The following is a 70,582-nucleotide window of genomic DNA, read 5'->3' on the forward strand; positions in this document are numbered from 1 at the left end:
ATCTTCCTGACCCAGGCATCGAATCCAGATCTGCTGCACTGAAGGCAGATTCTTTATCACCTGAGCCACCACGGAAGCCCTCATGAGCCTAGAGATGAGGACAACTCACTAGTCAAGTGATGTGGAGTGATAGGCAGGAGGCTCTTGCTTTATAGTTTCATTGACTACAAGTTTCATCTCTACCAGGTAGAGAGGGCAGCAGGAGCTGGTCATGGATAAGTGACTGAACTTAATGTTTTCAGACAAATGGGGCTTCTTCACGGGACAGGAATTCAGGGAAGCAGCAACCCGTGTCTGTTTTGGAAATCTATCTCTGAAGTTCAAAAGACAACAAAGTCTCTGTTTGCTCTCCATTACAGGAGGTTCCCCAAACAGAGAAACGAAGTGAATGAAATATTTGAGAAGAAGAAACGGAGTCTTGGTTCTTGGTAAAGTCACAGAACAGAGAGATGGAGACAGGATGAGAATGAGGCAGAAGGGAAAGGGAAGAGAAAACAGACAACAGATCACACAGAGAAGAGCAGTGGGATCAGAAAGCAGAGTGGGAACAGGAACAGGCATTGAGGAGGAGGAAGGAGCACAGGGTCAGGGAGCGAAGGCAGGAAGGAGAGAACGCAGAGAACAAGGACCATGGAGAAGCAGCAGGGAACACGGAGGGAAAGCAAGCCACAGTCCTGGAGCCACAGGCTCAGCTTTGGGGCTGCTCGTGATGCAGTTTTATCCTCCCTGCATTCTACTAGGAAGCCTGGTTTTGCTCAAAAAGCAGCACCATCCAGGAATCCATGTGGCAAGAAAACTGGAGTGGGCAGCCATTTCCAGGAGGGTAGCCTCTAGGGGATCTTCCCCAACCCAGGGATTGAACCCGGGTCTCCTGCAAGCAGATTCTTTACCATCTGAGCCACCACTGGAGCCCAGGTACAAAGATTCAGATAATTTGCTATACCTGTAACTTTGGGGAAGCACACGGCACACTATTAGAGCCAGAACAGGTCCAGATGCTTCTGTAAAAGGATACACTGTAATTCATAAAGGCCAATTCTAGAAGCTCAGAGGACGCTCAGGCAGGTAAAGAATCCCCCAGAACTCCTAGTTTTTCAGCTCAGGGTCCTGGGGACAACACAGAGGGCATTAGACCCTACATGGGTGGTTCCGTGTGACCAGACCCATGTACGGGCCCCAACTAGAGAGTTGTGCAGGACAAGGAGGTCGGCATGGGTCCCGAAGCCCACGTGAGGAAATATTTGCTTGGGGCTCTGGCCTCATGGCTATTGTCACAATCAATGACGCAGCTAATTAGAAGATAGCAAATGTCCTCCCAAAGCTTTTGATCATCTAGGAGAAGAAAAGGCATGAAATGGGACAGAGTGGCTTCTGTGGGAAGAGAGGAGTCTTGCTATTTCAACAGAACCAGGAGACTGGGGTGAATGGGGAGATAGAGGGTTGTGGGGCTGCAAGTAGGAGGAAACACTGAAGGATATATCTTTCTAATGCAGAACTCATGAAGTGTATTTTATCAGTGACGTTGCTGGCATCGCCACCAACACTGTATCATTATATTACGCAGATGATGCACAGATCCTAGAGGCTTTTAACAAGTTTTCACAAGGCACAGCATCCAAGAGAATGGAGCCAGATCCTAGAATGAAATCAATGATGTTTACCTTCTGACTGAAGAGTCTGGCTGGACGTTTATCTCCGGGCTTTAGGTCAGGTGACCAACTTTGCATCGCGCACCCAGCCCTTACCTCAGGTTTCTGGCTTTATTTCAGGTGCCCCCAGCTTTACTTCACATTCCCATCTTTGGTTCACACGCTCAGGCTGAACAGCCACGTGCCGGGCTTTATGGAACACACCTGGAACTGTGACGGTCCCAAGGCTTTTTACCTCAGTTTCCTGGCACTTACCTCACGTAGACCTGCTGTAAGTCATCTTGCTGCACTTATGGCACTGACCTTTCCCAGGGTTTGCGTCACTCTTCAACGCTTTACGGCACAGTTGAGGCTTCATTTACATTCCCTGTCTTTACATTACTTGGCCCAGCTTTACCTTGGTCTATACCAATTTCCAGCTTTACATATGCAGACCTGGCTTTACCTCATCTGACCCTGCTTTAGGGACCTTCCCCTAATTGGCCTGAACTCAGGTTTTCGGACTTTTCGGCCAGCGATCTGGCTTTCTCTCTCCCATCCTGGCTAAAATATTCTGACCCTGCTTTTCGCCAGGAGCCTGGCTTTATCTCATGTGCCCTACTTTATATCAGGACTTGTTATAGGGAAGAAAGGAAGAATGAATCTGACTTTAAATTACATTTTTCTTTTCTTCTTTTTTTTTTTTTTGACATTCCACAACATTGTTATGAAGTTTATTTTTTTTTCCTTTAATTTCTTTTTTTTAATTTTATTTTATTTTTAAACTTTACATAATTGTATTAGTTTTGCTAAATATCAAAATGAATCCATCACAGGTATACATGTGCTCCCCATCCTGAACCCTCCTCCCTCCTCCCTCCCCATACCATCCCTCTGGGTCGTCCCAGTGCACTAGCCCCAAGCATCCAGTATCGTGCATTGAACCTGGACTGGCAACTCGTTTCATACATGATATTTTACATGTTTCAATGCCATTCTCCCAAATCTTCCCACCCTCTCCCTCTCCCACAGAGTCCATAAGACTGTTCCATACATCAGTGTCTCTTTTGCTGTCTTGAACACAGGGTTATTGTTATCATCTTTCTAAATTCCATATATATGCGTTAGTATACTGTATTGGTGTTTTTCCTTCTGGCTTACTTCACTCTGTATAATAGGCTCCAGTTTCATCCACCTCATTAGAACTGATTCAAATGAATTCTTTTTAATGGCTGAGTAATACTCCATTGTGTATATGTACCACTGCTTTCTTATCCATTCATCTGCTGATGGACATCTAGGTTGCTTCCATGTCCTGGCTATTATAAACAGTGCTGCGATGAACATTGGGGTACACGTGTCTCTTTCCCTTCTGGTTTCCTCAGTGTGTATGCCCAGCAGTGGGATTGCTGGATCATAAGGCAGTTCTATTTCCAGTTTTTTAAGGAATCTCCACACTGTTCTCCATAGTGGCTGTACTAGTTTGCATTCCCACCAACAGTGTAAGAGGGTTCCCTTTTCTCCACACCCTCTCCAACATTTATTATTTGTAGACTTTTGGATTGCAGCCATTCTGACTGGTGTGAAATGGTACCTCATAGTGGTCTTGATTTGCATTTCTCTGATAATGAGTGATGTTGAGCATCTTTTCATGTGTTTGTTAGCCATCTGTATGTCTTCTTTGGAGAAATGTCTATTTAGTTCTTTGGCCCATTTTTTGATTGGGTCGTTTATTTTTCTGGAGTTGAGCTGTAGGAGTTGCTTGTATATTTTTGAGATTAGTTGTTTGTCAGTTGCTTCATTTGCTATTATTTTCTCCCATTCTGAAGGCTGTCTTTTCACCTTGCTGATAGTTTCCTTTGATGTGCAGAAGCTTTTAAGTTTAATTAGGTCCCATTTGTTTATTTTTGCTTTTATTTCCGATATTCTGGGAGGTGGGTCATAGAGGATCCTGCTGTGATGTATGTCAGAGAGTGTTTTGCCTATGTTCTCCTCTAGGAGTTTTATAGTTTCTGGTCTTATGTTTAGATCATTAATCCATTTTGAGTTTATTTTTGTGTATGGTGTTAGAAAGTGGTCTAGTTTCATTCTTTTACAAGTGGTTGACCAGTTTTCCCAGCACCACTTGTTAAAGAGATTGTCTTTAATCCATTGTATATTCTTGCCTCCTTTGTCAAAGATAAGGTGTCCATATGTGCGTGGATTTATCTCTGGGCTTTCTATTTTGTTCCATTGATCTATATTTCTGTCTTTGTGCCAGTACCATACTGTCTTGATAACTGTGGCTTTGTAGTAGAGCCTGAAGTCAGGTAGGTTGATTCCTCCAGTTCCATTCTTCTTTCCCAAGATCGCTTTGGCTATTCGAGGTTTTTTGTATTTCCATACAAATTGTGAAATTATTTGTTCTAGCTCTGTGAAGAATACCGTTGGTAGCTTGATAGGGATTGCATTGAATCTATAAATTGCTTTGGGTAGTATACTCATTTTCACTATATTGATTCTTCCAATCCATGAACATGGTATATTTCTCCATCTATTAGTGTCCTCTTTTATTTCTTTCACTAGTGTTTTATAGTTTTCTATATATAGGTCTTTAGTTTCTTTAGGTAGATATATTCCTAAGTATTTTATTCTTTCCGTTGCAATGGTGAATGGAATTGTTTCCTTAATTTCTCTTTCTGTTTTCTCATTATTAGTGTATAGGAATGCAAGGGATTTCTGTGTGTTGATTTTATATCCTGCAATTTTACTATAGTCATTGATTAGTTCTAGTAATTTTCTGGTGGAGTCTTTAGGGTTTTCTATGTAGAGGATCATGTCATCTGCAAATAGTGAGAGTTTTACTTCTTCTTTTCCAATTTGGATTCCTTTTCTTTCTTTTTCTGCTCTGATTGCTGTGGCCAAAACTTCCAAAACTATGTTGATAGTAATGGTGAGAGTGGGCACCCTTGTCTTGTTCCTGACTTTAGAGGAAATGCTTTCAATTTTTCACCATTGAGGATAATGTTTGCTGTGGGTTTGTCATATATAGCTTTTATTATGTTGAGGTATGTTCCTTCTATTCCTGCTTTCTGGAGAGTTTTTATCATAAATGGGTATTGAATTTTGTCAAAGGCTTTCTCTGCATCTATTGAGATAATCATATGGTTTTTATTTTTCAATTTGTTAATGTGGTGTATTACATTGATTGATTTGCAGATATTGAAGAATCCTTGCATCCCTGGGATAAAGCCCACTTGGTCATGGTGTATGATCTTTTTAATGTGTTGTTGGATTCTGATTGCTAGAATTTTGTTAAGGATTTTTGCATCTATGTTCATCAGTGATATTGGCCTGTAGTTTTCTTTTTTTGTGGGATCTTTGTCAGGTTTTGGTATTAGGGTGATGGTGGCCTCATAGAATGAGTTTGGAAGTTGACCTTCCTCTGCAATTTTCTGGAAGAGTTTGAGCAGGATAGGTGTTAGCTCTTCTCTAAATTTTTGGTAGAATTCAGCTGTGAAGCCATCTGGACCTGGGCTTTTGTTTGCTGGAAGATTTTTGATTACAGTTTCAATCTCCGTGCTTGTGATGGGTCTGTTAAGATTTTCTATTTCTTCCTGGTTGAGTTTTGGAAAGTTGTACTTTTCTAAGAATTTGTCCATTTCTTCCACGTTGCCCATTTTATTGGCATATAATTGTTGATAATAGTCTCTTATGATCCTTTGTATTTCTGTGTTGTCTGTTGTGATCTCTCCATTTTCATTTCTAATTTTATTGATTTGATTTTTCTCCCTTTGTTTCTTGATGAGTCTGGCTAATGGTTTGTCAATTTTATTTATCCTTTCAAAGAACCAGCTTTTGGTTTTGTTAATTTTTGCTATGGTCTCTTTTGTTTCTTTTGCATTTATTTCTGCTCTAATTTTTAAGATTTCTTTCCTTCTACTAACCCTGGGGTTCTTCATTTCTTCCTTTTCTAGTTGCTTTAGGTGTAGAGTTAGGTTATTTATTTGACTTTTTTCTTGTTTCTTGAGGTGTGCCTGTATTGCTATGAACTTTCCCCTTAGGACTGCTTTTACCGTGTCCCACAGGTTTTGGGTTGTTGTGTTTTCATTTTCATTCGTTTCTATGCAAATTTTGATTTCTTTTTTGATTTCTTCTGTGATTTGTTGGTTATTCAGCAGCGTGTTGTTCAGCCTCCATATGTTGGAATTTTTAATCGTTTTTCTCCTGTAATTGAGATCTCATCTTACTGCATTATGGTCAGAAAAGATGCTTGGAATGATTTCTATTTTTTTGAATTTACCAAGGCTAGCTTTATGGCCCAGGATGTGATCTATCCTGGAGAAGGTTCCATGTGCGCTTGAGAAAAAGGTGAAATTCATTGTTTTGGGATGAAATGTCCTATAGATATCAATTAGGTCTAACTGGTCTATTGTATCATTTAAAGTTTGTGTTTCCTTGTTAATTTTCTGTTTAGTTGATCTATCCATAGGTGTGAGTGGGGTATTAAAGTCTCCCACTATTATTGTGTTATTGTTAATTTCTCCTTTCATACTTGTTAGCATTTGTCTTACATACTGCGGTGCTCCCGTGTTGGGTGCATATATATTTATAATTGTTATATCTTCTTCTTGGATTGATCCTTTGATCATTATGTAGTGACCTTCTTTGTCTCTTTTGACAGCCTTTGTTTTAAAGTCTACTTTATCTGATATGAGTATTGCTACTCCTGCTTTCTTTTGGTCCCTATTTGCATGGAAAATCTTTTTCCAGCCCTTCACTTTCAGTCTGTATGTGTCCCCTGTTTTGAGGTGGGTCTCTTGTAGACAACATATGTAGGGGTCTTGTTTTTGTATCCATTCAGCCAGTCTTTGTCTTTTGGTTGGGGCATTCAACCCATTTATGTTTAAGGTAATTACTGATAAGTATGACCCCGTTGCCATTTACTTTATTGTTTTGGGTTCAAACTTATACACCGTTTTTGTGTTTCCTGTCTAGAGAATATCCTTTAGTATTTGTTGGAGAGCTGGTTTGGTGGTGCTGAATTCTCTCAGCTTTTGCTTGTCTGAAAAGCTTTTGATTTCTCCTTCATACTTGAATGAAATCCTTGCTGGGTACAATAATCTGGGCTGTAGGTTATTTTCTTTCATCACTTTAAGTATGTCTTGCCATTCCCTCCTGGCTTGAAGAGTTTCTATTGAAAGATCAGCTGTTATCCTTATGGGAATTCCCCTGTGTGTTATTTGTTGTTTTTCCCTTGCTGCTTTTAATATTTGTTCTTTGTGTTTGATCTTTGTTAATTTGATTAATATGTGTCTTGGGGTGTTTCTCCTTGGGTTTATCCTGTTTGGGACTCTCTGGGTTTCTTGGACTTGGGTGATTATTTCCTTCCCCATTTTAGGGAAGTTTTCAACTATTATCTCCTCAAGTATTTTCTCATGGTCTTTCTTTTTGTCTTCTTCTTCTGGAACCCCTATGATTCGAATGTTGTAGCGTCTAATATTGTCCTGGAGGTCTCTGAGATTGTCCTCATTTCTTTTAATTCGTTTTTCTTTTATCCTCTCTGATTCATTTATTTCTACCATTCGATCTTCTAATTCACTAATCCTATCTTCTGCCTCTGTTATTCTACTATTTGTTGCCTCCAGAGTGTTTTTAATTTCATTTATTGCATTATTCATTATATATTGACTCTTTTTTATTTCTTCTAGGTCCCTGTTAAACCTTTCTTGCATCTTCTCAATCCTTGTCTCCAGGCTGTTTATCTGTGATTCCATTTTAATTTCAAGATTTTGGATCAATTTCACTATCATTATTTGGAATTCTTTATCAGGTAGATTCCCTATCTCTTCCTCTTTTGTTTGGTTTGGTGGGCATTTATCCTGTTCCTTTATCTGCTGGGTATTCCTCTGTCTCTTCATCTTGTTTAAATTGCTGAATTTGGGGTGTCCTTTCTATATTCTGGCAGTTTGTGGAGTTCTCTTTATTGTGGCTTTTCCTCGCTGTGTGTGGGTTTGTATAGGTGGCTTGTCAAGGTTTCCTGGTTAGGGAAGCTTGTTTTGGTGTTCTGGTGGGTGGAGCTGTATTTCTTCTCTCTGGAGTGCAATGAAATGTCCAGTAATGAGTTATGAGATGTCTATGGTTTTGGGGTGACTTTGGGCAGTTTGTATCTTGAAGCCCAGGGTTGTGCTCCTTTGTTGCTGGAGAATTTGCTTGGTATGTCTTGCCCTGGAACTTGTTGGCCCTTGTGTGGTGCTTGGTTTCAGTGTTGGTATGGAGGCGTTTGATGAGCTCCTGTCAATTAATGTTCCTTGGAGTCAGGAGTTCCCTGGAATCAGGGTTTGGACTTAAGCCTCCTGCTTCGAGTTATCAGTCTTATTTTTACAGTAGTTTCAAAACTTCTCCTTCTATACAGCACCATTGATAAAACATCTACATTAAAGATGAAAAGTTTCTCTACTATGAGGGTCACCCAGAGAGGTTCACAGCGTTACATGGAGAAGAGAAGAGGGAGGAGGGAGTTAGAGGTGACCTGAATGAGATGAGGTGGAATCAATAGTGGAGAGAGTGGGGTAGCCAGTAGTCACTTCCTTATGTGCACTCCACCACTGGACCACTCAGAGATGTTCACGGAGTTATACAGAGAAGAGAAGAAGGAGGAAGGAGACAGAGGTGGCCAGAGGGATAAAAGGGGAGAATGAAAAGGAGGGAGACAGATCCAGCCAGTAATCAGTTCCCTAAGTGTTCTCCACCATCTGGAACACACAGAAATTCACAGAGTTGGGTAGAGTAGAGAGGGGTTAGGGAGGAGACACAGGCGACCTGGTGGAGAAAAAGGAGAGTCCAAAGGGAGAGAGAGCAGTCAAGCCAGTAATCTCGCTCCCTAGTGAAAAATGGGTCCTGAAGATTGGGTTCTTAAAGGTACAAAATTGGTAACAAATACATAAAATCAAAAATTAAAAACCTAGAGTAGAGTTTGGAATTTCAAAAATACAATGTTAAAAAAAAGGAAGAAGAAACATAAAGAGAGAAAACAAACTAACAAAAACAATGTCCCAAAAATTATAAAGAAAATATAGGTACAAATTTGATATCAAATACAAAAAAGCATAAATTAAAAATCTAGAGTAGAGTTTGGAATTTCAGATATACAATGTTATATAAAAGAAGAAGAGAATGAAACAGAAAAAAAAAAAAGTCACAGAAATTATAAAAAAAAACTGTAGGTACAAAATTGATAACATATACCAAAAAGCTAAAATTAAAAAACTAGAGTAGAGTTTGGAATTTCAAAAATACAATGTTAAAGAAAAGAAAGAAGAAAAAAAAAAAAAAAAACAAGGTCAAAAAATTATAAAATATATATATATGAAGTTTGCTGAAGAAGAAAAAAATAGGGTCTTTTTTTTTTTTTTTGCAAAGTAATAGGTTATAAAAGTGAAAATTAAAGGAACAATAGAGGACTTAAAAAATTTTTTTTAATTAAAAAAAAAAGAAAGAAAGAAAGAATGGTCGTAAAAATAGTAAAAATATATCTAGGACTTTCTCTGGTTTTGTTGTATTGTGGGTTCAGTTCATTTTTGGCTAGTTCCTTGGTCCAACTTATATTTCTCAAGATCTATAGGCCCCTTCCTATGTAGTCCGTAGTAACCACGGGGTTTTAATCTATTGCCCGTAGCTTCCAAGGCGTTTCCCTCTGTTATAACTTCTTCTGTTTGCTGGTCTCTTCAGTGTCGGGCTTCCGCCCTGACACAAAGGCAGGGGAAACTTTTTTTTTTTTTTTTTAGGCTCACTTGTTCAGTCGCGCTGTGGGGAGGGAGGGAGGGATGCTGCAAAAAAATAACACTGGGGTGCGCTCGCAGTGCCTCAGCCACACTGGGTCTGCCCCCACTAACGGCGCGTGTAGCCTCCCTGCCCACACTGCTCGGGCTCTAGGTTGTTCCACCGAGAACAATCCGAGGCCGGCCCTGGGCTGCATGTACCTCCCAGGTCCAAGCCGCTCAGGTTCAGGCACTCGGGTAGTCCTCAGAGGCGCAGACTCAGTTGGGCCTGCATTTTGTGCTCTTCCCAGGTCCGAGCAGCTCAGGTGATGAGGTGTTTGGCGAACGCCAATGCTGCGACTTATCGCCTCCCCGCCACTCAGTTATCTGGGCGTAAAACCGGCGCACCTTCTCAGGCAGATGTTGACCGTCCAGACCCCCAAGAAGTTTTAGTTAGCAAAGAAGCCTGCTTACATTTTTATAGATAATGTCTCTCTGGGGCTGCGATTGTCCCCTTCTGGCTCTGGCTGCCTGTCACCGGAGGGGGAAGGTCTGCAGCCGGCTATCTCTGTTCCGTCCTTTGTTCCGTGCACGGGCCTGGCGGTGTCTTAGCTTGGGGTTGGCTTTTCGCGTGGTAGATATCCCACAGTCTGGTTTGCTAGCCCAAATTATTTCGCTCAGATAGTGCTCAGGGTATTCAGGCCAGATTCTTACTCTGAGCGATGCAGCCCGCGCCGCGCCTCCCTGCCCAGCCCCCGCTTGCTAATGGCGTGTGCAGGCGTCTGCGCTGCTTCTCCGCTGGGGGAGTTACTGTAGGGCTCGCAATCTGCGAGTTTTACTTGTTTATTTTTTCTCCCTGTTATGTTGCCCTCTGTGCTTCCAAAGCTCGGTGCAGATTCGGCAGTGAGAAGGTTTCCTGGTGTTTGGAAACTTCTCTCTTTTTAAGACTCCCTTCCCGGGACGGAACTCCGTCCCTCCCTCTTTTGTCTCCTTTTTTGTCTTTTATATCTTTTCCTACCTCCTTTCGAAGAGTTGGGTTGCTTTTCTGGGTGCCTGATGTCCTCTGCTGGCATTCAGAAGTTGTTTTGTGGAATTTACTCGATGTTTAAATGCTCTTTTGATGAATTTGTGGGGGAGAAAGTGTTCTCCCCGTCCTACTCCTCCGCCATCTTGGCTCCTCCCCCTTTTATTTTCTTTTTTAAAAAATATTTATTTACTTTTGGCTGCACTCATTTTTTGTTGCTGCACATAGGCTTTCTCTAGTTGCAGCGAGCAGGGGCTACTCTTCCTTGCGGAGCACAGGCATCTCATTGCCATGGCTTCTCTTGTTGCAGAGCATGGACTCTGTAGGCACACGGGTTTCAGTAGCTGTGGTGCAGGGATTAGTTGCCCTGAGGCATGTATCATCTTCCCCTGGCCAGGGATCGAACTGTCCCCTGCATTGGTAGATGGGGTCTTAACCACTGGCCCCCTGGGGAAACCTTGTTTCTTTTAACCTTTGCTTTCTACTGTTTTTACAAGGTAGTCACTAAAGGAATGTCGCCTATTGCCAAAAATATGCATAATGGCCTATCTCCAACCCTGTCCCCCCATGCCTGAATGTTAAACTAAAATACCTTTGTAAAGCTCCCAGGAAATATCCTGAACCAGCCCACCTGTGAATAGCTACAGGAAAGAAAAAATTAACGCATCCCTTCCCACAGTCTGGCCAAAACCAGATCTTTTGCAACAACTCATGGTCTTTTTATCCCCACCTCCCCTTTCTTTCGGAGAAGAAAGTACCCCACTCCAGTACTCTTGCCTGGAAAATCTCATGAACAGAGGAGCCTGGTAGGCTGCAGTCCATGGGGTTGCTAAGAGTCAGACACGACTGGGCGACTTCCCTTTCACTTTTCACTTTCATGCATTGGAGAAGGAAATGGCAACCCACTCCAGTGTTCTTGCCTGGAGAATCCCAGGGACGGGAGAGACTGGTGGGCTTCCGTCTATGGGGTTGCACAGAGTTGGACACGACTGAAGTGACTTAGCAGTAGCAGCAGCCCCTTTCTTTGTTCTTTAAAAGAAATTAGCTTCCAGGCCCTGGTAAGATGCTTTTCTAGGACACTGGCTCATCATCTTCTCGGAATCCCGGCATTATGAACAAAGTCCTTATTCCATGCCCCAACACCTGGCTCCTGATTTATTGGCCTATCGTGTGGCAAAGAGAATGAGCTTGGAGCTGGGCAGTTTCCCTTGTGCTGCTATTCCATGGGAAGTGTTACTGCAAATGGCCAACCAGCTGGGTTTCTATGGATGCACAATCCATTCTCTTAAGATGTGCTTATCTGGAGAGACCATAAACTTGCTTACTGAGCGGACCCTGCATGGCTGAACTTTTTATTTCTGTCTTTGCCACTCAACCTCCCAAGTGGGTGGACATTCATACTTTCTTGAATAGAAAGCTTGTGTGTATTAGTTTCTCAAGCTTATCTGACTCTTTGCAATCCTACAACCCTATGTATTGTAACCCGCCAGACTACTCTGTCCTTGGAATTCTCCTGGCAAAAATACTGGACTGGGTTATAATTCCCTTCTCCAGGGGTAGGATGCTTACCGGGAACAAATATTTAAATAGTTCAGTCGCTCAGTGGTGTCCAACTCTTTGAAACCTCATGCACTGCAGCACACCAGGCTTCCCTGTACATCACCAACTCCCGAAGCTTGCTGAAACTCAAGTCCATCATCTCATCCTCTGTCATCCCCCTCTCCCACCTTCAATCTTTCCCAGCATCAGGGTCTTTTCCAATGAGTCAGTTCTTCACAGCAGGTGGCCAAAGTATTGGAGTTTCAGCTTCAGCACCAGTCCTTCCAATGAACAGTCAGGACTGATCTCCTTTAGGATGGACTGGTTGGATCTCCTTGCAGTCAAGGGACTCTCAAGAGTCTTCTCCAACACCACAGTTCAAAAGCATCAATTCCTCAGCAATAAATGGAGGATAAATGGAGGGTGGATAAATGGAGGATGGCTTTTGACAAGGCTACAGAGGAAGGCTTCCCTGGTGGCTCAGACAGTGAAGCATCTGCCTGCAATGTAGGAGACCTGGGTTCAATCCCTGGGTCGGGACGATACCCTGAAGAAGGAAGTGGCAACTCAATCCAGTACTCTTTTTTTTTTTTTAATTGGAGGCTAATTACTTTACAATATTGTGGTAGTTTTTGTCATACATTGACATGAATCAGCCATGGGTGTACCTGTGTTCTCCATCCTGAACCCCCTCCCACATTCCTCCCCATCCCATCCCTCAGGGTCATCCCAGTGCACCAGCCCTGAGCACCCTGTCTCATGCATTGAACCTGGACTGACGATCTGTTTCACATATGGTAATATACATGATTCGATGCTATTCTGTCAAAGCATCTGACCCTCGCCTTCTCCCACAGAGTCCAAAAGACTGTTCTTTACATCTGTGTCTCTTTTGCTGTCTCGTATATAGGGTCATCATTACCATCTTTCTAAATTCCATATATATGCATTAATATACTGTATTGGTGTTTTTCTTTCTGACTTACTTCACTCTGTATAATAGGCTCCAGTTACATCCACCTCATTAGAACTGATTCAAACACCTGGAAAATTCCATGGACTGAGGAGCCTGGCAGGCTACAGTCCTGGGGTTGCAAAGAGTCAGACACATCTGAGTGACTTCACTTCCACTTTTCACAGAGGAAGCACACCAGCTCCATCTAGTGTGCTTCTGAAGATGGATCTTCAGAAGCAAATCTGGCAGTTTCTATTGCTGACCCTAGGGGCTTTCCAGGTGGCTCAGTCCACCTGCCATTGTTGGAGACTCGGGTTGGACCTCTGGGTTGGAAGTCCCTATGAAGGAGGAAATGGAAACCAACTCCAGGCCTTGCCTGCAAAATTCTATGAATAAAGGAGCCTGGTGGGCTACAGTACATGGGGTCCCAAAGAATCAGACATGACTGAGTACAACACAACAGAATTGCTGAGCCTAACTGAGATCCTAATAATGGAGGCATACCACACCTAGAGCATTATAGAAAGTGTATCTTAGCAGGTCCTAGGCAAAAGAGCTTAAACAAAATTCAGGAGATACAGCAAAAACTTAATGAGGCTCCATCAGAGTTATGGCTCAATTGGTAAAGAATCCACCTGCAATGCAGGAGACACAGGAGATGCAGATCCAATCCCTGGGTTGGGAAGATCCTCTGGAGGAGGGAAGGCAACCCACTCCAGTATTCTTGCCTGGGACATCTCATGACCAGAGGATTCTGGCGGGCTACAGTCCCTAGGGTAGCAAAAAGTCAGACACGACCGAGCATACACGCAAACACAGGCACACATGCACACACAGTCAAAGAATTAATCAAGCTCACAGGTGCTATAGGAACACAGACCCTGAGGCCCCTGAGAATGTCAGGACAGTAAATATGACCTTCATTGAACAAACTATCCCAGATATAAGAAGAAAATTACAAAATTCAGATGGTGCGTTTGGAATGAACACTTCTCAATTGGTAGATGTTGCTTTTAACATGTTCAACAACAGGGAACAATGACAGAAGAAAGAAGACGCAAAGTGGAACACCACTTTCCTGGCAGCAGTGTTGGATTCTGGAAAGTGTGTAACCCGAAGAGAGAAAAGTCACCACTGGGGAAGGAGTGATGCACTTACTGTAAGGAGGAAAGAAACTGGAAAACAGATTGCCCTGGGCTAAAACATAGTATTGGCAACATCCGCTGGATCATCGAAAAAGCAAAAGAGTTCCAGAAAAACATCTATTTCTGCTTTATTGACTATGCCAAAGCCTTTGACTGTGTGGATCACAATAAACTGTGGAAAATTCTGAAAGAGATGGAAATACCAGACCACCTGACCTGCCTCTTGAAAAACCTATATGCAGGTCAGGAAGCAACAGTTAAAACTGGACATGGAACAACAGACTGGTTCCAAATAGGAAAAGGAGTACATCCAGGCTGTATATTGTCACCGTGCTTATTTAACTTATATGCAGAGTACATCATGAGAAACGCTGGGCTGGAAGAAGCACAAGCTGGAATCAAGACTGCTGGGAGAAACATCAATAACCTCAGATATGCAGATGACACCACCCTTATGGCAGAAAGTGAAGAGGAACTAAAGACCCTCTTGATGAAGGTGAAAGTGGAGAGTGAAAAAGTTGGCCTAAAGCTCAACATTCAGAAAACTAAGATCATGGTATCTGGTCCCATCACTTCATGGGAAATAGATGGGGAAACAGTGGAAACAGTGTCAGACTTTATTTTTTTGGGCTCCAAAATCACTGCAGATGGTGACTGCAGCCATGAAATTAAAAGACGCTTACTCCTTGGAAGGAAAGTTATGACCAACTTAGATAGCATATTCAAAAGCAGAGACGTTACTTTGCCAACAAAGGTCCGTCTAGTCAAGGCTATGGTTTTTCCTGTGGTCATGTACGGATGTGAGAGTTGGACTGTAAAGAAAGCTGAGCGCCAAAGAATTGATGCTTTTGAACTGTGGTGTTGGAGAAGACTCTTGAGACTCTCTTGGACTGCAAGGAGATCCAACCAGTCCATTCTAAAGGAGATCAGTTCTGAGTGTTCATTGGAAGGACTGATGCTAAAGCTGAAACTCCAATACTTTGGCCACCTCATGCGAAGAGTTGACTCACTGGAAAAGACCCTGATGCTGGGAGGGATTGGGGGCAGGAGGAGAAGGGGACGACAGAGGATGTGATGGCTGGATGGCATCACCGACTTGATGGACATGAGTTTGAGTGAACTCCGGGAGTTGGTGATGGACAGGGAGGCCTGGTGTGCTGCGATTCATGGGATCCCAAAGAGTCAGACACGACTGAGCGACTGACCTGAACTGAACTGAAAACATAGGAACAAAAACAATTACAAGGAAGCCAGGAGCCTCTTGTACGGTCGAAAGAGAGGAACACTCAAGGTAAACCCAGAGATCTAGGGGGCTCCCTTTAACTAGAGTCATGCATGCATGAATGCATGCAATTCCAATTTCCCCACAGGAGCCCCGGGCTACTTCGACGGTGAGGAACAAGTTGATTGACTTCCTAATAGATACGGTACAACAGTCTGTGGTAAGCACCAAACTGACACAGAAAACATCTCAATTCACCCCAGTTACAGGAGTCCCTGAAGAAGCACAAAATCATTCCTTCTTACAATCTCCAGAATGTCAACTAGGGGACCCCCCCTGAACACAGTTTCTTAGGATATGCCAGAGTGTCCAATCCCTCTTTGGGGACAGAATCTCCTTTGTAAGTTAAAAGCTCAAGTAACATTTTTGCCAGAACAGCTTGACATCAGGGGCCCACCCACCAGAGCATGCTTTGAGCCTACAGATGGCGCTCATGGAAGCCCCAGAAAAGTAGATGGAGCTCTTTCTCCCCTGAGCTATTTGCTTTTACATGGCAGGGCCCAGAAACAGAGGTAACTCAACAGTGTGCTTGGACGGACCTCCATCAAGGATTTAAGAATTCCCCTACTGGAAGCAGCTCTTTGCAGGAAACTGCCCTCAGGAGGAAGCCACTGTCCTTGTCACCTTAGCAAAGCTATATTATAACTCACTTTCACAGGTACCCCCATGTTCTCAACTCCAACCCAAGCATACTTTTCAAATCTTGTAATCTCACAATCCTTGCCTAATTTGTTGGTTCTTTCCATAAATCAAAGCAGTAGACATGAAGAATAAGTAGTTAACAGGTGACCAGATCTCTTCTCTAGCTTCCCCTTCAGTAGTCTGAACACATTGTGTGAACAAGAGTAACATGGAGGGAAGATCATGAGGAGTCCACAAGCCTGCACACGGTGGAGAACGGCCACGACTCTCACTCCCTATCTCAGAGATGAACTGAGATTACTTCTGTTTCCCTTTCAAAACTTTCAGGGCTGAAGGGAATCTTCGGAAGTGGCTTCCCAGGGACGCTGAGTCCACCTTCTCCCCAGATTTCTGCCATTCTGATTAAAAGCATCTTTTCTCTCCACTGACATTTGTGGGCATTGATTTTGTAAGGAGTGAACAGCAGGACCCGATTCACTGGGTAACACTACTTTGGGGAAACCTTGGCTAGGAACCTTAGAAACTTAAGATTAGACAAAGGACTCTTACTCCAGTATGTGGACAATTTGCTCAGAGTGAGCTCTACATATGAGAAAAGTCTACAAAACACAATCAGAACTCTGAACTATTTGGCCAATTCTGGATATAAGGTCTCCCAGAAAGAGGCCCAGACATGTCAGCAACAAGTCATCTATCCAGGCTTTTTCCTTTCCTAAGGACAGTGGGATCTTTTGCCCAAGAGACAACAGGCAGTTCAGACTTAAGAACACCCAAGACCCACGGGCACCTGAGGGTCTTCCTGGGAATGGCAAGGTTCTGTCACATTTGGATCCCAAACTATGGGCTCAGAGGAAAACTCTTCAAGGAGGCTTTAAAGGGACATGATCTTGAGTCCCTTACTTAGACTAAAGAGTACCAGACAGCCTTTGAAACAATAAAAACAAAGTTAGCCTCAGCCTAACCTTTCAAATTGTATGTCCAGGAGAGACAAGGCCTGAGTAGGGGGTGGGGGTGGGGGGGTGTTAATTCAAGCTCTGGGGAATGACCCCCTGCCTACTTCTCAAAACAACTAGTATAGACTGTTAAGGGGTGGCTCCCTTTCCTTCCAGCTGTAACAGCTATTATGTGACAGGCTTCAGGAAGCTGAGAAGTTTACCCTGGAGCAATCCACCACTGTGTCTGTCCCTCCTCACATCTTTTCTTTACTGGAACAAAGAGGGAGCTATTAGCTGACTTCTGAGAGAATTCAGTATTCTCTTAGACAATCCCAACTTAAGACTTCAGGTCACTTCAGCCTGAAATCCAGCCACATTGTTCTTGACTGATGCTTCACACCCCTCAATACACAACTGCCTACACGTGGCAGATGGAACTTAAGGGACTTAAGGGACTCCACTAAGCCTCATGTGGGACTGATGACCGATGGAAGCAGCTTCATGGACCAGAAATCATTGCTCTGACAAGATCCCTACTAAGCACTGAAGACAAGGGAGTACATATACACACAGACTCTCACTATACATTTTCCCTGGTGCACACTCACGGGCACTCCGGAAAGAATAGGGGCTCCTCAGTCAAACCGTCAAGACAGAAAGCATGCTTCTGAAATCCTGTCACTATTAGAAGCGGTCCATAAGCCCTCCCAAGTGGCCATAAGGCCACCAAAAGGGTGAAACTCATACAACAGAGGGTGACTGGTTAGCTGCCCAAGCTGCAAAAAAGCCAGCAAAGAAGGTGATGATCAAGCCTTGCTGGGGTCAAGGAGGAATCAGGAGCCTACCAAGGGCACGCCCACAAGCGCCCCGGTTAGGCCTGGTCTCCTAACCTGCATAGCCTCGCCCACAGAGCCCCATCCTCAGAAATGAGGTCAGCTCCGCCTTTCGCGGGTTTGGGCAGGGACTAGTCAGCCTACACATTGCCTTCGCAAACTCACCCTCTGCGCCATGAGGTTCCCTTTTGCCAGAGGCCACCAAGCCCTTAGGCTTCCTGAATCCCCAGACACCCACAAAAACTTCCTGCCTCTGAGAGGCCCGCCTCTCGCCTTAGTAACCGAATCCCTTAAGTTGGCCAGACTGCGCACAGTACTCCGACTGCGGGCGGCCCCTGTCGGTCAAGCATTTTCTCTCTGTCCAGTGTCCACTCCACCTTCCTGCTCCTGCCTTTCCTGGAGGATAAATGAGGATGAAGTTTCTTCCATTCTGGCGAGTCCCATCTCATCTATCAAGACTTAGGCTGCGAGCTTCCTCCAGGGCAGAGAGGAATAGGCCCCAAGCTTCCATTGGGTCCGGATAATGTCAGTCAAGGGATGGGCGGGTCCAACAGCGACCTGACGCAAGGTTTCTGTGGAGACACTACTCAGACGGAATGGGGCGGGACGACCCGAGGGGACCGGCTTCGCTATATTGGGCCAGAGGCGAGGCAGTCCGCCCTCCGTACTCCGGATTGGCTGAGCGCGAGCCGCGCCCCCCTCACGCCGGCGGCTTTCGCACGAGAAGTGGGCCCATTTCGCCCCAGTTGTAGCCACACGTGCCCTCGCTGAGGGAGTGAGTGCAGATCGGGACGGCCAGATCCGTCGTAGACCCGGGAGCAGCGCGGGCCATTTCAACGGTGAGGGAACACAAGTGGGCGGTGGGAAGGAGGGGTCTGGCGCCCGTAGGGCGACTAAAGCTCCGCAACCGGAAGTACCTTCAGAGCGGCGTCGCACCCGGAAGTGTGGCAGGACGGCAGCCACACCAGGAAGTGTGGTGCTTCCGGGGCTACGGGAACTGATGGTACCTAGCCAATTGAGATGCAGAGTTAAAACAGGTGTTTGTATATCTTTATTTGCTGAGGCTTGGCAGAGCCTTCCTTTGCGGGAAGTGTTGGAGGTTGCAAGTATGTGGTCGTGTTTTTGAATGTTTCATCTGTTGAAACGCCAGGAGAGAACGAGCCCCAGGAGTGTGTGCAAGGAGGCCAGGCTGAGTTAAAGCTTTTAAGAAGTTTCTTTTGCTGCGGGTCACCCTCCATCCCCGCTCCCCACAGGGATGTGCAGATGGAGGCCGGAGGAGACACTGCTGCCCCAGTCCCTGAGGATGCGGAGGACTTGGAGGAGATGCGGTTCCCCAGTGAGGAGGCTGAAGATGGTGGAGGGGTTCACAAGGACTTACCCGATCCTGGAGATGCAAGCTTGGAGAAAGCAGGTATACATTCCCTTCACGAGGGTCTTGGAATTCCTAGGGGATGTTATTCTTGGGGAAGATTCTTGCGGACCCAGAGAGGAGTCTTTGGGACTCAGGGAAGTAGTTTAAACCATACTTTGGGTCAGTGGGAAGTCATTGTGGACTCAAGTTGTAGTTTAAATCATTGAGGAGTGAAAAGGAAATCAGCGAGTATCAATGGATGTTCACTGGGGAGTGGTGTGAATATAGGCCCTTGAAGAATCAGAAAGGGATCAGTTGAGGTTAGAGAGGGACCCTGGGGGTTTAGGCTGTTTAGATCAATGATGACCAAAAGAAAGTTAATATGGTCAGTGAAAGTGAAAGTCACTCAGTCCTGTCGGACTCTTTGCGACCCCATGGACTATACAGTCCATGGAATTCTCCAGGCCAGAATACTGGAGTGGGTATCCTTTCCCTTCTCCAGGGGATCTTCCCAACCTAGGGATCGAACCCAGATCTCCCACGTTGCAGGCGGATTCTTTACCAGCTGAGCCACAAGGGAAGCCCTAATATGGTCTAAGGGGGACTATTTAGAAGTTAGTGTCTTTGGGGGCTTTAAATCACTGAAGTGGGAAAGGGGATCTGTGGAGGCCATTGGACACTCAGTATTTACATCTTTGAGGAGTTGATGGCAGTTGTTGGAGGGAATCTTTAAGGAGCCAGATCTTAGTGGATTTAATGGTGATCATTATTGGAGAGACAGTGGACATCAGTGAGACAATTAGAGAGTCAGAGGACCAGTAGGAAGATCTTTGAAGTCCCCAGTGTATATGTAGTGGTATAAAGTGGAGGATTAGCAGAAATCTTTGGGGAATGAGTGCTCATTGACCACTTTGGAATTAGTGGATGTTGATGGGGTCGTTGGAAAGGATCATTGAACATTACTGAAAATCAGTAACAGGGGTTGTCTTTGAGCACTTGGGAAGTATTGGGAGGAGGTAATTGGGGACTGTCAATGAGAGAGTGAGGAAATATGAGGTCATTGGGATTTTATGGGGAAAGTATTGATACATAGTTGCCAGTGGATAATACTGGTTGTCAATGGGGATCAGTAGACATTGACTAAAATAAATGGGAGGGTAGTCAGTAGAGGGCAATGAAATTGTGGATTTCACTGTTGAATGTTAATAATGGTCATGGGGAAGGGCCATAGAGGTCATTAAAGTCCTGTGTGTTAGTGTATATTATGGTGGTTATTGTAGGCAGGGGGTGGATATCAGTGAGGATTAAGGAGAGTCATACCAATGAGAATAAAGGTCAGGGGAGTCAGTAGGGGTCATTGGAAGCCTTGGATGTTAATGGAGGTCAATGGTGGTCATTATTGGGAATGCAGTGGACATGGAGTAGATTAAATTGTGTGTTGGGGCAGTCGCTGAAGATCATTGAAGATCTAGGTATTAGTTATGTTAATGTGGGGGTCACTGAAATGTTACCGAGCAGCAGTGGGAACGAATAGGAAGTTGGGGGAATCCTAAAGATCTGGATGTTAGTGGATCATCATGGCAGTCTTTGGGAGAATTAGTGGTCTTCCCCAAGAATATAAATGGGTGACCAGGAGAGTCAATAGTGTCGTTAGGATCAGTGGACATCAGTGAGGATAAAAAGGGGTTAGGGTAAGGAGGGGTGCATAACTGCTGACACAGATGTTAGTAGATATAATGGTGGCTACTAAGTAATGAGCAGATATCAGAGTAAATGAGTGGTCAGATTAAATGGGAGTTCACTGAAGATGAAGATATCGATGATCATTCACAGGTGTTTGGGTGTTTTGCAAACTTGGGAATGGCAGTTATTGAAAAAGGGAAATAATTATTCAGCAGGGAAATAGAGGATTCGGTAATAAAAGTTAGATGGGCTTATTGGAGTTTTTGTGGGGGAGGACATTGAAACCTAAGTGTTAGTAGACGTCATTGAGGGGCAAAGGAGACACCTGGAGGTGTGTGTCAGTGGCAGGGATCACTGCAGGGCTGGTAGGGATTTGATGGTTCTGTGGACACATGGGGTTAGTGGGGGTCCACAGGCAGATGACTTACTGGGGGGCTCCCTTTCAGGATCTAAGACCAAGGACCAGTCACCTAGCCTGCTGCTCCAGTCAGAGGCTCCATCATGCACCTATGGGCTCTGGAGCCCCTCGGCCTCTGAGGGCAGTCCTCTGGGCGGCCCTGAGATTGGCTCCGGGGGCCCGGGCGGGGACCCGAGCGACGAGGATTGGCGCAGCAAGCGGAAGCACGTGTTTGTGCTGAGTGAGGCTGGCAAGCCCATCTACTCGAGGTACGGCAGTGTGGAAGCCTTGTCAACCACCATGGGTGTGATGACAGCCCTGGTGTCCTTCGTGCAGAGCGCAGGAGATGCCATTCGCGCCATCTATGCTGGTGAGCAAAGGGGCAGGAAGCAGAGTAGGCGACAGTGACTGGGATCTGGCAGGAGGTCTGGCTGGCTGGCTGGCTGCCTAGGGCACTATGGAGCTAGTTAGGAGTGAGTCAGTGTGTGTGGAAGCTGGCCAGGCATCTGTCCAGGGGGTCTATCTGTCCGTTTACCCTGCTGAGTTCTGATTGATCAACTCACTGGGATGTAACTGGCTGGTTACTTCCTTGTTGCCTGAGAGCCTGAGCGTGGGGGCTGTGTGAGTTGGGTGTTTTTCTAGCTCTGTTCGTTTTCCTTTCTCTCTCTTCCCCACTGCATGCTGTATGCCTGATTCTTGACCATCCCATCATATCTCTGCAAATGTCCCAACTCCCCCAGTTTGCCCTTACCCTAGTCTTGGTGTCCCCGGAGTGACAGTGGGCTTGGACCAATCGTGTGTGCCTTGTCGGGGGTGGGGGGCGGAATGTGGAAGAGCCCCATGTGACCCCCTCCTGTCACCACTGACCCATCTCCCTCCGACCGTCCCTTCCCTCCCCTCCCCCAGAGGACCACAAGCTGGTGTTCCTACAGCAGGGCCCGCTGCTGCTGGTGGCCGTGTCAAGGACTCCACAGTCAGCCGCCCAGCTACGTGGGGAGCTGCTGGCTGTGCACGCACAGATCGTGAGCACTCTGACGCGCGCCAGCGTGGCCCGAATCTTTGCGCGCAAGCAGAACTACGATCTCCGCCGCTTGCTGGCCGGCTCGGAGCGCACCCTGGACCGACTTCTGGACAGCGTGGAGCGGGACCCCGGGGCCCTGCTGCTGGGCGCCGTGCGCTGCGTGCCTCTGGCTCGCCCGCTGCGGGATGCGCTGGGCGCGCTGCTCCGACGCTGCACGGCACCCGGCCTGGCCCTCTCGGTGCTGGCGGTGGGCGGTCGCTTGGTGACAGCCGCTCAGGAGCGGACAGTGCTGGCTGAGTGCCGGCTGGACCCCGCCGACCTGCAGTTGCTGCTGGACTGGATGGGGGCACCGGCCTTCGCGGCGGGCGAGGCCTGGGCACCCGTGTGTCTGCCCCGCTTCAATCCTGATGGTTTCTTCTACGCCTACGTGGCCCGCCTGGACGCCATGCCCGTCTGCCTGCTGCTGCTGGGCACCGACCCCGAGGCCTTCCATGACATGGCCACCTGCCGACGCCTGGTCGAAGAGGGCATGCACTCGCTCGGAGCCATGCGTGCCCTCAGGGAGGCTGCCAGCTTCTCGAATGCTGCATCGGCCAGTGCCTCGGCCTACAGTGTGCAGGCTGTGGGTGCTCCTGGCCTCCGGCACTTCCTCTATAAGCCACTGGACATCCCTGACCACCACCGCCAGCTGCCCCAGTTTACCAGGTGGGCTCTGCCCCATGCGCATTTGGCTGGGTGGGGAGGCTTATCTAACTGGGAGGTTCAGCCGCTCAACAGACAAGACTCTGGAGAGAGAGCCGGCCGTGCTCTCAAGACATGCAGTAGAATGGGTCTCTGCCTGATGCAGGAGTCAGCCTCCAGCCTCAAGAAGTCCCCTGTCCTGATGGAGAGGAACTCCCCAGGACTCCAGGAATCCCCATGTTTCAAGGGGAGGTTAGGCCCTAAGAAGCCTCCAGTCTAATGGGGGAGGAGGCTCAGCTCCCTTACTTTAATTGAACTCCCTAGACAGAGGGGAGATGGGCCAACCAAGAGAGCTCTAGACTGACCCTGTCCCTCACCCCCCTCTGTCACTGCAGCCCTGAGCTGGAGGCCCCCTACAGCAGAGAGGAGGAGCGACAGCGCCTGTCCGACCTGTACCACCGCCTGCATGCCCGGCTGCACAGCCCCTCCCGGCCGCTGCGCCTCATCTACCACGTGGCTGAGAAGGAGACCCTTCTGGCCTGGGTGAGTTGCACAGGGCTCTGAAGGAGTCGATTCCCACGCTGCAAGCCTTCTTTCCCTCCGCTATATCCCCTCCAGCCACAGCAGCCTCCTTCAAGCGGTTTTGTATCCATCACTGTCGCTATCGCTGCACGTGTCTTTGTTTTTAAATATTTATTTGGCTGTGCTGGGTCTTGTTGTGGCATGCAGAATCTTTCTTTAGTTGGGGCCTGTGGGATCTAGTTCCCTGACCCGGGACCCAGTCTGGGTCTCCAGCATGGGGGGCACAGGGTCTTAGCGGCTGGACCACCAGGAATTTTCCCATGTGTCTTTGAAACCCATCAGTCTCAGTGTCTGAAACCTCGTAGACTCATCCTTCTGTTGACCATTCCCTCATTAACGTCTTCCCCTCTCAAGAGGTCCCATTAACTAGGATCACTTTGCCTGTCAGTTTCACATCAGCCCCGCCCTCTGGCCGGGGCACCAGTTGAACTTTGATTCTGTCTGTCCCCAGCACTTGAGCACTGCAGGCTTGGTTCCATGCTGTGCTTTCCACTTGGGGTATCCTTCCCTGTGGTCTCTTCAGGACTGCTGTCCACACTTGTGTTAAAGGTCAGCTGTTCAGGGGGTTTGGTCAACGTGACTCCACTGGAGATGGCGCTTCCCTTAGATTCTGACATTTAGTGCACATTTTTTAACTCATCTATTCCATGTCTGTTATGTATCAGGTATTATTCTAGGCTGAGAATTGTATTAAAAAAATTTTTTTTTGTTTTCATTTTCAAGCAACTTTAAACTCACAAAGAAGTTGCAAAAAATTATATGAAGTAGGTCTTTGACTTTGTTTCTCCAGATGTTAACAGTTCGGAACTCATCAACATCAGGGAATTAACATCAGTGGAATCATATCTTATCCACAGGCTTCGTTCAGACTTCACCAGTCGTCCCATTCATGTCCTTTCACTGGCCCAGGATCCAGTCCAGGAGCACATGTTCAGATTGATTGTGTCATCCTAGTCTGGTTTATTCTGGAACATTCCCTTGGTCTTTTTTGTCTTTCACAACCTGGGAATTTTTAGGAAGTACCAGCCAGTTAGTCTGTAAGAATGCCCCTCAACTTGGTTTTTTCTAATAACATTTTGTCAGGTCACACCTCTTGAGCAAGCCTCTGGCAGAAGTGTCAGATGTCCTTCTCTGTGTTGTATCAGGAGGACCATGACATCACTGTGTCCCATTGTTGACATGACTCCTGTTCACTTCATTAAGGTGGTATCTGCCAGGTTTCTCCACTTTATAGTCAATCTTTTTGCCATTTGTAATTAGTATCTTGTGGTGATTAGGTCAGTGTGCTCTTTTTTACCATATTTTCATCCACTAATTTTAGTATCCATTAATGATTTTTGCCTGTGACAGCTGTTTCTCTGGCATTTACCATATGGTGATTTTTCTCATTTCATCCTAACGTCTATGTTTATTGGTTGAGATTCTGCTGTATGAAAGAGCTTTCCCTGCTCCTGTTTATTTGTTGAATTTTAAATTTCATATCATGGATTTTTCTTGAATTCAATGAGCTAAAATCTTTTCCTGTCTTTTATTTTTGTGCTCAAACTGTCTCTTATTTAGTCAGCAGAAGCCATGGATTTAGCCAGACTGGCCCGTATATCTTTTTATTTTTTTCTTCAAATAAGTTTTTTGACTGCTCTGTGTAGGCATGTGGGATCTTAGTTCCCTGAACAGGGATCAAACCTGTGTATCCTGTGGTGGAGTATGAACCATGGGACCACCAGGAAGTCCTCCCCCTATGTCTTTTTGACACATCTGTATCACTGCTTAAGTACTTCTTACTTTCTGGCAAAAGATAGTCCAAGCTTATTTTGTAATTTCTCTGTGCCTGTCCTGAAATCTACCATCTGTCCAGTGAGTCCTTGAACCTTTTAGTAGAGGACGGTATTTCAACACCAGGATCTGGTAGTCCCAGGATTTTAGATCGGGCGGTCAGGAAATGACATCTAAGTGGAAGGGGAGGTCACAGGGCATGTGGGTGTCTCAAGGAACAGTACACCTGGCAGAGGGAAAGGACTGTGCGAGTGCCACGAGGTGAGGCTGAGCCTGGCTGTGTCTGAGGAACAGCAGGCAGAGGCTCGTGGCTGGCACAGAGGAGTGAGGGGGAGAATAAAGGCGGTGTGGAAAGGTGCTGGTGACCGATCGGGTTAAGCCTCTCAGGTGGGTATGAAGATTAAGTTGAATTAATCCTCACATCACACCCAGGCTACAGATGGTAAAAACTTAAGTGTGTGGAACTTAGAACAGGACTTTGTATACGACAATTACTCATTAAATGTTAAGCACTCTTGTCGTTATCTCCAGTCCACAGATGAGTGAACTGAGGTCCAGAGAGTGTATACGCACACACACGTAGCACCCAGTTGAAATCACTAGTTGTAGCTGATCCCCGGGCCCACTCATGACACAGAAGCATCAGCTTACCTGCTTTAGCCCAGTGACCAGGTTGGAGCTGCTGCCAGGTGCATTTTCCAAACAGGAGACAGGTATGGGGCTAGGGTAGGATGGACAGCACTGAGCTTGGCCAGCTCGGGACCAACTGACCATGTCTCCTCTCAAACCCGCAGGTGACCTCCAAATTTGAGCTGTATACCTGCCTCAGCCCCCTGGTGACCAAGGCGGGTGCCATCCTCGCAGTGACCAAACTCCTGCGTTGGGTGAAGAAAGAGGAGGATCGGCTCTTCATTCGTTACCCACCCAAGTACTCCACACCCCCAGCAGCCCCAGCGGCCTCTACGGACCAAGCTTCCCACAATGGCTTGTTTACTGGCCCTTGAGAGGCAGAGCTTCCAGACTGGGCAATGTTGAGAACCACCACCTTGGGCTTTTACCTCTGTCTTCACCCTGGAAATGGGGCAGGGTTGGGGGGTTGGTGGTGGTAGTATGTCTGTGTGTGCTCAGTCGCTCAGTCAAGTCCGATTCTTTTGCAACCCCACAGACTGTAGCCCGAAAGGCTCCTCTGTCCATGGAGTTTCCCAGGCAAGGATACCAGGGTGGATTGCCGTGTCCTGTGGCTGGTCCCTATCTCCCTGGGCAGTGCAGCAGGATTTGGGGGCCTGCCCACCAAAGACACATGGGTGGCAGTGTGATTGCACACAGGTGAGCAGGCTGCCTGACCAGCCCTCTCATGCCCCTCTGCCTCTGGGAAAATCCTTGAGACTCCCTCTTCCCCTCCCTCTGCCTTCACCTCCTCCACTGGGATGGTGTTCCAGCCTCTGTCAGGGACCGTCTCCTCCATTCCTGGACACCACAGGCTCAGTCCTGCGTCAGGGGCCTGCCTCCTCCCTGGGATCTCAGCCCAGAGTGTCTAGGGCTGGCCAAGGTCTCCCTTGGTGGCCCACGGCAGTTCTGGAATTGGAAATGTAGGACTAAGTCTGTGCCCTGAAACAGCCTGAGGATATTTTTAAAGAAAAGAGAACTGCACATAAAAGGCCTAAAACCGATATCCACAAGGATGTTTCCTTCGCCCTTCATGTGCTTCATCTTTACCCAGTAAAAAATGACCCCATCCGTGCTGGCTGCTGCTAATATTAATAAGAAGGTGACCTCCAGCATCTACCTGCCTGTGTAACCCGGGGCAAAGTACCCGACTTCACACAGTGACTGAGATCCAGAATTTTTACACAGATCCACTTAGCTTTCACGGCCCATTCTATTCATTCGTGAGCTGGAGATAACTAACCGCTCATGGGCTGTTAAATGAGGATTTGTGGAAGAGGACTGCACCACTTGCTCACCACCGCACAGCACCTGCACAGTCGTCCCAGACTCACAAACCGCACAACCCAAGCAAAGACGAGAGAGAGAGAGCGAGGCCTGCCTGTAATTTCTGTGTGTGTGCAACACTCAACACCCCAACAACCAAGACCCTAGTCCTGCCTCGGGTTTCGCTAAGCTGGAGCTTGGAGCCTCGTGCTGCACGTGTGCGTGCTAACTGTCGCTCAGAGATCTCTGGGTGGTCCACTTTGGTGAGCTGATCACCCGTTGCTCTTCACCCTGGTCAACTGCTGCGCAGAGACGCACTGGACGCGTGCACGCTGTACCGCCTTTCTGCCGTCGCGTGGTTTTGTTTTGTTTTTGTTTAAACCAATCACCAAAGCGCACGCGTATCAGCTGCGTGCTGGAAGATGGCGGGGAAGCTGGAGCCTCTGGAAGTGAAGTCGCCGAAAGTCGTCATGGAGGATGGTGAAGGTAGTGAGGGCAAGGGGCCTCTGGCATCCAGGGTTGAAGGGAGGGAACCTTCGTCCCCTTGCCCTAGTGCAGTGCATAGTCACTCCGTCGTGTCCGAGTCTACAACCCCATGGACTGTAGCCCTCCAGACTCCTTCGTTCAGGGGATTTCCTGGCAAGAATACTGGAGTGGGTTGTCTTCTCTAAGGCATCTTCCCAATCCAGGGAAGAAACTGGGATCTGCATTGCAGGCGAATGCTTTGCCGTCTGAGCCACCAGGGAAGCCCTTTGTCTGCTACAATAATGAAATACTGGTACCAGTTCTAAAAATAAAAAAAAATTAAAAACTGCTGTTCAACAAAGATGAGAGAAAAACATGTATAATTCTCAGCATCTAGATTAACTTGTCAATTTTATTGATTATACGTGAGTTAAATAGATCGAATACGTCAGTATTCATCTTTTCAAACAATAAAGGGGTGGATCTCACAAAACCCACTCAAGTGCTGCCACATCTAATAAAACTTAACAGTAATTCCAATATTGTCATTTCACACCCAACACATGCCTCACTTTGCATGGACTCTTAAATCTTAATCGTGGATGGCCACTCTCAAGAGAGCTGCTTTTCTCCCGGGCATTTTGTTAATACTGATGCCCCCTACCCCAGTGAGAGGAAAGACAAAATTGTTCTAGAGGGAGTTGGAAATTGGGGTCTAGGCAAAAGAAGAAAATTGTCTAAGACAATGACCCCCCGCTATGCCTCTAGCACTTTGTTTTTAACTATAAAAATTTTCAAAGTGTACCTAAGCACAGAAAATAAAATGAATGCCCATGTACTGGTCACTGTGTATATACAGTTGTCAACTCTTTGCCCGCCTTTCATCTATCTCTGACCTTCCTACACACTCTTTCGACCACCTTATTGGTAATAAACACATTGGATTACATCTTTCCAAACACATCTATGCAGATGACAACAGTGATTATGGTTATGTACTTGTATATCGTCTGCCCTACGTTGTGAGCTTGAGAACAGACCATTCATTACCATTTCCCCAGCACCTAAAGCAGTGCCTACTTGGCAAAAGTAGGTGCTCAGTAATTTTCTTTTTTTATTGTATGAATAATGAAATAACACAGAGTTCTCTTAGATTATGGCCTCATGTTGAGTGCAAGCTTTCAACAAGAAGATGCCAATAAATTGCCCTTATTAAGCTCTTAATATAGCTGCTACTGTGGGGAGAAAAACTCTAGTATTATTACATTTTTTAAAAGAAGTTATGATTAACTTCACCAGCAATGGAGAAAATTGAAAAGCATATCAAGTTGCCCTTTCTAAACCATCCAAATTGGCTTTAGAACAGGAAGAATATCTGCTATTGATTACTCTGGCAGAACAGGACTTCTTTTGCCTTGATAGTAGAAGTGGCCAGCAAAGGCTTTGCTGGAGGCAGTTTGTCAGAATATGCATAGCATCTAAAACGCTATTTCTTATCTTTCGTTGCCATGCTTGAAAATCAGACTACACAGATGTGTGGACCAGGCAGGGTCATTGGAAAGTTGTTGATGGGAGCAAAACACAGAAACAGTCATGGAAATGGCTAACTTTAAGAACATTCACGCATTATGGAATGCCTATGTGGTGAACATTGTTTTTTGTTTTTTTTTAAGAAGCAGGAGGAAATAATTAAATTCCAATTTAATTCATTACAGTTAGGAATTCCTTGACAGTCCAGTGAATTAGGACTCAGCACTTTAACTGTTGTGGCCACGGTTCAATCCTTAGTTGGGGAACTAAGATACTGCAAGCCTTGCAGCACGGCCGAAAAAAAAGGGCGAACACCGTGATTCGTTTACACAGAGTAAGCTTCATAGGGATCATGTTCTTACGAGGGAAAGCAAGTTGGAATTAAGAAAAAGAGGCAGTTCAGTTATACAATTATAGCTCTATGTGTGTTACATAGAAAAATGTCTGAAGGCTAAAGGCCTAACTGGTGACTCTGAACAAGGGTCTTGAATTTTGGAGGTTGTGCAGAAGTGAAAGCGTTTTTTTTAAATTTTAAAGGAAAATGCCAGTAGTAATGAATAACTTTAAAATATAAGAGGAAAAACTGTTGAATGGCATCTGGGGATTGTACATTAATATTGGTCTAGTTATTAACATCTCTATTTTGATGGTTATACTAGTAGAGTTCCCTTAGAAATATGTACTGGAATATTAGGAAATAGTGGGTTATGATGCCTGCAATTTGTGTGCAGAAATGCTCCCAAATGTGGAATCTGATGCAGGGGCAAATAGCACTGTGGCCTATTTCTACAGTTTTCATGTACGTCTGAAATTATTTCAAAATAAAATGTTTCAAAGGGGCTCATACTCCATAGGCTGTTTTGTTTTGTCACGTTGATTTTTTAAAATTTTTGTCAAGATGTTACTTGAACTATTTAAAAGATTTACCGATCACTCATGATCTTACTTGGAGAAGGCAATGGCACTGCACTCCAGTACTCTTGCCTGGAAAATCCCATGGATGGAGGAGCACGGTAGGCTGCAGTTCATGGGGTCGCTGAGAGTTGGACATGACTCAGTGACTTCATTTTCATGCATTGGAGAAGGAAATGGCAACCCACTCCAGTATTCTTGCCTAGAGAATCCCAGGGACGGGGGAGCCTGGTGGGCTGCCGTCTATGGGGTCGCACAGAGTCAGACACGACTGAAGCGACTTAGCAGCAGCAGCAGCATGATCTTACTGCGTGACTAGGACTCGAAATGCAGTGGAGAGGAAAAACTGAGCTTTCACAGAAATGGTTGAACAAGCCAGCTCTAAGAGACATATGGGGACAATCAGGGGAAACCGCATGTGTTGTGGGTATTTGGTGATATAAATGATCCAATGATTAGTGATGATTGTTAATCTTGGTGAGACTCTAGAACTGCAGTCATCTAAGAAAATGTCTTCTAGTAGTTGAGACTGTTTTTTTTTTTGAGATTCTTAATGAATTTCATCTAGGGATGAAGTGTCATGAAGTCTGGGACCTACTTGAAAATATTGCAGCACACACACACACACAATAGCTGAAGCAAATATCAGTGGATATTAATGATTGTTAGATCTGGTAAACCAGAGTTCATCACGGTATCCTATCTAATTTCATGTGCATTTGGAAATCCTCATAATATTAAAAACAAAACAAGTAATCACAAACACCTCTCTTTATTATTAAAGTAGATTTATTTTTTTTTATTCCAAATACTAAGGGTATTTGAAGAACTTAAAAGTATCCAGAGGAGACATACCAACCAATGATACCAGAGAAAGACTAAGATTTAGAGCTAAGAAGAGAAGGGAGTTGCATTTTACTTTACCTATTTCTGTAGTGCTTGAGTGTTTTTAGGATGTTACTTGGGTAAGTGAAAATTAAAGCAGTACATGTGATACATCTTACCAAGTTCTAAGTGTCTTCCCCAAACTTGGAGTGACTTGGTTAAGGGACTGTTGGTGAGAGGAGACTTTTACTTTTTACTTCTTGTTCTTCGACAGTTGTTTATTAAGTAATTTAAAAATTCAAATGCAAAATTAAATGAATACATACTAATTTAAGGAAAAAAGATGTAAAGAAAGTGAACATAATACCAAATATTTTAGCAAAATTTAATAAGCTCGAGTTAAGAGTCCCTGATTTACAGCATGAGTTTTAATGGCTGCAAAGAATTTTAGCCTATGAAGGTGCCGTAATCAACTAAGGTATCTTTAAGTTGCTTCCATATTTTAAGATTATGGACAATGAAACAGTCTTGCCCACCATCCTTAATTATTTCCTAAAATAGATGCCTTGAGGTGGAATTTCTGATCCAGAGGAGTTAAGTAAGTTTTTGGTATTTACTACCAGAAAGTTTGAAATGAAATACTGTTTTTGCCTATATGATTGGCAAAAGTGACAAAGGTTGAAAAAATATTTGAATGATAAGAGTGTGAGGAAGGAGTCTTCCATGGGCCTCTAGGGGGAGGGCAACTTCCAAATACCAAATTTAGTAACATACATGCCCCTTGATCCAGCCAGTAGTCTTCTAGGAATTCATTCAGTAACATTCCCATGCATGCATAAAGAAGAATGTACCAGGATCTTATATTAGATTGAATTGTGTCCCCTTAAAATTCTTGTCCACTCGAACCTCAGTATGTGACCTTATTTGGAAACAGAGTTTTCGAGACTGTTTCATGCAGAATAAGGTGTACCCTAATCTAATAACTGGTGTCATATAAGAAGAGGGAAATTTGGACATACAAAGATAGAATTTAAGGTGAAAGACCCAAAAGAAGGACCCACATAGAGGTATTGTTATGGCTTCTCAAGAAAACTAATGCAGATAGTCACTGTGGCATTATTTGTAACAGCAAAAGCAGCAACCTAAATGTCCATCAATAGAGGACAACTTTAAAAGATCATTAGTATATATATTAGCAAATGGAAGAATGCAGGGACTTCACTGGCAGTCTACTGGCTAAGTCTGCACGTTCCCAATGCAGGGGGCCCGGGTTCAGTCAATCCCTAGTCAGGGAACTAGACCCCAGTGCCACAGCTAAGAGTTGACAAGCTGCAACTAAAGATCCTGAGTGCCACAACTTAAAAAGCAGACGGCGCATGCCGTAACGAGAGACCGCAAATGCTGCAAGGAAGATTGAAGACCCTGCGTGCCACAAGACCCAATGCAGTCAGACAAATAAATATTTTTTAAATAAGGAAAAATATAAACTGTGAAATGCCATTTAGGACATGACACCATCTTTATCAGAAAATGCTTGTATGTGATTTGAATGATCACTGAGTACACACAGACAGCCTGTCACACAGGTGGCCTTGCAGAGGGTAAGTGAGGAACTTAGGTCTTGAGGGAGGGACTTTGCATTGTATACCAAGGTGGGTAAGCATTTCTTTGTTTACTCTTTGGCTGTCATATGTGTTTTGTGAGCTTCTTTTCATCTTCTCTGCCTAATTTTTCTTAGAGAGCAAGCAATGGGTCACTAGGAGTTGCCCTTTTCTCACTGATTTTACAAGAGTTTAAGATGTTGGTATTTTTTTCTGTTTTTGTTGTTGCTATAAGTAACACAGGCTCACTTTAAAAAGTACCTAGAAATATATGTGGCAAAATTACATTTGAATCAAGACCTAAATAAAGTCTGTCCATTAGAGTTGATTGCTCTACGTCTCATCTCTTAATCTAGAGTTTCCTCTTCCCCTCTTTTCCTTCTTTGCAGTTTATTTGTTGAAGAAACCAGGTTGTCCTATGTGTGGAATTTCCCAGCATCTGGATGATGCTGACTTCATCCCCATTGTGTCCTGTTTTCCTTTTCCTCATATTTCCTCTGAATTGGTATTTAGAAATGGAAACCTGATAGTATCCCATCCCTTTTTCTTTTTTTCTTGGTTGGGGTTGGGGGACGAGGAGCAGAGCCCTTCACAGGTGGTGTTTGTTCTTCCATCAGGAGGCTCACAATATCCAGGTGTCTTTTGTGGATGTTAGCAGCCATTGCTAAACCATGCCCTAAACCCGTCACTTCTTTCAGAATTTGCAAATAGTGGCCTACAATTATTGGAAAGAAATTCCTATGAAATCATTCTGGCCTGTCGCATTGCCTGCAACTTCATACTGATTGAGAACAGCAGCAATAAAAGTGCCTCATCTTCTCTCACCCCTGAATTTTGCTAAGGGTGGTGTCCTGCGACCTCCTGGGAAGAACTGACCAGTACAGGTTCTGATTCACCCACCATACTCCCTCGGCCTCAGGGACAAAAGACGGGGTCCTGTAGGGACCCTGCTCTGGCTGGGGGGCTGCCCCTCGGCCGATCCTTGGCTCAGCCCGGGGTGTTCTCAGAACCTGCTGAGACTTTCTTCCTCCCTTCCCAGACAACTGTGGACCTTTCCTCAGTCCCCTCTCACTCTCACTGCATGCTGTAATTCTGGTTTTCATTCCACAGGTCAGACCGAGTCATCAGAGAAGACCGAAGACTTGCTGGAAATGGTGAAAAAGTTGCAGAAAGGTCATGTGTCTCCTTGTGTCTGAGGCTTAGCTCGAAGAGGTTTTAAGACAGGAAGATGTGGTTCAATTCCCGACCCCTCAACTCACAACCTTGGGGAATTATCCCATTGCACTTTCTTCCTCTTATACCGTTTAGTTCTTTCAACCAAAAGCACAGCTTCGAAATTCAAGACATATAAGCTCCTCCCCAACACACAAATGCATGTGTATACACACACACACACACACACACACACACACACCAGCCATCCATTTTCTTGACCCATAGGCCAGCAGCAACTATTTTTAAATTTTCTGGTATTTTTCTGGAGATTTAAAAACATTCCATTTTGGGTGTATATTCTTTGTCCGTTTTTATATACAAATAGCAGATGGCAACACAAGAAGCTTTGCACCTGGGTTTGCTTGTTGATGGGAAACTGGGAGCCAGCCTGCATCCAGTATCTACGTCAGGGCTGGGGCAAAGTACTGGCTGGGTTTGAGGTTGGATCTCCCTCTCCCCTAGTCCATCAGCAGCTTAAAATACTACAGTCCACTGGTCTGTTCCAAATAAAACCTTCCCTTCCCTGACTCTGTGGCTACAGCATTGGAGCTGCTGCCTAGGCTAAAATTAGGTAGAGGAATTGGGGGATTGAAAATGAAGAGTGACCCTGACCATCCCCGGAAAAACAAAGACCTCAGGGAGTCACGTCCTAATTAGCACCTCGGAGAGCACTCAGTCTCCAAGAAGTCACAGGAGCTGGGGTTGGTGGCCTCCGGAAAATCCAGAAACTGAACTTCAGGATGTCTTGGGGTGGTAGTGACACCCAGCAAAGGTTGGGCAGAATTTCCCCTCAATTTTGCGCTTTCAACATTGAAGCCAGAGAGGACGAGAAGGGCTTCTGCATTCGGAGCACTGAAATTTGGACTGTGCGAAGTTAGAGATGACTCCCTAAAGAGGCAGTGATCTCCCTGTCATTGGAGAATTTGATAGCTGTCAAAATGCAAGTGGCATCTTCCTCATATTTCAACACCAGAGTCCAGATATGCAGAAGCCACAACCCACCCTGCCAGGCTTTCCATGCGGTGGGGGTTTTCAGGAGGTGTCCACTGTCTCCCACCTCATTCAGAATGACATGCACAAGCCTCTGCCATGGCCCAGAAGGCCCTGAGCCATCTGCCACCCCCAAGTCTCCACCTTGCCTCCTGTTGCTGTCTGCTAGCTCACTAGACTCACGCCAGCCCTCCCAGGCCCCTTAGCCGTATGTTTTAGGCATATGTCTCGGTCACTGCAGGGGCTTTGCATTCATGGTCCTTCTGGCTGGCATGTTCCCCTCTCCACGCTCCCTAAGCCCCACACCCCAGAATCACAGGCTTCCTTCCTCCACATCATTTGGGGCCTCTCCATATCTCAAGAGGCATCTTCTTTGATTCTTCAACCCCCTGTTCCACTTTATTTCCTTTCGCAGCATCCCTGCCACCAGCATTGACATCACGAATCTTTGCTCAGTGTCCATCTTTCCCACCCAGAACGTCCTGCAAGGGTTTCTCTTGCACGCTCCATAAATGCTGATCGACAGCAGCAGAGACACAGTGCCAACACCCACCCCGCTCCTTCTGCCCAGGACAGCCAGGCACCTGCCGTCTCTGGCTCAGTCTTCTATTTCCTTCTGCAGAGGGAAGCCTGGAGCCACAGATTGAAGATCTGATTAACCGGATTCATGAGCTTCAGCAAGGTAAACTCTGGGATCTAAGATCCACTGGCCAAGAGGGGCGTGGGCTGGGGAAGGCCCCGCTGCATCACCTGTAAGATCCAGGCCCCTCTGGACTGTCTGAAGGTGGGTGTGTAGCGTCCCGGGCTGCAGGAGAACACAGCAAGGCTGGAGGCCGCCTCACACTGTGTCTTCGTCCTTTCTCTGGCCCAGCGAAGGAGAAATCCAGCGAGGAACTGGGAGAAGCCCAAGCTCTTTGGGAGGCCCTGCGTAGGGACCTGGACTCCTGTAAGTGCGAACAGCAGAAGGGTGCAGAGAGCTCGTGGCCAGTGCTGACCTCAGGGTCTTTGCACAGGCTGTTCCCTCCACCTTTGATGCTTTCGTCCTACATAACCCACATCACCTCACGCTGTTTTGAGTCACCTTTCAGCTGAAATTTCACCCCAACAGGTCTACCTTGGTGGCCCCCTCTAAACACCGAATACTACCTCATCTCGCACACCGCTCCCTTGCCCAGTTTGATTTATTTCTTCACAGCCTTTATTCCTGCTTGTCATGGTGTACTTTTGCATTTCTCATCCTCTCCACATTCTACTGTGCACGTGCTACACAAGGGAGCCCTGCAGTCCTTCACCCCTTCTTACAGGGCGTGTGGGCTCCCAGGGGGAAAAAGCTGGATCAAGATGGTCCCTAGCGGGAGATGGGTGCAGGGCCAGCAAGAAGACACCGCCCTCCCCTGAGGTGGTTGTACCTTCTGTGTGACCTGGGGCCTTCCCTTTGCATGAAGTTGCAGTCTGGGCATAGGGTGAGGCCCCTGGAGACTCAAAGTGCCCCTGTGTTTTCCAGTGAATGGAGAGAAAGTGCACCTAGAGGAGGTTTTGAGCAGAAAGCAAGGTATTTACCAGCCCCTTCGTCCTCATTATTCTACCTGGTCCCCCTACAAAAGCCTGAAGTTCCCAGGCAGCCAGAGGAATCCCCCTGAGATCAGAGGCGAGGTGCTTCCCTCCCTGCTCAGACCCGCCCCTCAGCTGCCGTCTAACTTGGAGTAAACACTGAAGTCCCATCAGTGCCCTGGCCAGTGTGCTGTGAGGCCCCTTCTGCCCCATCTGACTCCTCAGAGCCCCCTGGTCCCTCTCCCCCCAGAGGCACTGCGGACCCTCCAGCTGTACTGCCAGAGGAAGGCGGAGGAGGTACAGAGGTAAGAGGTCCCCCCTGGTTCTTCCCCGCCTCGTTTCCAGGCCGGAAGGAGGAGGGGGCAAGAGCTAGGGGAAAGAAATCTTGGACACACACTCATTTTCCCTTTGTATAAAATCGAGTGGCTAGATGAGAGCCTCTCCTGCTCACCTTTGATAAGAGGTAGTGTTCAGATGAACTCATTTAATCATTCATTGCTAGTTTCTTTATCAAGTGGATACTAAATTCCATCCACTGGTATTATTTTAGGTCTTCCCCTATCCAGCTCTTCTGCCATCCAAAACATTTGTTTATCTGTCTGCTCATGTATGCCCCCAGCCACCCATTTACACACCCATCCATCTACCGACCCATCCATCCACTCTCCCATACATCCAACCAACTATCCAACTCTCCAGCCAGCCAGACAGCCATTAATTTCTCCAGCCTTCCATCTAATCGTCTTTCATCCATCCAGCCATTCTTTCTTTTCTCCACGTTTCCAGTCATCCATGTAGCCATTCATTTCTTTACTCAGCCATCCATCCAGCCAGCTATCTGTCAGTCTTCCCTGTATTTCTCCATCCATCCATTATCCTTCCACTCATCATTTCTCTAACCAGACATCATCTCTCCAGCCTATCACCTATTTTCCATCTATCTCTCCATCCTTTGAACCTTTGCTTAACACATTCTTGTGACCAGAGGTCTCACACTCTGGGGCATCAAGATTTTAATAATGTGGGAAAACCTGACGACAGATAGTGAAAGTGTATATATGCTTAATCACACCACATCTACCACTGTCCGAGAAGCAGATAGTGTTCAGTTATCAACCAGTCCTCACAATGACAGTCCCACCATTTTACATGTGAGGAAATAGATCCACAGAGGTTGAATAACTTGTATAAGATTATAATGGAATAGCAGATCCAGGCTTCAACTCTGGACTTTAGAATGTATGAAACTAAACCAATGTACCCTTCACAGGGATTTCTTGGAAAGGCATGGTTTGATGGGAGACAGAATGGACAGGGTGAGAGTGTCAAGAAAGACTTACAAGGTCACATTTGATTTAAAAAAAGGAGAATGATAAAGATTCTGAACAGACTCCCAGCCCCACTCCGGCTAGAAGGCTTGGTGGCTCGTTCAGACACTATAACTGAGGGTTTTCTTTCCTTTCCCAGGAACTACATGTTGGCGGAGCACACAGAGCAAATTTCTATCCAAAAGTCTCAGATCACAGAGACTCAAGGACAGAGGAAGCTGGGGTAACCCTGGGGTGACCCTGCGTCTAGGGCTTGGAGTGGGCTGGTGTGGGGGATGGGAGTCGGGCTTGCCTGAGGGAGAGCTCGTTGGAAGGCAAGCTTGTTGCAAGGCGAGCTGTTGGATGCAAGGCTTGGAGGACAAAACCCATGAAGGGGCTCCTAGCAGAGGGAGCCCTAGGTACAGATCTGAAGCCCCAGACTGGGTCTGGCTCGGTGTCAGTCCTACCCTGTGCTTGCTTATTCCTGGATGTCGGCCCCTAGGTTGCCCATGGAAGAACAGCTGGAGGATTTGATAGGCCCGCACAAGGACCTCTGGGAATTCCAAGTGAGCCATTATCATCGCCTCTGTTGAAGCCCCTCCTCCCCTGGCTCCAGCATGTCTGCTGATGGGCCCAGGGTCCTCCTCCTGCTCAGGCCCAACGCCAAGGGGTAGTCCTTGACTCCTTTCTTCCTGACACCCACTCAGCTCAGTCCACCCAGCCGCCTCTCACCAACCCCCACTGCCGCACTCAGCCTCTGGTGCCCAGACTGTTGCCCTGGTCTTTGCTAACCTCGCTCCCCTCCTGCTCGCCTAGAGTACTCATCCTGCAGTAGCAAGTGGGAACTCTGACCTAGACATGGCCAGACCATCTCTTCATTCAGCCAGTGTCTCTGGATGTGTCCAGCGGCACTCCAGAGGGGCCAAGTCTTTGCTGTCCCCAAGCTGGTTAGCGGCACGGGGTGGGCATGCCCAGAGTCTAAACAGGAAAATAAGTCGATAAATCCTGTAACGCCAGTGGGGAAGTCCTCTGTGAGCAGGTGTCATCTGAACACAGACACGGATTAATAAGCAAGGAAGCCATGCAGTTGTCAGAGTGCCAGTGTCCCTGAGAGGGAACCTGCCTGGTATACTTGAGGAAGAGCAAACCGTGGGGCTGGAGGATGAAAGAGTGGGAAGAGGTGAGGTTTAAGAGGTACACGGGGACCTGGCGAGTGACTGAGGGGGAAAGCGTCTCTCCCCGAGCCCCCCAGGCCCCAGCAGAAGCTGCACACCGAATGAATGGGTAGCTGAATGAAGGCATGAACCCACTAATTCAGATAAGGACTTTCCGAGAGGCGCGGAGGAGGAGGGGACCAGGAGGAGAGCTGCAGGGACAGGGCTCCTCTCTCCCTTCGCAGATGCTGAAGCGGCGACTGGCCTGGGAGATCCGTGCCCTGCAGAGCAGCCAGGAGCAGCTGCTCACCGAAGGTGGGACCTGGGCCCGGGGCGGGGGCGGGGCCGGGGCGGCCGGCGGGAGCCTAGGCGCCGCCCACGACGCCCCGCCCGCCCCCAGAGAGGCAGGCGCTGGCCCGGCTGGAGGACGTGGAGCGGCAGCTGCTTGCGCCGCCCGAGGCCCGCGCCGCCCGGGCGGCGATCTGCAGGTGAGAGGGCCGGGGAGGTGGGGAAGGGCCGAGGCCTGCCCCCAGCGCTGGCTCCCTGGAGGGCGGGCCCGCGGGGGTCCTCAGCGCCCCTTCCCTGCAGGCTGAAGGCGGAGCCGGAGAAACTCCGGGGGGAGGCCCCCGCCCAGACCCAGAGCACTCCAGAGGACCGGGACGGCTCTGGAGAGGTAGAGGGCCGGCAGGCGCACCGAGACAGAGCGGGCAGCGAGGGCCCGGGGTCCCTGCGGGAGGCGCGCGTGCGGGCGCAGGGCGTCCTCGGGGGGTGGAGAACGGGCCTGCCCCAGCAGGCCAGACGCCCGCCCCCCAACCCCAGCAGGCCGGCCCCCCCGCTCCCCTTCCCAGCAGGCCTGACTCCCGCCCCCCGCACCCCAGCAGGCCGGCCCCCAGCTCCCCAGTGAGGGCGACCTGGCGCCACCGATGGAACTGGTCTTGACGGCACCCCCAGGCCAGTAGGACCCACCCGGCCCCACCTTCCTTCAAGCTCGCCCGGAAATAAAGGCCACGTTTGCGGACCGTGCTTCTCGTCTGCGGGCTGAGTCTGTGCTCTGGGGTCTTTGAGGGTCGGGGTCGGGGTCGGGGTAGTGCCCCACTCCTCTCTTCGCCCGAAGGGGTGGGGCGGCCAGGCAGCCTGGGCGGGGCCTCGGCCGGGCTCCGCCCACCAGCCCCTTGGTGGGCTCGGGACGTCTCAGTGTCCGTTTGAGTGTCTAGGCGACTCCATTTCCTTGGCCTCATCTCGGATTCCTGAATTTTATCAGTAAGGGCTAAGATGTGTGCTCAGTTATGTCCGACTCTGCAACCCAGGAGCTGTAGCCCGCCAGGCTCCTGTCCATGAAATTCTCCCAATAATACTGAAGTGGGTTGCCGTTGCCTTCTCCAGGGGATCTCAACTAGGGATCCAGGGAGTCTTTTGCGTCTCTCGCTTTGGCAGTCGCATTCTTTACCACCACGCCACGTGGGGAAGCCTCAAGGGCTAAAGGAGACGTGGCAAGAACCCACTGCAGGTCCTGTCAGTCTGCTGGGGTTCAGAGCAAAATCTCAGCCTGCAGAGCCCCTGCATTCCCCGCCAGCTGCCTCCCAGGCCTCACCTCTCATATCCTCATGTGCGCTTCTAGCCGCAAAGATGATTTTCCACCCTTCTCCCAGCACTTTGTCATCTCAGGGCCTCTGCCCTGCTGTGTCCTCATCTGGGTTGCCGTTTCCCCAGGCTTCCCAGACCGCAGAGCCCGTTAAGGATATCAGCTGCTCAGGAGAGTGGCCTCGGGGACCCAGTTGCTACTTACCAAGCACGTGTGGGTTTAATAAGCATTTGCTGAACATCGGCTTGTGCCCCAGGCACTGCTGTAGGCCCTGGAGTTTAAAAGGCAGGTGGGGGAAGATCTCAGTGAGGAAGTGGGCCAGATGAGGGAGGGTACCTTGGACAGCAGGGTCGGGTGGGCACAGGCTGAGTGTGTAGGGGGAGTGGAGGAGGGTAGCTGAGTTTGCTCTGTTTGGGGAGTATCTGGAGGAGGCCAGCGTGGTGACACAGAGGGAGGTGAAGAGGGATGGGAGATAATGTCAGAGAATCCCTGGGGGGCCAGTGCAGATGGCTCTCGTCTCTCCAGTCTGTTCTGAGCACAATACCTGGTGCACAGCAAGTGTCAGTGAATGTTGGCGATCACTTATGACGATGACGAGTCATTATATCCCAGTCCACCTACGTCACACGAATGGGGACAGCCCGGATAGTCCACTGACATCCCTTTCCTCCTAAGATTTGAATCCTGGCTCCCCTGGTCACTGAGTGACCTCAGGCAAAGTGTTTAATGTCTACAAAACTCAGTCACCATAGTTGCAAAATGGTGACACCAAGTGCACAGAACTTATTATAAACTTGGTCAACTCCTCCTTCCAAAATCTCCCGAACCCTTAGCTAAGTGAAATTGCCCCTCATGTGAATGCAGTGCAATACACAAGGAGAAGGTTGGCACGTGGGACTTCCTCTCTCAGACTGAACTCTGCAAGTGGAGACTCACTCGACCCAACTGGAGGAAACTCACATCTCAAAAGGCACAGAGAAAAATGCAAGTACCACCACAAATGGCTTTTGTTTAGTAAGTTCAGAGGTTTTACAAATATCTGCAAGGTTTTTGAGATGAATAGGTAATGTTTGCTGCTGCTAAGTCGCTTCAGTCGTGTCCGACTCTGTGACCATAGGCGGCAGCCCACCAGGCTCCTCTGTCCCTGAGATTCTCCAGGCAAGAATACTGGAGTGTGTTGCCATTTCCTTCTCCAATGCATGCATGCATGCTCAGTCGATTCAGTCGTGTCCGACTCTGCGACCCCATGGACAGCAGCCTACCAGGCTCCTCTGTCCACGGGATTCTCTAGGCAAGGATACTGGAGTGGGTTGCCATTTCCCTCTCCCAGGGAATGTTTGGGACTTGGTAAAAAAGAATAGGTGGGCTTTGAATTATTTCTGGAGGCACATGTCTGATGTTGTGAAGATTTGTAAGAAAAGTACAGTTGTTAATTCCTCAAAGGATTGGGCCCACCTGAATGATATGGAAGTTGCCCTACTCACCCAACTACGTTATCCTCAGTTTGCTTCTGTATATCAGGGAGAAGATTTTCAACTAAGATGGAAGTCAGAAGATTCCCTTGTCCTAGGTTTAGACCTATGTGTCTAGGGAATGTTTTAGTAATCCTTCCACGAAGGCTTCAGAAGGTTTTTCCCTGCTCTGGGTACATGGTTTCATTTTAGCTTAAAGGAGAAAGCCTTGGGGAAAAAAACTCATGTCAGGCTCTGAATATCAGCTTCCAAGTTGGTCAGCTTCTGACCATTCTTTAAAAAGAATTCTCTCAAATACCTTGTCAGGTTTCAGCCGAGACAAAGCAAATATTCTTGGCAGTATTGCACAGTTGCTTGGGTGTGTAGGGCTGGAAATTTTTCCACCTTCTTCCCTTCTAGGTTCTTTGGCTGGCCTAATAATTAAATTGATGTGAGAGAGTAATAGGAGAAACAAATTTATGGAGCCCCATAAAGATATGAAGGCTTAAAAGACAGCCAGGTAACAACATCCTATGTAACACCAGAGCTAAGGAGAGGGGTAGGGGTCTGATGATACAAAGGGGAAGAAGGTAATTCACAGGAAAGCAGAGGAGATGTTACAGAAACAAAGATTGCCTGGTTAGCACATACGTTTTTTAGGTAAAACTGAAACCACACATCTCAGATGGAACTCAGTTCAGTTCAGTTCAGTTCAGTCGCTCAGTCCTGTCCGACTCTTTGCGACCCCATGAATCACAGCATGCCAGGCCTCCCTGCAGACCCAGCCAAAACTCAGATTAGGTCTTGAACCCACAGGCTAGGACTCAAACCCACTGTCTTTCAATTGAAATCCCACACCAGTCTTAAGACAAGCTTGAGTTCTTCATGTCTCATCGCAGAAAGAATTCAGTGAGAGGCAAAGTGATAGATAAGAAATGAATTTATTTAGAGAGATACACATTCCACAGACAGAATGTAGTCTATCTCAAAGGTCGAGAGTGGCCCGGAAATACGGGTGGTTAGTTTCTGTGGCCTGGGTAATTTCATAGGCTAATAAGTGGGAGGATTATTCCAACAATTTGGGGGAAGGGATGGGGATTTCCAGGAATTGGGCCTCCACTCTGGCTTTTTATGATCGGCCTCTGAATGGTCATGGGACCTGTGGCTGTATCATTCAGCATATGCTAATATGTACAATGAACACATGCTGCTGCTGCTGCTAAGTCGCTTCAGTCATGTCCGACTCTGTTCGATCCCATAGACGGCAGCCCACCAGGCTCTGCAGTCCCTAGGATTCTCCAGGCAAGAACACTGGAGTGGGCTGCCATTTCCTTCTCCAATGCATGAAAGTGAAAAGTGAAAGTGAAGTTGCTGAGTCGTGTCTGACTCTTAGCGACCCCATGGACTGCAGCCCACCAGGCTCCTCTGCCCATGGGATTTTCCAGGCAAGAGTACTGGAGTGGGTTGCCTTTGCCTTCTCCAAATGAACACATAATGAGGTGCAAAGTCCACTGAAAGTCACATTTCCCACCGTCTTGTACCTCACTGGTTCTGAGCAGTTTATGTTGTATCCTCACCAGCTTTGTCATTCTTTTGAAAGTTGTGCCCAGCCCCTTCCCTCCTGTTTCAAAATGCTATCTTTGATATTACTTTTCTTTCTGGTACAGGTCTTCTTTCCAATGTAAATTAGGCAGTGGAAGGGAAGGTAAAGAGCTTTTCCTGAATCTACTGAGTTCTTGGTTGCCTTTAGCTAAAAAAAAATAATCCTGATATGTAACTGGCATATTTTGGGGTGGCAAAATCCACTCCCCTTCAGCTCCAAAAGATATTCCTAAGGAGAGTGCAAAAGATACTACCCTCCCAAGACCCAAACCATTCCCAAAACACAGCTGAGAGATAGATGTAGACATTTGCCTTGAAAGCTGGCAACAATCAGTAGAACTTTAGTTGCCACTGGCGTTTCTTTCTGCATTTCTACCCTGCATTTCTTTCTGGTCACATCTTGGGGCCCCCAACTTGACTGTTCCAAAGCTAAGGTCTCAGGACACAAAATCAGACAAACAAGAAAAGCAAAAGCTATTCTTGGAGAGAAAGGTTCAACAACCAATGAGTACTAACAAAATGAAGGATAAAAATCATGATCATTTCAATAGACACAGAAAAAGCATTTGATAAATTTCAACATCCATTTATGATAAAAATTCTCAACAGAGTGGGTATAGATTGAATGTACCTCAATATAGTAAAGTCCATATATGACAAGACAAGAGCTAAAATTATACTCAGTGGTAAAAAGCTGAAAGCTTTTCCTTTAAGATCAGGAACAAGACAAGGATGCCCACTCTAGGCAATTTTATTCAACACAGTATTGAAAATCTTGGCTAGAGCAATTAGTCAACAATAAAAAATAAAAAGCAATGAAATTGGAAAGAAAGAGGTAAAACTATTATTGTGGACAACATGATTTTGTATATGGAAAACCCTAAAGACTCTACCAGAAAACCGTTAGAACTAATACACATATTTAGTAAAGGTGCAGGGTTAAGCAAAATCAATATACAAAACCTGTTATGTTCTTAAATACTATCAACAAACTATTAGAGAAATCAAGAAAATAATCTTGTTTATAATTGCATCAGAAAGAAGAAAATGCATAGGAATAGATTTAACCAAGGCAGGTGGCAAAAGATCCATACACTGAGAACTGTGAGACATTGATGAAAGAAATTGAAGAAGACACAATGGATTGGAAAAAATAATATTGTAAAAATGTCCATGTTACCCAAAATTATCTACAGATTCAGTGCAATCCTCATTGAAATCTCAGTGGCATTTTCACAGAAATATTTAGAACACATAATACTAAAATCTGTATGGAACCGCAAAATATCCTAAATATTGAGATATTGAGCCAAAGCAGTATTGAGAAAGAGGAATGATGCTGAATGCATTATACTTTCTGATTTCAAACTGTACTACAAAGCTATAGTAATCATGGCACTGGCATAAAAACAGACACATAAATCAGTGAAATGAACAAAGAGCTCAGAGATAGACCCAAGCATATATAGTCAATTTATGCCAAGAATATACAGTGGGGAAGGGACAGTCTCTTTAATAAATTGTGTTAGGAAAACTGGACCACTATTTCATACCATACACAAAAGCTAACTCAAAATGGATTAAGGATTTGAATGCAATACCAGAAACTGTGAAACTCCTAGAAGACAACATAGGCAGTAAGGTGTTTGACATTGCTCTTTGTGATGTTTTTTTGGATCTGACTCCAAAGGCAGTGACAACCACAACAACAACAAGCATAAATGAATGCAACTTCATTAAGCCAAAGAACTTCTGCACTGTGAAGGAAACCACCAACAAAGTAAAAAGGCAACCTACTGAATGGCAGAAGACATTGTAGATCACATATCCAGTAAGGGGTTAATATCCAAAATAAAGAGCTCATAGAACTCAATAACAATCCAACTAAAAAACGGACAGAACATCTGAACAGACATTTTTTTCAAAGCCATTCACATGGCCAACAGGCACATGAAATGATGCTCAACATTCCGAATCACTAGGAACATATAAATGAAAACCACAATGAGCTATGATCTCACAACTGTCAGAATGGCTGTCATAAAAGGAAAAGAAGTATTGGTGAGAATGTGCATCTGTGCAGCCACTGTGGAAACAGTGGAGCGTCCTAAAAAAAAGTTAAAAATAGAACTACCTTATGATCCAGCAACTCCACCTCCAGGTATTTATCTGAAGAAAATGAAACCCTGACTAGAAAGAATCTATGCACCTGTATGTTCACTGCAGTGTTATTCACAATATCCAAGATGTGGAAACAACCCAAGTGTTCAGATCATTGGGCAAGAGATCCTGTAGGTTGGGGACCCCTACCCTAGAGAACGAGTGAGCCAAGGACTCAGTGTAAAGGGTAGAAGAAAAATTCCTCTTCCTTCTCTCCAGAACCTGCAGAAGGGAACTTGGGAAAATTAGCAGAAGCCACCAAAGGGTGGAAATTGTTACCAGGGTCAGCTTTCCCAGGTCTCTATCTGTGGTGCCTAGTCAAGTGAGGGAGGTAAAATTTTACATTGCCCTTTTCTTTGCAAACTCAGAGTCATTAATTTGGTTCTGGGATTCAACTGTGAGTGGATAGAAATAAAGTGCACAATAAATGTAATCCGATTGCATCATCCCCAAACCATCCCCCTCCTCCCTCATCAGTGGAAAAACTGTCTTCCATGAAACCAGTGCCTGATGCCAAAAAGGTTGGGGACCGCTGCTTCAGGGCATCTTGTAAAGGGATAAGCTTCAGATCAGATCAGATCAGTCGCTCAGTCGTGTCCGACTCTTTTCGACCCCATGAATCGCAGCACGCCAGGCCTCCCTAAGTTAAAAAGTTCCCCATGGATTATGTTTGATAGGTTTAACCTGCTATTTCAGCTGTAAAACACAATTGTATTCACCTGAGACCTCAGCCCCACCCTAAGTCAGATCCACTCTGATGCCAGACACTCTCCTTCCTGCATCAGAGCCGGCAGCCTCTAGCAGGTTTCCTGACCCAGAGCAGAAAAAGAAATGCTCAGATGGCGTGGAAGCTCAGGAAGCAAAAGCTGGGGATCCAGGACCAAGTGGACTCACCCAGCACCTCCAGGGACAGCGAGAGAACAGCAGATACCGGCCCGGGTTGCTCTGGGCGCCTGGTGGCTTTCGGGAGAGGGGACATTTGGGGCATTGTAAAACCTTTAGAGTTTGAGCAAAAATTGATTTCAATCAGGCAGTATCCAGTCAAGTAGGTGGAAAGAAACTCTGAGAAGCTGTACAAAATGAAAGACTTTTATAGACAGAAAGGAGCAGGAACTGGGGAGTTTTATTAGTCAAAAAAAGCTAGTTGGTTATTGCACAATTATTTCCTTTAGGGCAGCAGTCCCCAGCTTTTTTGGCTCTGGGGACTGGTTTTGTGGAAGGCGGTTTTTCCATGGATGGTGGGGAGGGGCGTTGGTGGTTCAGGCGGTAAGGCCAGCGATGGGGAGCCGCTCACCTCCCACTGGGTGGCCCAGCTCCTAACAGACCATGGACTGGTACTGGCCCCAGGCCTGGGGGCTGGGGACCCCTGGTTTAGAGGCTAGCAGGGGCCAGTCAGGCAGATACCCTGACTGGTGCTGGTCAGGGGGTTTCTGGTGGACTTACTGAAGATGCTGTCTCTGGGAAAGCTGAAACGGTCTCAGTTTGGTGACGCGGGACTTAGGATAAGCGACTCTGTTCTGGGCCTGATGTCTTGTTTTTAACAAAGGCTCGGGGCACTGTTTATATCTTTGTTGAAAACATGGGGTGGAGGTGACACCCCGGGCTTTGAAATGGCAGATCCAAGTTTGGTTTCCATGTCCTCTTTGTGCGTGTGGGTTCCCAGTGCTTCAGCCGACTTTGCAAGAAATACAGCTGGTTGGTTTTGCTTTATGTCCGCACCTGAAGTCAGTTCTTGTTAACCGTCAATACCGAAAATACTGCTTTCAGTTAAAAAGAAGCTCAAATCAACTGTTGTAACTCTTTCTGTTGAAAGAAGCTGCAAAGATTCTTCTGCTCCTGTGCACATAAGGCTGGGTTCCACTGGGAGTGAGAATCTGTTTCATTTGCCTTCTCATTTTCCTTAGAAAATTTAGGAGTAGCTTCTGAATAGATAGGGTGGGCAGCAGATGTATGTCATAAAAATGAATTTTAATTCTCATGTTCTGGCCAGGGCAGCAGTGCCTGGGAGCCAACTCTAGGTGCGAGCTAACTCCCTGTTGCAGAACCCTAGATGGCTGGCTTTGTTTTTTATACACTTGCTTAATGTGTTAGTGAAATAAATAGAAGGAAAGAAAAAAAGAGGAAAGGGGAGAGGGAGAAGAAGGAATAGGGAGAGGGAAGGAAGGATGGAAGACCTTGATTTCTCGTTTCCTAAGGAGGGATTATTCAGTAAATAGTGAACTTGCTAGACAGACCATGAGGGGGTTGTGTATTTCTCACCGTCTCAGACCCCATCCTGTGTCTAGGTGTAATGAGGTCTTCAGGGGGATGTGGAAGAAGTTACGAAACCAAAGCAGGGTCAGAGAGGGACCTCCATCCTGGATTCTGAGCTAGGAAAGGAGCTGTGTGTTATCAGACAGTCAGATACGCGAATTTGAGGAAGAGCAGAGGTCAGTAAGGATAACTTCAGAACTAATACCACTTGTAACTTTTTACAGAGTACTTCTTAACACTATAGATTTTATATATATCCATGATCTCATTAAACTCTCAAAATAATAGTGTAAATAAAAGGGGTACATGTGGCAACCACAATGAGGTTCCCCCCTTGCAGTAGGGAGAATTCTAGCCCGAGTCAATGATCCAAGGCTGCCTGGAATCCAGCCTTCTGATTGGGGGGCGGGGCCTGTAACCATAGAGACGCACGTGGGGCGGGGCCTTCTTGGGTGGGGAGGTTCGGATGGTGGCCCAGATAGTCCCAGGGAGGTTGAGTATCCTTGTGCTTCTCAGCTGAGCGCCACTGGGTGCTTCCTGGTGAAAGAGGTTCAGATCCTGAGAGGGGTTCTGTACTGTTAGGGTTCACGAGGGGCTCATAGCTATAGTTAAAATATGGCCCATTGTGGCGACCCGACAAACAAGGGATGAAGTCACAGCGGCCACCTGGCCCTGGTGGGCATCCTGTTTCTTCTTTAAGGCGATATCCTGTTTTTCTCTGCTGGTGCCAGTTTCTCAAGACTATGTGACCACCCGACCGTGAGACCCCTTCGACTATGTGACCACAAGACCCCAGCTGCAGGCTAAAGATAAACTGAGGCCCCCCTCCCTCCAGGGCTCAATTCCCCATTAATAAGAAGGGTTGGCTGTAAAAGGAGAGCGCTGGTTTCTCTCTAAAGCCAGTCAGTTTCTTTCTCTCTTCCTGTAATAAATCTTTCTCTGCCTGACTGCCTGGCTTGCTCTCTTTTTCTCCGCGCTCGCCTTCCGTTTCTGGGGCTGAAACCCGGGAGGGAAGACCCACCGCGGCTAGGGGGGGCTCCTCTCCTGAGCCCACCTTGGGGAATTCCCTCCCTTGGACCTCACGAGAAAGTGGGAGGAGCCCCGGGATGGGACTCTCCACTTGCCTTGCTGGATTGACGTCCACACACCAGCTCTCATTTCATGGGCTGCAGGGGTGAGTGAATTCCTGCTCTCTCGGATCCTCTTTCTCGTCTGGTTTTTGAAGCCCTAGCGCTAGGCGGAGGGCACCCTCGGCCCTTGGGCCCTGGTCTCACTTTGGAATAGGGGGCGCCCATTTCACAGTGGACCCTGTCGCTGACGAGAAGGCCGTGAGAACGGGACGCCTTTTTTCTCGGGCCTTTCTGGTTTTTTCACTCACCCTTGTTTGCCTTCCCTCCCTATTCAACTAGAACTGGAAATTCTCAGTCTAACCTGCAAAATCTACCCCTTTAGGCTGCCTTCTCCAAAACCAAAATACCTTGGCTTTTCAAGAAGTAAGCCCAAAGCGACTCACTTATTACTCCAACACGTTCTGGCCACAATATCGACTGGATGTGAGGTCCCAGTGGCCAGAAAACGGAGCCCCCGATTGCCGCCACAATGGCGAGTGGTCAGAGGTCCCTTCTGCCCAGGCTTTCTTTGCTCTCGGCTCTCTGGCCCTCTCTCTGTACTCAGTGTTCTACTTCTCAGATACGTTCAGCCCATTCTGGACCACATCCCCCTAGTACTATATCTTCTGATCCCTGTTTGGATTTTTCCTCCTCTTTTGACCCTTTCTGACCACAGTGCACTTCCAATCGCCTCTCATCCTATCATAGCAGAGCCGGTCCCACAACCTCCACCTTACATTCCACCCCCACCTTCCTCCCCCTACCCCCTACTACCGAGTCTCAAATCCCCATCTGACCTCCCTAAACCCCCTCCTCATACCCGGCTGAGAACAGCCTTAAAGAAACAGGACCCCAATCCCTCCCCACTCCCCTCCTTCCCTTAGGAGAGATGGCTGGTACAGAGGGCATTGTTCGGGTACACGTCCCATTCTCCCTCTCTGATTTATCTCAAATCGAAAAATGTCTTGGCCCTTTTTCCTCTGACCCTGACACTTATTTAAAAGAATTTAAATACCTCACCCAGTCTTATGACTTGACCTGGCATGATATTTACATTATACTCTCCTCTGCCCTCCTCCCAGAAAAAGGAGGAGGAGTCTGGCAAGCCGCTCAGGCTCAAGTCGATGAAATATATCAAACTGATGATACTAAGCCTGTAGGCTCAGTTGCCGTTCCCAGGGACGACCCTAATTGGGAATTCCAGGCAGGGCGTCCAGGGAGAACAGCCCATAATCACGTTTATATTCATCTAAAAGACTCAACAAAGTTTCCCAATCAACCTTAATAACCTTATTGCAGGCCTCCAAAAAGCAGGACTTAACTTTCACTTTTCACTTTCATGTTTGGTGTCTATACCACAGAGAAGGAAATGGCAACCCACTCCAGTGTTCTTGCCTGGAGAATCCCAGGGATGGGGGAGCCTGGTGGGCTGCCATCTACCGGGTCACACAGAGTCAGACACGACTGAAGCGACTTAGCAGCAGCAGCAAAAAGCAGGACATAAAGCTATTAACTTTGATAAACTCAGAGAAATAACTCAAAGACCAGATGAAAATCCAGCACAATTTCTAGCTAGATTAACAGAAGCCCTACAAAAATATACAAAATTAGATCCAACTTCAGCAGAGGGTACTATTGTCCTTAATACCCATTTTATTTCCCAGTCCCCAGACATTCAAAAAAAAGCTAAAAAAGGCAGAGGAAGGCCCTCAAACCTCTCAATGAGATCTTTTAAATTTGGTTTTTAAAGTTTTCAATAACTGGGAAGAACAGGCAAAACTAAAAAAGGCTTGAAGAGAGAAATAACCACTGCCCTGCACGGCTCCAAACCTCAATCCTCTGGGAGAGAAAAGAAATCATCTAAGCCCTGTTATAAGTGCAGTAAAGAAGGGCACTGGGCCCCTTCAGGTCCATGTCCTTACTGTGGCATAAAGGGACACTGGAAGGTAGACTGCCCTAATCCTCCTCTAGGGATCCGGACATCTCCTCCTTGTCCTGAGCAGAAGTCCTCAGACCCAGCTCTGCTGAGACCCCTGAGACTTGCCACCAAAGGCTGAAGGTGCCCAGGGCCCCAGGCCCCAACTCTCCTCATCTCTACAGAGCCCAGGGTAACTCACAGTGGCAGGTAAGCTGATCTCTTTTTTTTATCTACACGGCCACCTATTCTGCCATGCCTGCTTATTCTGGAAAAACTAGTCTCAGATCTCTGTTGTGGGGGTTGATGGTTTGGTGTCTATACCACAGATTACTGAGCCTCTGCACACTTCAGAATACCCCGTTCTCTCATTCTTTCCTCACACTCCCAGAATGCCCCACTCCAATCCTTGGAAGGGATCTACTCTCCAAATTCAAGGCTTTCCTCTCTATTCCAAATCTTTTTCCTGACCTGGCCTGGCTACTGCTTCTCGAACCTACTATGTCCTAGCCCCCCTCATTATCCTCCTCCTCTGTAAGCTGTATAGTCTGGGAAACTGATCACCCCTCCCGCCATATTCTGTTTATATTCATCTAAAAGACTCAACAAGGTTTCCCAATCAACTTTAATACCCTGTTTCCCAGATACATCAACAGGGGTTTAAACCCATCATCTCTAAGCTGCTGCGTCAGGATCTCTTGTGCCCTACTCACTTTCCTTATAACACGCCTATCCTACCTGTTGAAAAGCCAAATGGCTCCTACGGCCTGGGTCGAGACCTGAGACATTAATGCTGCCGTCGTCCCCGCTGACCCAGTAGTCCCCACTCACTGGTAGTCCCAAATCCCTGTACTCTTCTTGCCCTTATTTCTCCTCCTACTGCCTATTTCACTGTCCTGGACCTCAAGGATGCAATTTTTGCCCTCCTTTGACACCCAGACTCTCAAGATCTTTTTGCTTTTACCTGAACAGATCCAGACCCTCATCTCTCCCAACAATTAACACGTTCTGTCCTTCCCCAAGGGTTTCGTGATGGTCCTCATTTCTTTGGCCAAGCCCTGGCCTCAGACTTAACCTCCCTCAATCTTGCCCCAAGCTCTATCCTCCAATATGTAGATGATCTCCTCCGTTGTAGCCCCTCTTAAACTCTCATCAACATACAACTCCTCAACTTCCTAGTTGATCAGGGCATTGCGTATCTTCTATTAAGGTTCAACTTTCCCTTTTTGAGGTCACCTCCAACACCTACGTGTTGGAGTTCTCCTGACACCAACAAAGAGACATATAACTACTGATAGAAAGTCCCTTATATCTGCCCTACCACTCCCTGTATCAAAAAGAGAAATCTGTCCATTTGGGTATCTACATTGGGTAATCTGTCCATTAGATACTTGGCTGGGTATCTACACCTCTGGATCCCCAATTTTGCCCTCCTAGCACAACTCCTATACCAGGCTACCCGGGGGATCTTTTGGACTTCTTGAGCCTAAGTCAAACATCCGATTAGCCTTTAATGCTCTAAAACAAGCTATCTTGTCGGCCCCAGCTTTAACACTGCCTGATCTCTCTCGCCCTTTTATACTCTATACTACTGAGAGACATAAAGTTGCCCTAGGAGTCTTAGGACAGGTGCAGGACCTTTCCCTTGGCCCCATGGCTTATCTGTCAAAACAACTGGATACCACCACACACAAGGATGGCCAGCCTGCCTGTGTGCTCTGCCTGCAGCTGCGCTTCTTGCTCAAGAAAGCAAAAAACTTACTTTTGGGATACCCACGGTCATTTACTCTCTTACTCTTAGTAAGTGGGTCATTTTCCCACTTACTCTCACACAAGACCATGGCTCTTCTATCCCCTTCTTGTATCCAACTACTCCACATCACCCTCCTAGAATCACCCGAGTTCTCTTCTGAACGCTGCCCTACTCTTAACCCCGCCACCCTTATCCCTAATTCTTCTGAGCCTCCAACTCACACTTGTAATGAGATGTTAGAAAGACTTGATACCTCATTTCTCCCATATCTCCTCAGTCCCTTTAAATAACCCTGATCTTACTTGGTATATTGATGGTAGCTCCTGTACAATCCCAAAAGGAAAAAGAGTAGCTGGATATGCAATTGTTTCTGACACTGAGGTTATTGAATCTCAACCTCTCCCTGCAGGAACCTCCTCCCCAAAGGCAGAACTTATTCACTAACCAGGGCACTTACACTTGCAGCTAACAAATGAATAAATATATACACTGACTCTAAATATACCTTTCACACCATACACTCACATGCAGCCATCCAGAAAGAACAAGGGCTCCTTTCTACAAAAGGACCCCCCATAACTAAAAGCCCAACTTATACTTCAACTCCTAAAGGTAGCCAATATGCCAACCAAAGCTGGCATCATACATTGTTGAGGTCACCAAGTGGCATCAGACCTCATCTCACGGCGTAACAATGCTGCTGACAGGGAGGCAAAGCAAGCCTCACTCCGAACACCTGCTCATCAGCTCATAGTAATCCCTAACATAAATCCTCTCTATCACCCCGAGGAAAAGACATAGTTATTACAGAGGGAGCCCAACTTTAAGGAGACTGGTTGCAAAAGCAAGGCCGCTGCCATAGAAATTCTTACAGACATTCACTGAGCTTTATGTATAGGCACTAAACCTCTCTACCACCTTTTAAGACCTCTTATCACTTATCCTAACCTCCTTTCACTCCTACAGCAAACCATTCACTACTGTGCGTTCCTCTGTCTCACCCCAGGGAGCTCCAAGCCCATTCCCGCGTTCCGCACACATTAGGCACAAGGTCACATACAGGGAAAAGACTAGCAAATCGACTTCACTCACATGCCTCCTACACATAAAACTCATACTAAAGTTATCACTAAAGTGGATACCTTCTTGGGGTGGGTTGAAGCTTTTCCTACAAAGTCAGAAACTGCCTCAGAGGTAACACAAGTTCTTATTCGAGAAATCATCCCTCGCTTTGGTCTCCTGCTTTCTCTCCAGTCTGACAATGGACTGGCTTTTGTCTCACAAATCACTCAACAAGTAGCCCAATCTCTTGGCATAACCTGGAGGCTACATAGTCCTCATAGACCTCAATCCTCAGGGCAAGTAGAAAAGGCAAATTCAATTCTCACAACGCAACTGACTGAACTTTCTCTTGAACTACAGAAGCCACGGGCTGAATGCCTTCCCGTGGCTTTGGCTCGCATTAGGGCCACTCCACGGGCTCCGTCTTTCTAGTCCTTTTGAACTCATGTGTGGACACCCTTTTCTCTTAGGTCAGTTTCCTACTACAAGTCCCTTAATGGGAGGTTGTCTCCCCTCCCTTATCCTTATTAGACACCTCATGAGACAACATGCAAATTGCTGTCTCCCAAAGCCTCCTCAAACAAATCCTACTGACCTGACACTCATATACCTGGGGATCGAGTTTTACTTCAGACCTTACACCATAAAGATTTACAGCCTCAGTGGACCGGCCCTTTTGAGGTCATCTTAACCGTACCGGCAGCCCCTAAACTGGCAGGTCATCCTTGGTTTCATATCTCCAGGTTAAAGTGGGCCCAGGAGACTCTCCATCTCCACCAAAAATTACTCCCCATTCGGACATCCCTTGCTACTCCAGCACGATCCCGGGCCCCGACAGGCTCCGACTGGATCAAATCCCTAAAGAAGCAGAACAGCCAAAAATAACCAATATTGATAAGTAAAAGGGACGATTAGATGTATTGGTTACTGGTTGGAAAGGGACTCCCTTTACTCACCTTGTTTGGAATAGGACTTTATTCTGTATCCACCTTGAGTGGACTCCTGTTAAGATATTCCTCTTTTGTTTCATTTATTTCTTTATGGTTTCCATCCTTTGGGGTCTTCTTTTACTGTAAATTTAAATGAACTCATTGCCCACTTTTCTACATGTAATATCACAAAACCTCACTTTTTCACAAAATCTCATAATCACTGATCTTTTCACATCTCTTGATTTTATTACTGACCTATGGTTACAGGGAGACTTAATAGACTTTACACCTGTCCAAATTTACTTTCACACCTGGGTCCTTATCCTCCTCATTTACTCCCCTTAAATACGAGCCACCACATTGTGGTACTGATCTCATTTTCCCTTCTTCTATACATCCATCACACCCTACCTAATTCTCACTCTACCCAGATTTAACTTACCTTTTTAAAACTTAACCTACCGTTTACTCAATACCTCAAATCCAACCCTGTCTAGTGATTGTTGGATCTGTTTGTCCATCTCCTCGCCACGTGGATCGGCCCTACCTGTCTCCACAGATCAGTGGAACCACATAAACACTTCCCTCTATCACACCTACAGGGGAGAACCCCTCTTTTTGCCCTATATGTGCTATTTATATTCACTAGATCAGATCAACAATCCTGATAAAATGTTGTCCTCCCTTCTTGCTGACCTCACTTCCATCCATATCAACCAGCTATGGGAGGACCTCCTACCTCTGATGTCTGCTTACAACAAAAGGTTCCCTTCTGTTTTTCTAGACACGACTCTCTAAATAACTCACAGCCACATCTAGGCTCTATGCCGTGGTACCTCTGTAATCACACCTCACATCTTTCCTTTGGGTTGCGCTATTTAATGTGTCTTGGGAGCTAGAGGACCTTCTATTGCTTTCTCAGGAAGGTTTCCTTCAGCCTCTGAAGACACCAGCCCGGTTTGGGGGTCAGCTAACAAATACCAAGAGAGACTCTTGTTTGCTATTGATTCCCGTTGCTGCCTCCTTACTCCTGGAATATTTTTCTTATGTGGAACCACCACATACACCACAATTAGTCTTCCCACTAACTGGACTGGGACATGCACCCTGGTATATCTAGCCCGAGATACCTCTGTTGCTCCTAACAACCATACTCTCCCTATCCCACTAATCTACAACCCACCCAAATGAGCAATTCAATTCATTCCCTTATTGATAAGCTCAGCAGGGATTGGAATAGGGACTGCAGGACTCATGACCTTTTTAAACTACTCTCTGTGGTGTTGGAGAAGACTCTTGAGAGTCCCTTGGACTGCAAGGAGATCCAACCAGTCCATCCTAAAGGAGATCAGTCCTGAATATTCACTGGAAGGACTGATGTCAAAGCTGAAACTCTAATACTTTGGCCACCTGATGTGAAGAGCTGACTCATTTGAAAAGACCCTGATGCTGGGAAAGATTGAGGGCAGGAGGAGAAGGGGACGATAGAGGATGAGATGGTTGAATGGCATCACCGACTCAATGAACATGAGTTTGAGTAAACTGTGGGAGTTGGTGATGGACAGGGAGGCCTGGTGTGCTGCGGTTCATGGGGTCTCAAAGAGTCGGACACAACTGAGTGACTGAACTGAACTGAGTCTCTCTAAGGTTCTTACTGAAAGCCTGGAAGTAGCTGCCGGCCTTATCACTCTCCAGGGCCAACTAGATTCCCTGGCAGCTGTGGTCCTTCAAAACAGAAGAGGGTTAGACCTTCTCACAACAGAAAAAGGAGGCCTCTGTCTTTTTCTAGACGAAGACTGCTATTTCTACACCAATAAATTGGGTGTTGTAAAGGAGGCAGCAAAGAATCTGACAAATAGGGCCTCAAGAAAGTGTCAACATTTCAGTAATTCATGGGAAAACTGGTTAAGCAATTGGGATTGGATGCCATGGGTCCTACCTTTACTGGGCTCCCTTCTCATATTAACCCTCATTCTAACTTTCGGCCCCTGTCTAATGCATGTTTTCAAAGCTTCTCCACGATTGCCTACGAGCCTTCACCAACCAGACTGTTCATGAGTGCCGGAGCCAGCCAGCAAAATCGATCAGGTCCTGAGAATGTGCACGACGCGGCTGAGAAAGAATACTACAGCAGAAGAATACTACAGCAAAGATGGGGTTGAGAGGATCAGACATGTCTCCACAAAGGGAAGCAGTCTGACCACGACTTTATTCAGCATCTTATATTTATACAGGAGAGCGTGAGAAAGACAAGACAGTTAACATTTTTTCTTGGTTGACCTATACATCTTACAAAAAGTCACAAGAAATCTTGAGAGCATGGGAATGGCACCCTGTTATTATTTCTTACACCAGATAACATTTCCCTGTGCATGAGAAGTTTGCCCAGAACTCCAGGTGTCTGCAGTAAATAATCGCCTAATCTCTGGGGTGGCGGGACAGAGAGCTATGTTTGCAAGCAAACCCTCAAGGACTGAGGCAGCTCCCAGAGCTGTGTCCTTTAGATAAAGGACCCCGTTCTCACAGGCAGCTCCCTGCACATGAGCTACTTCTAACTTGCTCCAATTATCAAAAGCTTTGACTCCACTCAGACTTCCTTTAACCCATGTTCCAGCCTTTTCTTATCTTACCCCATGATGTCACCCCAGACTAGTGTGAAGCAGATACAGATGACTGACCTTTGGCCCTTAGCCTATATCAAAAAGGCTGGAATGTTAGGGTTCACGAGGGGCTCATAGCTATAGTTAAAATATGGCCCATTGTGGCGACCCGACAAACAAGGGATGAAGTCACAGCGGCCACCTGGCCCTGGTGGGCATCCTGTTTCTTCTTTAAGGCGATATCCTGTTTTTCTCTGCTGGTGCCAGTTTCTCAAGACTATGTGACCACCCGACCGTGAGACCCCTTCGACTATGTGACCACAAGACCCCAGCTGCGGGCTAAAGATAAACTGAGGCCCCCCCCTCCAGGGCTCAATTCCCCATTAATAGGGTATAAGAAGGGTTGGCTGTAAAAGGAGAGCGCTGGTTTCTCTCTAAAGCCAGTCAGTTTCTCTCTCTTCCTGTAATAAATCTTTCTCTGCCTGACTGCCTGGCTTGCTCTCTTTTTCTCCACATTCGCCTTACAAGCACAGTGGGTCGTCTTCATCCCTGGCTTAGAAGCTCAAGGGGCCACGATGACAAGGAAGGAGGCTGTTTCCATCCCCTGGGGGTGACAGCCAGTGAGGAGGCCTCTCAGTTTCATTTGCATTGTTAAATGCTCTCCATCAGGTTCAGAAACATTTCTTGCAGAAGTCATACTGGTAAATACTTAAGGCTTTGCAGTCACACGTAGTCTGCCTCTGGCACGTTTTCTTTCTTGCTTTCATATTTTTGTTCTCCCTCCCTCATTTCCTTCCTTCCATACTTTAAAATGTTAAAAAAAAAAAATCACTCTAAAAGATTGAACCAAAACAGATTCTGGGTGGTTTTCTAGCTCTTGGTCTTAAATAATCAGTAGAACAATAAGTTTAGGCCTGAATTGGTGTTTGCCTTCATATCAGGCTTCCCTGATAGCTCAAAGAATCTGCTTACAATGCAAGAGCCCTGGGTTCAATCCTGGGTTGGGAAGATCCCCTGGAGAAGGGAAAGGATAACCACTCCAGTATTCTGGCCTGGAGAATTCCATGGGCTGTACAGTCCATTGGGTTGCAAAGAGTCAGACATGACTGAGCGAGTTTCACTTCACTTCACTTTTTACATTGAGGATGTGGCCGTGTCCTCACTGGTGGGAGAACAAGGCGGAGCCTGAGCTCTGTGACATGGGTGGGTCAGGCGTGGTGTCTCCGGAGTCTCCCACAGGCACAGGGGAAGTCATTTCTTCCTTGCTTACCCTTCTGTTTAGAGTTCTGTTACAACAGTCGTCTCTGTGTTCTAACGAATGTTAGAATTCCCTGAGTAAGGTAACTGATGCTTGGGTAAAACGACTTCCCTGACATCACAGGGCTGAACATCGCTGACTCAGCATTGAAACCGCATCTTGAATGCCAAGTCCACTGGGGTTTCCATGACGTCCTGTTGCAGCTGAAGTCAGTCACTAGTCTGTTCAGGCCCCTGGCTGGGGATTGAGCAGACCTACGGCTTCTCTGGACGGACTGACTGCAGCCTTGTCTCTGGAAGTGCTTCACCAGTGAGAGGTGTGGTTTGGAGAAGGCTCCCGTGAGGGGTGAGAGCAGGGCACCCCCTGGGCCGTCAGGGGGATGGAGGTGGCCGGGGCACCTCCCGCATCTGAGACAGTTGAGCACAAAAACGGGACTCATTCCTGCGCTGTGAGCTACAGGGATTGCAGACCTAGAGAGGGGAGGGGGTCTAGGATCCGATACTCGCATGTCCCACATGAATCAGCTTTAACGTGCTCTTATCAGCATGCTTCAGGACCGCTTCTGATCATGGTAGTCTGGCAAGACCCCAGGTGCCCCGGGACCCAATTCATTCACAGCTCAAACGAACACATAGACGTGCTTTGTGAGAAATCATTAAGTCCTTTTAAAACAAATACATCATAAAATATTAATGTCAGTATTTTTTATGGAGTTAAACAGTTGAAAACATTGTGATGTCTCATTTAGCATGGTTTTCTCTTGAATAAATGTTCTTTCCCTATTGTAGGACTATGTTTATTCATCAAAGGTAATAGTAACCTTTCCCCTCAAAATAACTTTTCTCAGCCATTCAAAATGTCTTATGTCCTCTTTATATTTTGTCTTGGACATCTTAAATTAATCCTTAATCTCAGGGCTTCCCAGGTGGTTTAATAGTAAAGAATCCACCTGCCAACGCAGGATACATAGGAGATGTGGGTTCAATTCCTGGGTGAGGAAGCTCCCCTGGAGGAGGAAATGGCAACCCACTCCAGTATTCTTGCCTGGGAATTTCCATGAACAGTGGAGCCTGGTGGGCTACAGTCCATGGGGTCACAAAGAGTCCGACACAACTGAGCACCCATACTAACCTCGGGGTAGATGAATTTAATTTTCACTGTTTCTTCTCTAAGCTCACATCAGCTACAGGCAATTGGTTTGAGGATTCCCTTTATTAAATATTGTGATTGTATTCTGCTTACTCTGTTGGGAGGGCAGGTGGCTGTATATCGCAGTCACATACACTCAGGGGCACTGCAGATTTCTATTTCCCTTTTTGGAAGAATTTATTGTCTTCAGGATGTTTTATCTTGTTGTCAGAGTTTTCCCAGGTTAAACGTGTGTGAGTCATGTTTCTCTTGCCTTCACTGCGTCTTGGGCTCTTGGCTCCTTATTTATGAGAGCGTCCCAGCCTTTGCCGCCCCCTCCACACCATGGCCCCTGCCCATCATCTAACAGCGCAGGTGCTCTTGTCCTCCTCCTGCCCCCTAGGGTGAGTGCTGGCATCTGGAAGGACCCCCATGTCACCGCTGGATGGAGACATGGAAGTTCCAGCAGGCGGTCTCACCCCCCCACCCACCCCTGCCACAATGGAGCCCCTGAGGCTGATTCCTCCCGTCACTTCTGGGCACAAATGCAGTGCTGTGGTCCAGAGTGTGCCCTGTGGCTTCACCTGGGAACGTCTGAAATGCTCAGGGGACACCAGCTGGCACTGAGGAGTCAGATCCTACTGGGCCGGACTTTGACCAGTGAGACAGGAGATGAGCGGGAGCTGGGGGTCTGTGGCCCCTCTTGTCCTCTGATGCTGGACACAGTCCAGAGGCGGCCGCTGGCTGGGCCACCAGCTGTGTCTTTTTGTGAAGCAGTGGCCCTGAGTGATGCAAGACTTGCTCTCTGCTTCCAGACATTGCCTGCCTCTCTCCTCCCTCCCCTCACTTTTTCACCCAGGGAATTACATCTCCTCTTGAAACCTTAGCTTTATCTTACTTTTTTTTAAAAATTCTTGAGCCTTTGTTTGTGTATTATAAGGCATCTGAGCAAAGACAACAGAGGGTCATTGGCAAATAATCTTGCAGTTTTCCTTGTGAACATGGCACAAATGAAAAATAAGTCCATCCTCATGTGATTTCAGTTTGATTTATAATGTGTTGACATTAAGTAGGAATCCACATAAGCTAAAGCTAAAGCTAAGTCGCTTCAGTAGTGTCTGACTCTGTGCGACCCCATAGACGGCAGCCCACCAGGCTCCCCCATCCCTGGGATTCTCCAGGCAAGAACACTGGAGTGGGTTGCCATTTCCTTCTCCAATGCATGAAAATGAAAAGTGAAAGTGAAGTCACTCAGTCGTGTCTGACTTCGAGACCCCGTGGACTGCAGCCCACCAGGCTCCTCCATCCATGGGATTTTCCAGGAATCTACATGGAAGAGCAGAAATAACAAGTCAGTGGTTCTTACCAAGGCCTCAGAGACCCTGCCACATACGGCCCCTTGCTACCTCCTGGACTCACTTTTCAACCCCTCTCCCTCTGTCCACTCAGCTCCAGTTTCCTCCTCAAGGCTGACAATACTTGTGCCTCAGTGCCTTTGCACTTGCTCTTCCCACTTCTTGATGACTAATGACCTCTGTGTCAGCTTTAACCCTTAAGTATTTCATATGTTTGATTTTATTATAAAGAATACTGTTTTTATGTTTAATTTTGATGTCATAGGTATGTGGGTTTATTTCTGGGCTCTCTGTTCTGTTCTTTTAACCATTGTGTTTGTTTTTGTACCAGAACTGTACTGTTTTGGTTACTTTGTAGTATAGTCTAAAGTCAGGGCACCTGATTCTCCCAGTTCAGTAGTTGCTTTATCAAGATTATTTTGGCTATTCAGGCTCTTTTGTGTTTCTTTACACATTTTAAAATTATTCAATCTCTATCTGTGAAAAAATGCCCTTAGTATTTTGATAGGGATTGCTTTGAATCTGTAAATTGCCTTAGGTAGCATTGTTAGTTCCTAGAGACAAAGAAATATAACTTATTTCAGTATATTGATCTTGTATCAACTTTGCCAAACAGAGTTCTCAGAGATTTGTGTGTGTGTGTGTATTTTGTAGAATTCTCTGTGTAGAAGTGAATTTGAGATAATGTGTATTGTGCTATTTTTGGTGCAATGTTCTATAATTGTCAGGGTGATTAATAACATTGCTTGTCTTTTACATTTTTCTGATTTTCTGTGTACTTTTTCTTTACTGAGAAAGGATTGTTTAAATATTTGACTAACTTGAGTTTGTTTCCTTTGTGGTTCTATTATCTTTGTGCATTTTCAAGGTCTTTTATCAAGTGAGATTTAGGGTTACTTACTCTCCGTGAGTTTTTCATTATGACTGCTTTTTGATTACAAAATGACCCTCTTTGTTCCCAGTGTATTCTTTTCTCTAAGACTTACATTGTCTGATATCTTCTTCTGTACTTTCAATTTCAAATTATCTCTGGCTTTATATTTACTGTGAGCTCCTTGTAGGCACCCTACAGGTGAATGTTGATTCTTTGTCCAGTTCCCTAGTCTGTCTTAAATAGCATGTTCAGACTGTCTCCATTTAGTGTTATTATTTTTATGGTTGGGTTTAAATTCACCATATTGCTCTTTTTAAAAATCAGTATCATTTGCTTATGTTTCCCTTTTTTTGTAATTTCTTTGGGAAATGGCATATTTCTTTATTCCTGGTTATCTTTATTAGTCACATGGTTTGTTTTGTTATTTTAAGGGTTGTTTAGGTAAATAATCCTAAACAAATCCTAAAAGATGATGCTGTGAAAGTGCTGCACTCAATATGCTAGCAGATTTGGAAAACTCAGCAGTGGCCACAGGACTGGAAAAGGTCAGTTTTCATTCCAATCCCAAAAAAAGGCAATGCCAAAGAATGCTCAAACTACTGCACAATTGCACTCATCTCACACACTAGTAAAGTAATGCTCAAAATTCTCCAAGCCAGGCTTCAGCAATATGTGAACCGTGAACTTCCTGATATTCAAGCTGGTTTTAGAAAAGGCAGAGGAACCAGAGATCAAATTGCCAACATCTGCTGGATCATAGAAAAAGCAAGAGAGTTCCAGAAAAGCATCCATTGCCAAAGCCTTTGACTGTGTGGATCACAATAAACTGTGGAGAGTTCTGAAAGAGATGGGAATACTAGACCACCTGACCTGCCTCTTAAGAAACCTGTATGCAGGTCAGGAAGCAACAGCTAGAACTGGACATGGAACAACAGACTGGTTCCAAATAGGAAAAGGAGTACATCAAGGCTGTATATTGTCACCCTGCTTATTTAACTTATATGCAGAGTACATCATGAGAAATGCTGGGCTGGATGAAGCACAAGCTGGAATCAAGAGTGCCAGGAGAAATATCAGTAACCTCAGATATGCAGATGACACCACCCTTATGGCAGAAAGTGAAGAGGAACTAAAGAGCCTCTTGGTGAAAGTGAAAGAGAAGAGTGAAAAAGTTGGCTTAAAGCCCAACATTCAGAAAACTAAGATCATGGCATCCGGTCCATCACTTCATAGGCTCCAAAATCACTGCATATGGTGACTGCAGCCATGAAATTAAAAGATGCTTGCTCCTTGGAAAGTCATGACCAACCTAGACAGCATGATAAAAAGCAGAGACATTACTTTGCCAACAAAGGTCCACCTAGTCAAGGCTGTGTTTTTCCAGTAATCGTGTATGGATGTGAGAGTTGGACTGTGAAGAAAGCTGAGTGCTGAAGAATTGATGCTTTTGAACTGTGGTGTTGGAGAAGACTCTCAAGAGTCCCTTGGACTGCAAGGAGATCCAACCATTAATTGTTCATTGGAAGGACTGATGTTGAAGCTGAAACTCCAATACTATGTCTACCTGATGTGAAAAACTGACTCACTGGGAAAGACCCTGATGCTGGGAAAGATTGAAGGCAAGAGGAGAAGGGACGACAGGATGAGATGGTTGGATGGCATCACTGACTCAATTGATATGAGTTTGAGTAAACTCTGAGAGTTGCTGATGGACTGGGAGGCCTGGTGTGCTGCAGTCCATGGGGTCATAAAGAGTCAGACATGACTGAGAGATTGAACTGAACTAGGGTAAATAATAAAGCTTTTCAAGTTATCTCTATCCAAGTGATGTTATACTTCTTTGCATAACAGATGGTTATACTGGAGTTCTACCATTTTAGAGATAAAGCTGAAATTCCAGAGAAGTGATGTGATTTGACTGTGGCTAGAAACCTCAGTTAGGGGCTAAAATAGGAATTCTAGTTTACTGACTTCAGACTCGGTGCAACACTAGGGTGAGTGTTCGTGCATTTTCTTTGGAGAATACCAAGTCACCACAGTTACAAATTATACTCATAAGTACCAATGTGGAAAATTTGGGAATTATTCTTTATTAGGAAAATACATATTTTAAACATCCAATAGAAAAGCCCTAACATTTCCCTTCAGACCACTTGGATAGGTGTCACACAGAACCACTAGGTAAATACTTAGAGATAAAACAAGCCAGCTTTTAGTTGAGACCCTGGAGCAGAATTTGGTTCCCTTTGGCTCTTCACATTAGTCACTCTGGGAGAGTGATTCACATCCCATAAATCACGTTCTGACTGTGACTGGGAGGGTTGTCTGAAATTGTATTTACTCATCTTATTCTCTGTGCCAGGACTGAGGAACATCTGAGACTGTCATCATGATAGGTACCTCTCTCTAGGCCTGGTTATGTAAAAACTGAATTTCTCACATTTATAACATTAGAATTACACAGTTCATCTGTTAATATATTTGATTTGGGAAGATCAGATTTTACGTTCCATTGAGCCTCAAAGGAGCAAAGAAAGAGTCTATTAATAATACAAATGAGGCTTCCCTTGTGGTTCAGATGGTTAAGGATCCACCTACAATGAGGGAAACCTGGGTTCGATCCCTGGGTTGGGAAGATCCCCTGGAGGGGGGCATGGCAACCCACTCCAGTATTCTTGCCAGGAGAATCCTCATGAACAGAGGAGCCAGGCAGGCTATGGTCACAAAGAGTTGGTCATGGCTAAGCAACTAAACAGCACAACAATAATATGAATATGTCAATGTTACTTTTAAACACAAATGTGACATAAACAAGAACCAATATTTACTAAAATTCAAAATAAATTTTTGGATTCCCACAATTATGTCAGCTATGTTTTCCTTAGTATAATTGGATTTATGGGCAGCTTTATTCCAAGTGTTATATACTTAGACAAGATTCAAATGAATTCCTCTTTTGGTATTTATACACCATTATTTTTTGTTACTATTCATGAGCTCTAAATAGCAGATACTTACTTTTTGAAACTAGAAGACAGGTCATAAATATAATCCGTTGTTATAACTAATTTGACTTCTGCTTTTTCTCTGGTTGAAGAAATAAAGAGTAGAATTCTTAGGATGAAACAAAGTTTATCAGACTAGGAATTTATGTAGGGGTGTGTGTGTGTGTACATGCATTTATTCATTTTCCAGAACTTGTTTTTTTAAAGAATATCAGTGATGCCAAATGCCTGGATCTCACACATATAAGAATTTATCTATATATTTCTTATATACATATGTCTATATATTTCTTAAAATAAAACTTTTAGACTAAATTTACATAACCAGAAGAATTCTTAGGCTTAGTAAGGCATTTGACAGTCTCCATTCAGCTTCTGCAGAGGTTCACACTGTACTGGGGGGAAGAAAGAGGAATAACCAGGGTCCAGTGGTTTCCCAAGCCCACAACAACAGCTGTGCATGCACAGGCAGATGATCATCACGAACACAGGCCTCTGAGGACAACGTAAAGAAGGGTTTCTGTGCTGGGGGTGTGAGAGCAGAGAGTGGAGAGGTGAACAGTGACAATGCGAGGACTGAAAACCAGAAGGCACTTAGCCTGTTCCAGTCACTCTTGTACAGCTGTGCCACTTCCAGACCAAATGCAGCTCTTTTCAGGCTTTCCCATATGATTTAATAAAAACAAGTTTCTCAGCATTCTGCAGTGCAGTCATCTATTGGAAGAGATGTTTAGCTGGCAGTTTCACTCTCTCATTTCTTTAAAAGAGACATGTTCTTAGTGCTCCTTTCATCTCAGTTACAGGAAGTCACTTTATTTCCTACTCTCTACCACCCTCGACTTAGCGATGGCAGGTTATTGCCCTGCACGTCCACTGCACGTGACCATGATGAGTCCCATCCTGGACACGGCTTGACTTCATTTCCTAAAATGTGCTTGAGACAGGCTGATCACTGGGGTGAATAATAACACAAAAATTCTGTAAAGCTGAATTAAATGGTTTACTCAGGAGAATCAAGACTGTAGGATGAAGTTTTGTAAAGGATTAGTATAAAAGGATTGGGTTTGATTAATGAGATGTTCATTTATTTATTTGGAAATATTTCTGAATGCCCTCCTAGTCCCAGGCACTGTATTATGCTTGGTAAATTGAAAAACAAAAATGACACTGCCCTTGGAATTCAAAATTTAATCTGGGAGGGAATCAGTAAACAAATGGACAAATAAAAATTAAAATTCTATATCATAATACAATTATATTTGGTATGTGCTATGACAGAGAATAATTTAGTTTGGCTCCTATTTGGAAGTCCCTCAAGACTTAGTATTTAAACCAAGACTCAGTGATGGATATCCCTGGTGGTTCAGTGGTAAAGAATCCACCTGCCCATGCAGGAGGACCAGCTTTGCCCTCTGGGTTGGAAAGATATCCTGGAGAAGGAATTGGCAGCCCACTCCAGTATTCTCACCTGGAAAATCCCATGGATAGAGGAGCCTGGCAGGCTACAGCCGATGGGGTCTCATAGATACGCCCAGTCCACCCTGTGAAAATTTGGTGACGTCATTTTGGAGAAATGAAGTAACATGAGCAGAAGTCTGAAGATGGATAAGATGGAGCATATTTGAGAAAGGGCAAAGGGAGCCAATGTGCTGGGGAGAAGGCAGAACTGAAGTCAGGGAAAATGTACTGAGTTGACCAAACAGTTCACCTGCCTATTGGCTTTTCCATAATGTCTATGGAAAACCCAAATGAACTTTTTGGCCAGTCCAGTAGTTCGGGTTACTTAAGACCTTGTAAATCATATTAAGGTGTTCAGAGTTTAGATAAAAATAGTTCAATATTTTAGTTCCATTTCTTCTGTTAATTAGTATAAATTCTTGAAGAAACATAAATTACTTAAAAATATATGAACTACTTTATACCTACTTTAACCCTGAAAACAAATAATCTGAGATCATCCAATAGAAAAGTATGGGTATTGGGATAGGCTGATGTGCTAAAAGAAATGATAATGACTTTAAAATGACATAGACTAAGGTTAGCTGGTAGAAGCAGATTTAGAACCCAATTCATGTCCAATCTTTAACACGATTCTGTCAAGCATCAATGGACTGAAAAATGAATCCTGGATGTACAGATGTATCATGATAAAATGTGACAAAATGTACCGTATGACAAAGAGGATTCAGGAATGGATAATGTAATGGAGATGGAACAGTTTCTAGTTTGGATGTCTATACTTCCTAAAGAAGATAGAAATGAGTGGAAACTTAAAATATCATAAATGCTGTAACCTACTTATGTGTCAATAATGTTAAAATTAAGAGCTGGACCAAAACTCTCTGCCATTATGTGGAGCATCTTCCTTACAACCGTAGTTGGGAAAAGCAGGAAGGGCAGGTCGGTCTTGTGCACAGAGCTGTCATCTAAAGCATTTTTTCTGTAATATTTTGTCTGCCCTACTAACTCAAAATGTATTTTTTCTCTTTTTGAGCTGCCTTTTCATGTCTTCCAGTCCCTCGGGCCCTTCCGGCTTTTGAGTTCTTTCAGTAGGGTGCTGTATAATAAATCCTTCACACAGTAATTCACCATTTAAAAAATAATTGCTAGAATACCTGCCATGCAAGACATATAGTAAGATACTGCCTTTTCTCTACAAATGATGAAACTGGATCAGTAGAAAGAAGTATTTACATTAGTAACCAAATGCAGGAAGAGAGCTGTAGTTGGTGCTAGAGAAATTAAAAACATCTGAGGAGGGAATTCAGAAGAGAAAGTGACAACATTTAGCTGGGAGGGAGGATGAATACAACTACGAGGGCGGCAGAAGCTGAAATGATACTTTGAAGAGTGGGCGTTACCGCGCAGGTCCGGAAACGGGTCCTGGTGGAGGAGAGGCGCGCATGCGCACTTCCTGAAACCCGTGTGATGCCGCCAACTGATGTTTTGGTCAAAGGCCTGTGTTTCCCAGCTTGATCACTTACTTTGGTTCATCCTATTGGCTTGGCCAAAAGGTTCATTTGAGTTATCCCATAACATCTTATGGAAACTTACTGGCCAATCCAAAACTTAGTACCAAATGACCATTGGTTATTATCGGAAATAAACCCACCTAGTAAGATAAAAGTATATATTCAGATAAGGCTCATTCGTGTTCGTTTTACTGTGGGAGCCAGGTTCCCTGTGATACCCTTGTGTAGTTCACTCCACGTTGCACCAAGGTTGGTCTCCAGGACAAACATGATGCAGAAGAGAGGATGGAAAGCAGCTTCTGAGATGAGGTTATGAGATACTGCTGCTTCTGGTCTGGTTGTTTTCTTGCTCCTTCTTGGGTCGCTCACTCAAGGTAAAGTCAGCTGCTATGTGATGAGTAGCCCTGTGGAGGGGCCTCCTAGTGAGGATCTGAGGCCTCCAGCCAGCAAGAGATGCTGAAACCCCAGGGAAGCTGAGCAGGGAGGGCCTGGTCGCCATCTTGATGGTGACCCCAAGGGAGTTAATACATCTGGTGGCTCAGATGGTAAAGAATCCACCTGCAGTGCAGGAGACCTGGGTTCAATCCCTGGGTTGGGAAGATTCCCCTGGAGAAGGGAATGGGAACCCACACCAGTATTCTTGCCTGGAGAATTCCATGGACAGGAGCCTGGCTGGCTACAGTCCAGGAGGTCCCAAAGAGTTGGAAACGACTGAGCGACTCACACTTTTACTTTGTTTCTTTCCATGGGAGACCCTGAACCAGAGCCAGCTAAAGTGCTTCTGGATTCTCAACTTCAGGAAATGTTAGTGAATGGTGTTAAGCTATTAGTGAATGGTTTTAATGGTTTCCCTCCTGGCTCAGTCCTTAAAGAATGTGCCTGCGAGGCAGAAGACCTGGGTTCCATCCCTGGGTCAGGAAGATCCTCTCAAGAAGTAATCGGGCTTCCCTGGTGACTCAAGTGGTAAAGAATCTTCCTGCAATACAGGAGACCTGGGTTTGATCCTTGGATTGGGAAGATGCCCTGGAGAAGGGAATGGCTACATATTCCAGCATTCTTGCTGCAGAATTCCATGGACAGAGGAGCCTGGCGGGCTACAGTCCTTGGGGTTGCAAGAGTCGGACACTACTGAGCCAGTTCCACTTTACACTTTAAACTGCTGAGTTTGAAGGTAATTTGGCTAAGCATGACTAGGCAAATACAATTCCCACCACATAGAATAATACCTGATATATATGAAAGATTTTCAATAAAGGAGACTTAATATATTTAATATATAAATAAATGGAGTGTTACTTTTTATACTAGGGACTTTAAAACTTAAACAAATATATAAGCCTTTATTTAGAACTCAAATTAGGGTTTTTTTATGTTTCAGCTAATTTTTAAAATTAATTTTTATTGGTATATGGCTGCATTACAATGTGTATTAGTTTCTACTGTTCAGCAAATTGAATCAGCTATGTGTATTCATATATCTGCTCTTTTTTGGATTTATTTCCCATTTCGGTCACTACAGAGACCTGAGTAGTGTTCTCTGTGCTATAAAGTATGGTCTCCTTTGTTGTCAATTTTATACATATTTTCAACAGTGTATACATGGCAATCGTGATCTCCCAATTCTTGTCCCCTGTCTGCCTTGATATCCATGTTTATTTTCCATGTCTGTGTCTGTCTTTGCAGATAAGTTCATTTATACCATGTTTTTAGAGTCCGCATTTATATGATCTTTGTTTTTTCTGACTCACATCGCTCTGTATGACAGTCTCTAGGTCCATCCACAGCTCTGCAGATGACCCAATTTCTTTTTATGGCTGAATAATAATCCGTTATATGCATGTACCACATCTTGTTTAGCCATTCCTCTGTTGAGAAATGGTTGCTTCCATGTCTATGTCCTGGCTAGTGTTAAGTAATGCTGCAGTGAACATTGGGGTGCATGTGTCTTTTTGATTATGGTTTTCTCTGGGTCTATGTCCATTAGTGGGGTTGCTAGGTTATATGGTAGTTCTATTTTTAGTTTTTTAAGGTACCTCTATACTGTTCTTCAAAGTGATTGTGTCAGTTTACATTCCTACCAACAGTGTGGAAGGGTTCCCTTTTCTCCAAACCCTGTCTGGCATTCTCTACAAACCCTACTTGTTTGTAGATTTTTTGATGACAGCCATTCTGGCTGGTGTGAGGTGATGCCTTATTATAGTTTTGATCTGAATTTGTCTAATAGTAATGTTGAGCATCTTTTCACGTGTTTGGCCATTGTATGTCTTCTTTGAGAAATGTCTATTAATCTTCCACCCATTTTTTGATTGAATTGTTTTGTTTTGTTTTTTTATTGAACTGCATGAGCTGTTTGTTTATTTGGAGTTTTGTCTGTTGCTTCATTTGCAAATATTTTCTCCATTTCCAAGGGTTGTCTTTTCATCTCGTTTATGGTTTCTTTTGCTGTGCAGAAGCTTTGAAGTTTAATTAGGTCCCATTTTTTTATTTTTGTTTTTATTTTCATTACCTAGGTCAGGAAGATCCCCTGAAGTAGGAAATATTGGCAACCCACTTCAGTATTCTTGCCTGGAAAATTCCATGGACAGAGGAACCTGGCAGGCTACAGTCCATGGGGTTGCAAAGAGTAAGACAAGGCTGAACATGCATGCACAGGCAAAAAGTTCTTGCTGTGATTTATGTCAGAGTGTCTTTTCCTATATTTTTCTCTTAAGTTTTATAGTGTCTGATCTTACATTTAGGTCTTTAATCCATTTTGAGTTTATTTTTGTGTATGGTGTTAGAGCGGAGAAGGCAATGGCACCCCACTCCAGTACTCTTGCCTGGAAAATCCCATGGATGAAGGAGCCTGGAAGGCTGCAGTCCATGGGGTCGCTGAGAGT

At 45.8% G+C, this 70,582-nt stretch overlaps 2 protein-coding genes across 8 annotated transcripts; both read left to right on the forward strand.

The window, feature by feature from the left end:
• The first annotated feature begins 18,345 nt into the window (after positions 1-18,345).
• MON1B (MON1 homolog B, secretory trafficking associated) lies at positions 18,346-29,983 on the forward strand. Of its 2 annotated transcripts, none has more exons than XM_019979921.2 (6): positions 18,346-18,561; positions 18,976-19,133; positions 21,203-21,523; positions 22,060-22,879; positions 23,251-23,398; positions 26,005-29,983. In XM_019979921.2, the coding sequence occupies exons 2-6, from the start codon at positions 18,986-18,988 to the stop codon at positions 26,212-26,214; spliced, it is 1,647 nt and encodes a 548-aa protein (XP_019835480.2). In that variant the 5' UTR covers positions 18,346-18,561; positions 18,976-18,985; the 3' UTR covers positions 26,215-29,983. The 2 variants fall into 2 exon arrangements, with proteins under 2 accessions (XP_019835480.2, XP_019835481.2); XM_019979922.2 differs by lacking the exon at positions 18,346-18,561 and adding an exon at positions 18,596-18,759.
• SYCE1L (synaptonemal complex central element protein 1 like) lies at positions 27,495-57,597 on the forward strand. Of its 6 annotated transcripts, none has more exons than XR_011561407.1 (12): positions 27,495-27,628; positions 33,586-33,648; positions 35,303-35,362; positions 35,552-35,626; positions 36,185-36,232; positions 36,482-36,536; positions 37,699-37,782; positions 38,041-38,104; positions 38,938-39,007; positions 39,093-39,180; positions 50,821-50,974; positions 56,523-57,597. XR_011561407.1 is itself a non-coding variant. In XM_070770354.1 (12 exons), exons 1-12 carry the CDS (start codon positions 27,565-27,567, stop codon positions 39,649-39,651), a joined length of 837 nt encoding a protein of 278 aa, XP_070626455.1. In that variant the 5' UTR covers positions 27,495-27,564; the 3' UTR covers positions 39,652-39,715. The 6 variants fall into 6 exon arrangements, 5 of the variants coding, with proteins under 5 accessions (XP_070626455.1, XP_070626456.1, XP_070626457.1 ...); XM_070770354.1 differs by lacking the exons at positions 50,821-50,974; positions 56,523-57,597 and adding exons at positions 39,281-39,365; positions 39,571-39,715; XM_070770355.1 differs by lacking the exons at positions 50,821-50,974; positions 56,523-57,597 and adding exons at positions 39,281-39,365; positions 39,574-39,715.
• Positions 57,598-70,582: the final 12,985 nt, after the last annotated feature.

The sequence above is a fragment of the Bos indicus genome, chromosome 18 (genome assembly GCF_029378745.1).
Source record: "Bos indicus isolate NIAB-ARS_2022 breed Sahiwal x Tharparkar chromosome 18, NIAB-ARS_B.indTharparkar_mat_pri_1.0, whole genome shotgun sequence".
Classification (NCBI taxonomy): domain Eukaryota; kingdom Metazoa; phylum Chordata; class Mammalia; order Artiodactyla; family Bovidae; genus Bos; species Bos indicus.

What these genes read in the sequence shown, in the direction of transcription:
- MON1B (XM_019979921.2), top strand. Translation starts at nt 18,986, where the DNA reads ATGGAGGCCGGAGGAGACACTGCTGCCCCAGTCCCTGAGGATGCGGAG. An exon ending in CATTCGCGCCATCTATGCTG is followed by an intron (nt 21,524 to 22,059) that starts GTGAGCAAAGGG and finishes CCCCTCCCCCAG; the next exon opens with AGGACCACAAGCTGGTGTTC. An exon ending in AGGAGACCCTTCTGGCCTGG is followed by an intron (nt 23,399 to 26,004) that starts GTGAGTTGCACA and finishes TCAAACCCGCAG; the next exon opens with GTGACCTCCAAATTTGAGCT.
- SYCE1L (XM_070770354.1), top strand. Translation starts at nt 27,565, where the DNA reads ATGGCGGGGAAGCTGGAGCCTCTGGAAGTGAAGTCGCCGAAAGTCGTC. An exon ending in CGTCATGGAGGATGGTGAAG is followed by an intron (nt 27,629 to 33,585) that starts GTAGTGAGGGCA and finishes TTCATTCCACAG; the next exon opens with GTCAGACCGAGTCATCAGAG. An exon ending in ACCGGGACGGCTCTGGAGAG is followed by an intron (nt 39,366 to 39,570) that starts GTAGAGGGCCGG and finishes CCCGCACCCCAG; the next exon opens with CAGGCCGGCCCCCAGCTCCC.